The 72,089-nt window shown below is 39.0% G+C and overlaps 1 protein-coding gene, 1 long non-coding RNA gene and 1 pseudogene across 3 annotated transcripts; 1 reads left to right on the plus strand and 2 right to left on the minus strand.

Annotated features, from left to right (window-relative positions):
* Positions 1–19,130: 19,130 nt before the first annotated feature.
* LOC149209204 (polyubiquitin 4) lies at positions 19,131–45,338 on the minus strand. 2 transcript variants are annotated; one of them, XM_089396309.1, is made up of 3 exons: positions 45,203–45,338; positions 43,186–44,265; positions 19,131–20,380 (listed from the first exon to the last, which is right to left on the minus strand). In XM_089396309.1, the coding sequence occupies exons 2-3, from the start codon at positions 44,234–44,236 to the stop codon at positions 19,371–19,373; spliced, it is 2,061 nt and encodes a 686-aa protein (XP_089252435.1). In that variant the 5' UTR covers positions 44,237–44,265; positions 45,203–45,338; the 3' UTR covers positions 19,131–19,370. The 2 variants fall into 2 exon arrangements, with proteins under 2 accessions (XP_089252435.1, XP_089252434.1); XM_089396308.1 differs by lacking the exons at positions 19,131–20,380; positions 45,203–45,338 and adding an exon at positions 44,964–45,172 and having other exon boundaries at positions 42,848–44,265.
* Positions 20,466–21,536, minus strand: LOC149209205 (uncharacterized). The gene is made up of 2 exons (XR_016252838.1): positions 21,485–21,536; positions 20,466–21,360 (listed from the first exon to the last, which is right to left on the minus strand). It is a non-coding gene; the product is annotated as an uncharacterized LOC149209205 (long non-coding RNA).
* A 4,237-nt stretch (positions 45,339–49,575) lies between the features above and the next one.
* LOC149209206 (polyubiquitin-like) lies at positions 49,576–50,318 on the plus strand (annotated as a pseudogene).
* Positions 50,319–72,089: the final 21,771 nt, after the last annotated feature.

The raw sequence follows: 72,089 nt of genomic DNA on the forward strand, positions 1-72,089 counted from the left end.
GATTACAACGACTATGAGGTCTGTAAATCTGTATTATAGAAAACAACCAACAACTTCATTACTCTTTTCCAAAGAAGAAAGAACAGTAAATGACTTACAATAAGCAGGAACACATATCAAATTCAAAAGACTGCTTGGAATCACCTTGAAAGCTTTATTTAATCTCCAAGAAAAGATAAAAACATTACATAGAAATTTTCCTTCTGAAGTCAAAATTTTGGAATCCCCAAATGGTTCCCTAAAGTATTTTTTGTAGTAATATTACAAAGGTGACAGTTATAAAAACTGTTAACTGTCACAAACTTCTAAAACTACCTTAAAAACTACTTTAAGCTCTATTCGGACCTTTTGAGGACTTAAACTTTTTTTAGAAATAACAACAAAATTGTGAGTCAACATTACAAAATACGTCGTCTTGAATATTTCATGAAATAAAACAAGTGGCCAATTTTCACTGGGTCACTTGTGACTATGAGGCAGGTTCGCTCGTAGAAGGTCTGGGTTTTGCTGTTGTTGTTGGAAACATCCATTCTCTGCATTTTTTCCATACTAACAAGTCTGAACTCGGGCATTTGGAAAACCTTGCATGAGCCATCCTAAAATTGGTTATTCAACTGTAAGTTGGTTGCTCTGTAAAGAGAGTTTTAATCAACCATAGCAATTGAAAATCTCTGTGGAGGTAATTCACAATAGTAGACCCCTTAAGAACTGTTGTTTTCTCATGGGAAGAATCAATCTTACTCTTTGCTTCTACTAACAAAGTCTCATAAGTTTCCCATGGTAGAAAATTTCCTTGTTGATCCCAACATGAGGGCAACCCTACCCTAATCCTTTAATCAAAATTTGTATTGAATCTTAGAACAAATTCTTTGATCTCCCCTAATTTTGCCTCTGTAGTTTTCCTGTACAAATTCTTCTGCACCATTTTATTTATTCCTAACACCAGCTCTGTCATGTCTTCAATTTTCATAGTTCTTAATTCCTGAGGTGATTTGGAATTAAGAAAATCAATCATTTTCTTTGCTATCTGGGCACTTCGTTGGGAATGATGCTTTCTAGGTCTCTGAAAATGGTCTTCTCTTCTGCTACAATCAACATATAATCCCAAATAGCCTTCACTTTCCGGATGATATCGTTCCAAATTATCTCTCTGGCCTGTATAAGCGACATATTTCCCTTTACCTTCTCCTTCAAGTATTTGATCTCATTACAAGTTTTCTGATAATCTTTCTGGTATTGTGATGCACTATCTTTTGCCATTGTCAATTGTATCTCTTTAACTTTTAAAAATTCCTTGGTGTCATCCAAATTCTTCTCTAGTTTCTTCATTTCATTTTTTGAGATTTTTAATTCAATCATAACCTTGGTTAGTTTATCAGTTGGCTCTTTTGAATCTAGTTGCACTAAAATTGTACAAAGATGGGTATCCATTCTTTGCTGCAAGCTAGCATTCAGTTCCTTCAATATTCCACTTCATTGTTCCTCTCTAGTAATTCTTTGGTTAGAAGCTCTTTTTCTTTTTCAACCTGGGCTACCTCTGGGGCCATAACATGTTCAATTGCCGGCAACTTTAATTTCTTCCTCAAAACATGAATTTCTGAACCTTCCCCCTGCAAAAGCTTCTACACAAAAGATCCATCCTCGGGATTTACCCCAAGCTTGATTATTAATTTCTTCAATTCTTCATTTTGAGTATACAAGGATATGGAGTTTGCCTTTTTTAGCTTCAATTAATTTATTGCCTTCCCCAATAATGCCTCTGTTTTGCTTGCTGTTATTGATGTTTTACTCAAACCACTATAGATTAGTTCTCCAATTTTCTTGTGCATATTGATTTTGTGAGGAAATGGAGTATGCCTTGCATCCACAGTTAGATTCACAGTCTTGAAACTTGTTGTTGAGGAAACAGTGAAAGCAGAGTAATGAGAAGAGGAAAATTTAAGTTTATTCCTTTCCAAATCCATGGTTGATAACAACCTGGTGTGGTACTCTAATATTAATTGGGCTTCGAGATGAGACACAACATTTTCCCTAATCTTCTTGTTCTTTTCTTCAATTTGACCATATAACTCTTTCAAAACAAAAACAGAGCTATGTTAACTGTCTTCAAAAATAGGAGAAGAAGGTGTGCATATCACTTCTCCCAATTGTAATTGTATACCAGCTGCAGTGGAGGAAATTTCTACTTGAGGCTCAGACTCCTTTTCTTTCTCATGTAGCTTTGATTTCTTGGAACTGTGAGTAGTTTCACCATCCAACACAACATTCTCTTCAATTCCTCTTTTTAGCCCTGGGATGACAAGTTTCAACCTCCATTCCCTTATGTGCTTCAGATTGACCACCATTAGCCAACTTTTCAATTTCTGGTTTTGGTTCATGTATATAAGGAGCATAAGAATTTTCTACTCTTATTTTTGAAATAATATGATGAGGGTCATAGGGCCATTTGTCCCCTTGCTGAAGATGCATGTCTTGAAGCATTTTCTCAACTTCCTCCATGGCCTATCTATTATTAACAATAAAAGACCTAACGGTCTAGGGAAACTTGAACCAATGTCCCTTCTTTGCTGGTACAAAATGAACTTGATCCACATTCAAAATTTCTCTAATGAACTGCAAAGCAAACAATCTCATTGGTACAAAATAAGGGAGCCTGTAAGGGGAAATCTTTGCTCCATATAATATGATTTCAACATAATCTTCAAACTGGAACCAATCTCCCAATTTTACATCCTTGTTGAGTTGTTAAGGGGATTGGGATTTTGGCAAGAGGCATGGTGGAATTGAGTTGTTTATAATTGAGTAGACACGAGACATAAAAGAGGCAGTGAAATATGAAAAACCCTCATGGTTAGTGTGACTTCTTACAATGTCTATCCAGTTTATCACTCTGTTTCTTTTTATGCAAATCCATTATGTTTAGACCTAAATGCGTGAATTTCTCTACATGGACATAGAGGAACAAGTAAATCAACAAAGATGGAAATCTGAAACAGCCAGTAAGATTCAAATTTGACAATTGGGAATTCACTAAACCCTCCCAAAAAGTTGGTATGTTAAGAGTCACTCCAAGCTACATGACCAAATTAAACAATCCTATACTGCATGATCAATAGTAGAAATGTTTTCTCTCCCCAAAAACCTGGCAATTACTTGCAAAACTAGTTGAGCATCTTCAACAAAACTATCTAGGGGGTACACCTTTGGTTCTAGAGGTAGAACATGTGCCACTAGCACGAGGTGGAAAGACAATTTAGCATAATTTTCTGCAGACAAGTTTTGGAACTCAAAAACCAGGGTTTCTTTAGAAAAAAAAGTATAATGCTATGAGGATGGAAAATCAAGGGCATGTTACATTAACAAGGGAAAACTTGGAAAATATTCCCCCCCAATGAATTCATCACAAAACATTTCTAGGGATAAAGAGAAGAGGTTAGCCAAGTGATAAATTCTGAGAAGAAATATGTCTGAGGAATAATTGCAGAGAAAAATCCTGATTTTACAACTGCAGAGTATATAGGGAAATCTAATTGACCAACTAGGATGTTTTGACGGAACTTCATGAGGTTTAAAGTGCAAACAGGGTCAAAGATGTCTCTTTCTATGTCCATAAGGGGAATGTGGGTTGCAAAACCTGCCATAGAAGCTTTATTTAACATTTTGAATAACTTAGTGGGGTAGACTTAGCGGATAAATACCTGGATATCATTGGATGATGCTGGAATCCAAATCAATGAGTTGGTGTATGTAGATGTTCTTATGAACACTTGAAAACTTGAACAGATGAGTGAGCTTTTCGCGTAAAAACATATTTTTACGGGTAAATGGGAAAAAGTGGGGAAAAACAGAATTAAATAAAGAGGGGACGAGTGTACAGTATGATGACATGGATGACGTGAAAGACGTGGCGGTGATGATGTTATGGAATGGGGTGAGGTGTCAAGTGACATGGACCAATCGCACTCGCTTTCCGTAGACCTCAATGGTGTCCCCTTACCGCTCACGGGAGCACCCATGGTGGTAAATGGGCCCATCAAAGGGTGATTCATGAAAGAGCGGTTTACTCGTTTTACCCATTGACTTCTTTACGAAGGCACCCATGGAGATAAAGCTTGCGCTTGTTGTGATGTCGAGTTTCCCCTATATGGAAGCTCGACATCACCGTCGACATCAGGCACCGAATCTACACGACACTCAATTTTTGAACTTTTGACTCCCGTCGGGCCCCACCAAATCGTATGCATTATTGTGACCCTGCACTATCTCAATCCAAAATTAATCCCCCTTTATTTTAAAACAAAGCACCATCCTAAACAATCTTGATTTTGTTTCAAGAGATTTTTTTTGTTTTTTGGGAATATATAATTTTTCTTTTCACATTTTGGACATAGTGAAAATGAGCTACAACAAATACAATGTTTTTCCACGATATTGGTGTCTAGGATAGAATATTAAATCACTGACGCCACCAAACCAAGTATCACAACAAGTCTACTTTCACATCATAATATAAACAACAATAAATCTACTAGTGCACAAAATATACACAACATTTTACAAATTATGTATAATAACCCAATCTTCGTTATATTGATCCAACTGAATAATAGAATAATATAGAGATCCTACACTAGGGATAATGGCCTTCAAATATCCACTAGTACAATACACTGACGGTCTAGTTGATGTACAACACCATTACAGTTGTTTTGTCGTATCATGTACACTGTGGGTCCTCTATCAATGCACCAACTCCTTAAGGCCACTAAACTCAGTCTCTACAATCAGCGCTCTAGTTTATCATAAGTCCATCTACAACCAACACATAGGGTCTTTACACTCACTAGTTGTTCCTTCGTCCTTCAAGGCCACAACACTTTGAGACTTCTACCCACTGCCGCTCATCAGCTCTTTTGGGCCTTTTCTTCCCACTAGTGCATTCCTGTGTTGTCGAATGAAGACACACTTATGGTCAGAGTGCTTCCCACTATCACCGACAATTTTCCTTCTCCAAAAATGAACTTAGGGCATGGAGGACTTCCCAACTTTTGTTGTAGATTTCCTTTTCCATAAGGCAAGTCTAGGCCTGCAAACTGCTCATGGTTGATCAGAGCTATGAGCTCTTCTTCTGCCACATCTAACAATCCCTTAGTCCTCTAGGAGACTTGTTTCTTTGGGTTTGAAGAAAGCCTCTACAATCCTCCACAAGTTTTTCTTTACGTTAGCAACTTTGCCAACTTGGTTCACTCTCATGTTGCCCTCCAACAAAGCATGAGAGTCCATAAGGCAAGTCTAGGGCTACAAACTGCTCCTAGTTGATCCGAGCTATGAGCTCTTCTTTTGCCACATCTAATAATCCCTTAGTCCCCCAAGAGATTTGTTTGAGATTTGTTTATTTGGGTTTGAAGCAAGCCTCTACAATCCTCCACAAGTTTTTCTTTACGCTGTTGCAACTTTCCCAACTTGGTCCACTCTCATGTTGCCCTCCAACAGAGCACGAGCGTCCAAGTCAATGTTGTAGCATTTGCTCATTAGTTAGGGCATCCAGACACTTTGATTACCCTTTCTCTTGGCTACTAATAGAGTTCCCAAATTGTCTTCTTCTAGGACCTCTCATACACTAGCATTTAACCATCAACAAGGGTCCATATGTAACGCATTGTTGCAATCCTCTTGTCCTTGAGATTTGTGCATCAACCAAATTAGTTAGGGTACACCAACAACCCTAAACCAATGCTCAAATCATTGTGTGACCTTCTTCTAATAAGGTGTTCCCATTGTTGTCCACTTCTAGACACCCAACATTAATCTATGGCTCGAGGCTTCTCCTCACCGCACCCTACAACAGTGTTGTACCAACAACAATATGAATATGCCCACAAACAAGGTTACACCCTCTATTTTAACTATGGCCTACTATCCTTGACCACTGATGAAGTAGAGGACTCAAACTAGATCTCTCAACCCTTCCACAAGTGCCTCCAACTTGTTGCTATCGTAGCCTTCCATGCAGCGCAAAACAAAGTACAAAATACCAATAACACATGCACAAACCACCCTTAAACTCACCTCTAACCTACGGCTAGGATTTGGAAAGGAAGACACACTCAATCATAGAAGAAAAGCTACACAAACAATCCTTCTTCCCTTACTCAAGTTGCCCTAGGCCTACAGCGTTCTTCCACAATAAATATGTACCCAAACTCAGAGAAATACTCCTCAGGATGCTTGTCTTCCTTGCCTCCACAAGTTGCCTCTAACTCATTGTCCAAATCAGATAGGTATTCTTGATAGTAGATTGTCATTGGATGTGTGAAAACAATTCCAAATCACCTTATATTTATACACAAATACAAGGGCTTCATATGGTGTGCTCCAACATGTCTTGTGGCACTCTAATACACCGAGTCGACCTAGTTTTTGTGCCACAAAACCCACCAACTACAAAGAAAAGCACATATCTCATCATAGACACCTCGAATTTCGATGATTTTTGGTGCCTCCAGTTTCTCTCGAAGTCCTCTATCATCTCCATCACTCACATGTCAAAATTTCATCACGCTTTCACACCGACATGCTTGGGTGCAAATCCCACAAGCTTGGGTTCTAAGCCAACAAGCCATACTTGTTTGCCCATTCCTCCGAAACCCTCTAGCCTAGGGTTTGGAGTACCTCCCAAGCTACAAACCTCAATACCCATAATAAAAGATTGGTTTCAGAATGAAGTTATTCTAAAGCCAAAGGGCATTGAGGAGCCTTTATTGATGTATTCATTTTAGAGCCTTTATGCTTGTGTTGGAAGACTTGGGGTTTGCAAACCCTTGAAAGGATTTGGAGGTTACAACATATATTGAGTTTTTGGGATGAAATCCTATAATAGCTCAATGACGAGGACAAGGATGAGCATCCTCCTCAAAAGAAGATAAGTACTTTAGATTGTAGATTGACTTCATTGATTCCTACAAGGAGGTAAGGATCTATAGGGATTTGACAATCCCCTACAACCCTCAACAATTTCTTTCTTAATGAATAGATAAGTACTTGATATATTTCCCCTTGATTATTATTATTTTGGTGAACATCTTGTCTTTGTATTTTTTTGCTTGGTTATGATTTTTCTTCCAAGACCTCCTGAATGGAAGAAAGAATGGGTACATTGTGGTAGCTACTAATGCAAAGATTTACACTGCATCAAGCAACATATAGAAGTTTGTGACAAGAAAGTTCAGGAAGTGGACTAAGAAGATTTTTGTTGGTGTTATTGATGGTCGGACTCTTGGAATCGAGCATAGACTCTTGGAAGTGATTAATGTTCAAAAGGGAGGACATCCAAGATCATGCCAGATAACCATAAGAGCTTCAAGTAGGGAGAAATAATACTTGCTTATGTGACAAAGGGAGCAATAATAGTAGAAAGACTTGCTCAAGTGATGGAGGGAGTGGTAGCAGCAAGAGGATTTCATTCGTGATAGAGGGAGCAACCAAGAATACCATAAGAAACCTGCTTTAGAAGCCAAAAGGAAATGGTCAAGCCACTACATTCGAGACATGATACAGAGAGGAACAAGAGAGCTCCAATACAAATCGATAAATGAGTGTTGAGGTCTTTGAAGGATGGGATGACCATATCTTGATGTCATAAAAGACTTTGGTTGGGTCATAAAGGAATTTGACCAAGAGGAGATGACTACATTCACCTTTGATGCCAAAAGGACTTGGCTAGGTCATAAAGGACTTGACCAAAAAGGCAAATAGCCTAAGACAATTACAGGGGCAAATTATAAGATGCATTCACCTTTGAAGCCAAAAAGACTTGGCTAGGTCAACAAGATGTGAATGTCCCAAGGAAATTATAGGATTGGACAAATCTTCTCCTTAAAAGCCAAAAGGACTAGGCTATGTCTACTGAAGAAGATAGATGTAATTCACCTTTGAAACTAGAAGGACATGGTTGCCAAAGGACTTAGCCAAGTCATAAAGGAATTTCACCACAAAGGTGAATGGTCCAAAGGAAAATTCTCTCCTGAGAAGCTAGACAAACTAGGATGACAAAATGACTTGGTTGGATCATTACCTAAAGGACTTTGGCCTTGGATGCTTGAGTTGCATTGCCCACTCTATGATGGGGTTTATTTTATAGACATGCATCAACATGACAAGCTCATAAACTCTTCTTAAGGAAAAATTTCATCTAAAGGAGAATCTATTGTAACCAAGGAGAATACCACCATCACTAAGAGTGAGTGTTGATTTTTGTGTAACATCGAGAGATATTCCCACTTGCCAAGAGGCCTCCTAAGTCAACTTAGAAAATTTATGGATACTAAAATAAAATCAATTTTATTTTTGGGTCCCAAACACTAAACGGTGTCCCTTAGGGCAAATGCACCAATTCAACTTGTATATATACACATGATGTGACACTTCATTTGTCTCACAAAATCACTTCTTCACTTATATAGAAAACACTTGTTGAAGCATAAATAAGGATGAAATGGAAAAACTTTGGACTTTGTTTTGGCACAGATTTCTAGACATTCAATTGTAAATCTTGTTGAAAAGAGTTTTTACCTAGACAAAAAAGTTGATGGTTCTCCCAAGTATGAGTTTTCCAAAGAAAATTTGTTGTCTCTATTGTGCAAGTTCTCTTTATGATCTATATTTGTTTTTATTGTGGAAAATTTGTTGTCTTTATTTTGCATGGTTCTCTTTATGATCTTTATTTGTTTCTATTGTTTTCAATACATTATTATTGATAATGTGTGTATAATTATTTAATGATATCATGTCATAAGAACTAATTAAGGACCATTAGAAGTAATTACCAAATCAGAGAATTGGTTTCTACTGTGTTTATTATAGAAAAATCAATAGTTGCAAGAGTTCAACTCAACGACAACAAAACAAAAATTCCAATACATGCCTGAAGAGTGAGCTCTCATCTCCTTTAATAGTCATGGACTATCAAACTACCATAGATAATTACCATGGGTTTTTTTCTTCTTTTATTAAAGTGACTTATAATATTTCTTTTTCTTTAATCACTTTTAATTAAATAATTATCTCATAGCCTATAATTAATTTTAATTTGTAACCCAAGTTAATGAGATACTCTCGTTTCATTTCCCAATGTCCAAACAAATGTTGTCCAAAAAAGGCCATATGATATTTCCCTAACATATGATATTTATAGATTTCTTAACAAAATAAATGTTGTCCAAACAAAGGCCATATGATATTTCCATAACATATAATATTTATAGATTTCTTAACAAAATGGAGTCACTATATGGATATAGCCCTTTAACTTGTTTCCTTATGGCCAAGGAAAATAAACTCTTAGCAAAGCAAAAACAGTTTTATGTTGGTATATAACATATTAAAGTAAGTATTTCGCTGAACAATTATTTTTTAATCACAATAAGTACTTATATTGTCTTTCATGTATTCGCCTTTTACTAAGGCCGAGCATAGTAACAGCCTGGCTATTCACCTTGTTAGATAAGAAAACACTTTCCAATAATACAATAATTGAAATTGTCAACAAACAAACAAAAAAACTAAAATCATAAAACCAAACTAGAAATTAAGAAAAGAAATTTACAATAACATACTCATTTATTAATCTTTAAACAAACAATTCAAATAATATGGCAATCTAGTAACTAAACATACATAATCCAATCAATAGCAATTGTTAATGTCAAATTAGCCATTAAGAAAATTGAAGTAAGATGTCTTAAAAAAACATCCATTGACAACTACTGAAATTAGAGTATGTAAGTTTCCACAGCTAGTAATCGTATAACCATAATCATAACCATAATGCTCATAACCTTAATCATAATGCTGCTTAATGTTGATTGTGTGAGTTGAAGGATTATGTCTAATGTTTCAAGTGGACGCTTCACCCTGTGTGAGTATCCCACATTTGAAGTGGAGTCCTGTAAAACCAAATAGGTGGAATGTCCACTTAAAACGTTGAACAAAATTCATGCAATCCTGGAGTTCCCGCTACCTGTTTCATGATGCAGAGAGCTCAACATTAGGGATCTATAGGGATTTGACAATCCCCTACAACCCTCAACAATTTCTTTCTTAATGAATAGATAAGTACTTGATATATTTCCCCTTGATTATTATTATTTTGGTGAACATCTTGTCTTTGTATTTTTTTGCTTGGTTATGATTTTTCTTCCAAGACCTCCTGAATGGAAGAAAGAATGGGTACATTGTGGTAGCTACTAATGCAAAGATTTACACTGCATCAAGCAACATATAGAAGTTTGTGACAAGAAAGTTCAGGAAGTGGACTAAGAAGATTTTTGTTGGTGTTATTGATGGTCGGACTCTTGGAATCGAGCATAGACTCTTGGAAGTGATTAATGTTCAAAAGGGAGGACATCCAAGATCATGCCAGATAACCATAAGAGCTTCAAGTAGGGAGAAATAATACTTGCTTATGTGACAAAGGGAGCAATAATAGTAGAAAGACTTGCTCAAGTGATGGAGGGAGTGGTAGCAGCAAGAGGATTTCATTCGTGATAGAGGGAGCAACCAAGAATACCATAAGAAACCTGCTTTAGAAGCCAAAAGGAAATGGTCAAGCCACTACATTCGAGACATGATACAGAGAGGAACAAGAGAGCTCCAATACAAATCGATAAATGAGTGTTGAGGTCTTTGAAGGATGGGATGACCATATCTTGATGTCATAAAAGACTTTGGTTGGGTCATAAAGGAATTTGACCAAGAGGAGATGACTACATTCACCTTTGATGCCAAAAGGACTTGGCTAGGTCATAAAGGACTTGACCAAAAAGGCAAATAGCCTAAGACAATTACAGGGGCAAATTATAAGATGCATTCACCTTTGAAGCCAAAAAGACTTGGCTAGGTCAACAAGATGTGAATGTCCCAAGGAAATTATAGGATTGGACAAATCTTCTCCTTAAAAGCCAAAAGGACTAGGCTATGTCTACTGAAGAAGATAGATGTAATTCACCTTTGAAACTAGAAGGACATGGTTGCCAAAGGACTTAGCCAAGTCATAAAGGAATTTCACCACAAAGGTGAATGGTCCAAAGGCAAATTCTCTCCTGAGAAGCTAGACAAACTAGGATGACAAAATGACTTGGTTGGATCATTACCTAAAGGACTTTGGCCTTGGATGCTTGAGTTGCATTGCCCACTCTATGATGGGGTTTATTTTATAGACATGCATCAACATGACAAGCTCATAAACTCTTCTTAAGGAAAAATTTCATCTAAAGGAGAATCTATTGTAACCAAGGAGAATACCACCATCACTAAGAGTGAGTGTTGATTTTTGTGTAACATCGAGAGATATTCCCACTTGCCAAGAGGCCTCCTAAGTCAACTTAGAAAATTTATGGATACTAAAATAAAATCAATTTTATTTTTGGGTCCCAAACACTAAACGGTGTCCCTTAGGGCAAATGCACCAATTCAACTTGTATATATACACATGATGTGACACTTCATTTGTCTCACAAAATCACTTCTTCACTTATATAGAAAACACTTGTTGAAGCATAAATAAGGATGAAATGGAAAAACTTTGGACTTTGTTTTGGCACAGATTTCTAGACATTCAATTGTAAATCTTGTTGAAAAGAGTTTTTACCTAGACAAAAAAGTTGATGGTTCTCCCAAGTATGAGTTTTCCAAAGAAAATTTGTTGTCTCTATTGTGCAAGTTCTCTTTATGATCTATATTTGTTTTTATTGTGGAAAATTTGTTGTCTTTATTTTGCATGGTTCTCTTTATGATCTTTATTTGTTTCTATTGTTTTCAATACATTATTATTGATAATGTGTGTATAATTATTTAATGATATCATGTCATAAGAACTAATTAAGGACCATTAGAAGTAATTACCAAATCAGAGAATTGGTTTCTACTGTGTTTATTATAGAAAAATCAATAGTTGCAAGAGTTCAACTCAACGACAACAAAACAAAAATTCCAATACATGCCTGAAGAGTGAGCTCTCATCTCCTTTAATAGTCATGGACTATCAAACTACCATAGATAATTACCATGGGTTTTTTTCTTCTTTTATTAAAGTGACTTATAATATTTCTTTTTCTTTAATCACTTTTAATTAAATAATTATCTCATAGCCTATAATTAATTTTAATTTGTAACCCAAGTTAATGAGATACTCTCGTTTCATTTCCCAATGTCCAAACAAATGTTGTCCAAAAAAGGCCATATGATATTTCCCTAACATATGATATTTATAGATTTCTTAACAAAATAAATGTTGTCCAAACAAAGGCCATATGATATTTCCATAACATATAATATTTATAGATTTCTTAACAAAATGGAGTCACTATATGGATATAGCCCTTTAACTTGTTTCCTTATGGCCAAGGAAAATAAACTCTTAGCAAAGCAAAAACAGTTTTATGTTGGTATATAACATATTAAAGTAAGTATTTCGCTGAACAATTATTTTTTAATCACAATAAGTACTTATATTGTCTTTCATGTATTCGCCTTTTACTAAGGCCGAGCATAGTAACAGCCTGGCTATTCACCTTGTTAGATAAGAAAACACTTTCCAATAATACAATAATTGAAATTGTCAACAAACAAACAAAAAAACTAAAATCATAAAACCAAACTAGAAATTAAGAAAAGAAATTTACAATAACATACTCATTTATTAATCTTTAAACAAACAATTCAAATAATATGGCAATCTAGTAACTAAACATACATAATCCAATCAATAGCAATTGTTAATGTCAAATTAGCCATTAAGAAAATTGAAGTAAGATGTCTTAAAAAAACATCCATTGACAACTACTGAAATTAGAGTATGTAAGTTTCCACAGCTAGTAATCGTATAACCATAATCATAACCATAATGCTCATAACCTTAATCATAATGCTGCTTAATGTTGATTGTGTGAGTTGAAGGATTATGTCTAATGTTTCAAGTGGACGCTTCACCCTGTGTGAGTATCCCACATTTGAAGTGGAGTCCTGTAAAACCAAATAGGTGGAATGTCCACTTAAAACGTTGAACAAAATTCATGCAATCCTGGAGTTCCCGCTACCTGTTTCATGATGCAGAGAGCTCAACATTAGGGATCTATAGGGATTTGACAATCCCCTACAACCCTCAACAATTTCTTTCTTAATGAATAGATAAGTACTTGATATATTTCCCCTTGATTATTATTATTTTGGTGAACATCTTGTCTTTGTATTTTTTTGCTTGGTTATGATTTTTCTTCCAAGACCTCCTGAATGGAAGAAAGAATGGGTACATTGTGGTAGCTACTAATGCAAAGATTTACACTGCATCAAGCAACATATAGAAGTTTGTGACAAGAAAGTTCAGGAAGTGGACTAAGAAGATTTTTGTTGGTGTTATTGATGGTCGGACTCTTGGAATCGAGCATAGACTCTTGGAAGTGATTAATGTTCAAAAGGGAGGACATCCAAGATCATGCCAGATAACCATAAGAGCTTCAAGTAGGGAGAAATAATACTTGCTTATGTGACAAAGGGAGCAATAATAGTAGAAAGACTTGCTCAAGTGATGGAGGGAGTGGTAGCAGCAAGAGGATTTCATTCGTGATAGAGGGAGCAACCAAGAATACCATAAGAAACCTGCTTTAGAAGCCAAAAGGAAATGGTCAAGCCACTACATTCGAGACATGATACAGAGAGGAACAAGAGAGCTCCAATACAAATCGATAAATGAGTGTTGAGGTCTTTGAAGGATGGGATGACCATATCTTGATGTCATAAAAGACTTTGGTTGGGTCATAAAGGAATTTGACCAAGAGGAGATGACTACATTCACCTTTGATGCCAAAAGGACTTGGCTAGGTCATAAAGGACTTGACCAAAAAGGCAAATAGCCTAAGACAATTACAGGGGCAAATTATAAGATGCATTCACCTTTGAAGCCAAAAAGACTTGGCTAGGTCAACAAGATGTGAATGTCCCAAGGAAATTATAGGATTGGACAAATCTTCTCCTTAAAAGCCAAAAGGACTAGGCTATGTCTACTGAAGAAGATAGATGTAATTCACCTTTGAAACTAGAAGGACATGGTTGCCAAAGGACTTAGCCAAGTCATAAAGGAATTTCACCACAAAGGTGAATGGTCCAAAGGCAAATTCTCTCCTGAGAAGCTAGACAAACTAGGATGACAAAATGACTTGGTTGGATCATTACCTAAAGGACTTTGGCCTTGGATGCTTGAGTTGCATTGCCCACTCTATGATGGGGTTTATTTTATAGACATGCATCAACATGACAAGCTCATAAACTCTTCTTAAGGAAAAATTTCATCTAAAGGAGAATCTATTGTAACCAAGGAGAATACCACCATCACTAAGAGTGAGTGTTGATTTTTGTGTAACATCGAGAGATATTCCCACTTGCCAAGAGGCCTCCTAAGTCAACTTAGAAAATTTATGGATACTAAAATAAAATCAATTTTATTTTTGGGTCCCAAACACTAAACGGTGTCCCTTAGGGCAAATGCACCAATTCAACTTGTATATATACACATGATGTGACACTTCATTTGTCTCACAAAATCACTTCTTCACTTATATAGAAAACACTTGTTGAAGCATAAATAAGGATGAAATGGAAAAACTTTGGACTTTGTTTTGGCACAGATTTCTAGACATTCAATTGTAAATCTTGTTGAAAAGAGTTTTTACCTAGACAAAAAAGTTGATGGTTCTCCCAAGTATGAGTTTTCCAAAGAAAATTTGTTGTCTCTATTGTGCAAGTTCTCTTTATGATCTATATTTGTTTTTATTGTGGAAAATTTGTTGTCTTTATTTTGCATGGTTCTCTTTATGATCTTTATTTGTTTCTATTGTTTTCAATACATTATTATTGATAATGTGTGTATAATTATTTAATGATATCATGTCATAAGAACTAATTAAGGACCATTAGAAGTAATTACCAAATCAGAGAATTGGTTTCTACTGTGTTTATTATAGAAAAATCAATAGTTGCAAGAGTTCAACTCAACGACAACAAAACAAAAATTCCAATACATGCCTGAAGAGTGAGCTCTCATCTCCTTTAATAGTCATGGACTATCAAACTACCATAGATAATTACCATGGGTTTTTTTCTTCTTTTATTAAAGTGACTTATAATATTTCTTTTTCTTTAATCACTTTTAATTAAATAATTATCTCATAGCCTATAATTAATTTTAATTTGTAACCCAAGTTAATGAGATACTCTCGTTTCATTTCCCAATGTCCAAACAAATGTTGTCCAAAAAAGGCCATATGATATTTCCCTAACATATGATATTTATAGATTTCTTAACAAAATAAATGTTGTCCAAACAAAGGCCATATGATATTTCCATAACATATAATATTTATAGATTTCTTAACAAAATGGAGTCACTATATGGATATAGCCCTTTAACTTGTTTCCTTATGGCCAAGGAAAATAAACTCTTAGCAAAGCAAAAACAGTTTTATGTTGATTTATAACATATTAAAGTAAGTATTTCGCTGAACAATTATTTTTTAATCACAATAAGTACTTATATTGTCTTTCATGTATTCGCCTTTTACTAAGGCCGAGCATAGTAACAGCCTGGCTATTCACCTTGTTAGATAAGAAAACACTTTCCAATAATACAATAATTGAAATTGTCAACAAACAAACAAAAAAACTAAAATCATAAAACCAAACTAGAAATTAAGAAAAGAAATTTACAATAACATACTCATTTATTAATCTTTAAACAAACAATTCAAATAATATGGCAATCTAGTAACTAAACATACATAATCCAATCAATAGCAATTGTTAATGTCAAATTAGCCATTAAGAAAATTGAAGTAAGATGTCTTAAAAAAACATCCATTGACAACTACTGAAATTAGAGTATGTAAGTTTCCACAGCTAGTAATCGTATAACCATAATCATAACCATAATGCTCATAACCTTAATCATAATGCTGCTTAATGTTGATTGTGTGAGTTGAAGGATTATGTCTAATGTTTCAAGTGGACGCTTCACCCTGTGTGAGTATCCCACATTTGAAGTGGAGTCCTGTAAAACCAAATAGGTGGAATGTCCACTTAAAACGTTGAACAAAATTCATGCAATCCTGGAGTTCCCGCTACCTGTTTCATGATGCAGAGAGCTCAACATTAGCTCAACATATGATCGATGGTGTTTAGATGTGCCGATGGTGTTTAGATGTGCATGCAACAGAACATACTCACACCAATGCATCGTCGATGGCCAATATTCCACCAACTTAAGCATGCAATTAAAAAATATTAATATTTAAAATTCACCATAACTATTTGTAAGCATATGTACAACCCTTGCATTTGCTAATTCTAATAAAAAACATTAATATTTAAAATTCACCATAACTATTTGTAAGCATATGTACAACCCTTGCTATTTGCTAATTCTAAAAAAAAATGGCATAATTTAAAAAAGGCCAAGTGGCACATGAGCAAAAGGCAGTTTACCTTTATGCAACTTGGACGTAATTATTTGCAAAAGCCAGTTTACATTTATGCAACTTAGATGACATTTCATTATTGAGCAAAAGGCAGTTCACCTTTACGCAACTTGGATGTAAGCAAAAGGCAGTTTACCTTTATGCAACTTAAGATGTAATCATTTCAATGATTATCAAAATTGAAGAGACATACCCCGAAGATCCTTAAAATCAACCCAACAAAACCCCTGAAACCTGTTCAAAACATCTCTAAAATTTATCCAAAACTTCTTGACGACAGCATCCAAGTCCCCTAATCTCCAAAATCCCCAGCAATTTGGGAACGTTTCCTATGAATCCTCAATCCCTAAACATGAAAACAACAATACAAGAGCTTTTTTGGATGACTAATGTCCACATGCAACATTAGTAATGCCACATTTCAATTTGAATCTATTTTGTTGCTGTGAGGAAAAAAATCCTTGAGAATTCCAGCGTCCATTCCATTAAGAATTTGGCAGTTGTTATATCATTTTAGCTTCCAGAATTTTAGCATTTTCAGCCTCTCTACCATTATGAATTTGGCCAGGATTCAAAGCAAGATTCAAAGCCCAACATCGTCTCCATCATCATCAAAGAAGTTCAAGCGCAATTTTGATGACGCTTCAAGGAACAACCTGGCCGGGCTAGAAGTGGCAGGCCAATCAAAATAAGGCCTCTCAAATTCACATATACTCAAAATATAATGAAAAAGAATACAGGTTAGGGACAAGTTGGAAACCATGGAGAATTCAAAGCAAACATCGTCTCCATCCTGTGAAAAAAGTTCAAGCCAGATTTTGTGGCACTTCAAGGAACAACATAGCCAACCTAGAAGTGGCATGTCAATACAGTCATTGTCAAAAATATGCACTTGAGAATGCCAATCATACACCCAAATTTGATGACGCTTCAAGGAACAACCTGGCCGAGCTAGAAGTGGCAGGCCAATCAAAATAAGGCCTCTCAAATTCACATATACTCAAAATATAATGAAAAAGAATACAGGTTAAGGACAAGTTGGAAACCATGGAGAATTCAAAGCAAACATCGTCTCCATCCTGTGAGAAAAGTTCAAGCCAATTTTGATGGCACTTCAAGGAACATCATATAGCCAACCTAGAAGTGGCATGTCAATACAGTCATTGTCAAAAATATGCTCTTGAGAATGCCAATCATACACCCAAAATTATGACGCTTCAAGGAACAACCTGGCCGAGCTAAAAGTGGCAGGCCAATCAAAATAAGGCCTCTCAAATTCACATATACTCAAAATATAATGAAAAAGAATACAGGTTAAGGACAAGTTGGAAACCATGGAAAATTCAAAGCAAACATCGTCTCCATCCTGTGAAAAAAGTTCAAGCCAGATTTTGATGGCACTTCAAGGAACAACATATAGCCAACCTAGAAGTGGCATGTCAATACAGTCATTGTCAAAAATATGCGCTTGAGAATGCCAATCATACACCCAAATTTGATGACGCTTCAAGGAACAACCTGGCCGAGCTAGAAGTGGCAGGCCAATCAAAATAAGGCCTCTCAAATTCACATATACTCAAAATATAATGAAAAAGAATACAGGTTAAGGACAAGTTGGAAACCATGGAGAATTCAAAGCAAACATCGTCTCCATCCTGTGAAAAAAGTTCAAGCCAGGTTTTGATGGCACTTCAAGGAACAACATATAGCCAACCTAGACGTGGCATGTCAATACAGTCATTGTCAAAAATATGCGCTTGAGAATGCCAATCATACACCCAAAATTATGTTGAAAACAGAGGCTGCCATTGTCAAAAATGGGTTTTCAAACTGGCCAGTAACAGAATACCACAACCGAATCTTCACAAAATAACTTGGGAATAAATGCTTATAGCGAAGTAATATATGGAGAATGACTAAGATATACGGTACTGGATCTCAAAAAATAATTAAATAACAAAATATCGGTGCATATCCCCCATTATATTATCCCATTGGATAATATTATCCGATCCGATAAGAACCTGTGACAAGATTGTCCAACTGGTTGGCAAACGACGCACGTAAAAAGAAGCTAGATGGTCCAGTTGTTTGGCAAACAACATTTAAAAACGGTTAGATCGTCCATTCTGTTGCCAAAAAAATGCGATTAAAAAGTAGATAAAGTCTCGGAAAAGGTTGGTTGGAAACAAAGTCTTCACACAGATCTTAGTTACTAAAGATGGGTTTTCAAACTGGCCAGTAACAGAATCCCACAGTCGAATCTTCATAAAATAACTTAGGAATAAATAACGTTATGCATTTAAGTTAGAAACAATAATAATCTACTTGCAACTTCTCTCACTGATGGAGATAATTAAATAACAGATGCATTCGAAATCTTCATCTTTAAGAAAATTTTATGTATATGATATAACGGATATAGTCTCTTTGTATCCAAAGGGAATTAATTTTGCATAGTAAACCATTGCAGTACCAACCACGACGTCAATATTGGTTTAGTTCTACTGTGCACAAGACAAATTAGACATAACGAAAACAATAATAATCTACTTTTCTCTCACTGATGGAAATACCTAAATAACGGATGCATTCGAAATCTTCATCTTTAAGAAAATTTTATGCATATGATATAACGGATATAGTCTCTTTGTATCCAAAGGGAATTAATTTTGCATAGTAAACCATTGCAGTACCAACCACGACGTCAATATTGGTTTAGTTCTACTGTGCACAAGACAAATTAGACATAACGAATCCGACAGAGAAAATGAAAAACTAACAAACGCATACAGAAACATCTTTTATGGACAACCTACGAAGCTAATCCAAAAGGCGGCCTTTAAATTAAAAACTACCACCACGAAGTCGGAGCACCAGGTGCAGAGTTGACTCTTTCTGGATGTTATAATCAGCCAGGGTACGTCCATCTTCCAACTGCTTACCAGCAAATATCAACCTTTGTTGGTCTGGAGGGATACCCTCCTTGTCCTGGATCTTAGCCTTCACATTATCAATCGTATCTGAGCTCTCCACCTCCAAAGTAATGGTTTTCCCAGTAAGGGTTTTCACAAAAATTTGCATGCCACCTCTCAGACGAAGCACAAGGTGCAGGGTCGATTCCTTCTGAATATTGTAATCAGCCAAAGTCCGGCCATCTTCAAGCTGCTTACCGGCAAAGATAAGCCTCTGCTGGTCAGGAGGTATGCCTTCCTTGTCCTGGATCTTGGCCTTGACATTGTCAATGGTGTCTGAGCTCTCAACCTCTAAAGTGATGGTCTTTCCAGTAAGAGTTTTGACAAAGATCTGCATGCCACCCCTTAGACGGAGGACGAGGTGCAGGGTAGATTCCTTCTGTATATTATAATCAGCAAGTGTTCGCCCGTCTTCAAGCTGCTTTCCAGCAAAGATCAGACGCTGCTGGTCAGGGGGGATGCCTTCCTTATCCTGGATCTTGGCCTTGACATTGTCAATGGTGTCTGAGCTCTCAACCTCCAAAGTTATTGTCTTGCCAGTGAGGGTTTTAACAAATATTTGCATGCCGCCTCTCAGACGGAGCACAAGGTGCAAGGTGGATTCCTTCTGAATATTGTAGTCGGCAAGGGTTCGGCCATCTTCCAGCTGCTTTCCAGCAAAGATCAGACGCTGCTGGTCAGGTGGAATGCCTTCCTTGTCCTGGATCTTGGCCTTTACATTGTCAATGGTGTCTGAGCTCTCAACTTCCAAAGTTATCGTCTTGCCTGTTAGGGTTTTGACAAAGATCTGCATGCCACCTCTCAGACGGAGAACGAGGTGCAGGGTAGATTCCTTCTGAATATTGTAGTCGGCCAGGGTTCGGCCGTCTTCTAGCTGCTTTCCTGCAAAGATCAGACGCTGCTGATCGGGGGAATGCCTTCCTTGTCCTGGATCTTAGCCTTTACATTGTCAATGGTGTCAGAGCTCTCGACCTCGAGAGTGATGGTCTTACCGGTGAGAGTTTTAACAAAGATCTGCATCTTGAAAACGATATAAAGCTAATGAAGACCTGCAAGTCAAAAGAGGTCACTGTAATAATGAAACCACGAAGTATGAAAGCAAAGATCCAGAGAGAGAACTATAAACAGCACGACATACAGTGAATTTTAGATACGAAGCCGCCTTAAAAGATTAAATAAACCCATCATAAATTGTTAAAAATAAATAAATAAACAAAAAAAATAAAATCACTGTTATAAATACAGGGAGGCCAGAATAACTCCTTTGAAAGGAATTTTCACCAACAGATTCCTTGAAAACAAAATATTTGACAATATGAACGCAAAGAAGAAATCGGAGAAGCCATACGATACTTTGAACTGGAATAGATATAAAAGCACATGAAAGGAAGGGCTACAGAAGATTAAAAGGAGACTAAACCTCTCAGGAATGTTTAAAGAAGCTATAAATCTGAAATCTCGTTAAAATCAAACCTCTAAACAAACAAACCTTAGCCAGCTATAGAGGATTGAAAGAAGCCCTAGAGGTAAGCCATGTCGAAAGAAGCTGCAAATCTGAACTCTCGCCCAGTAACAAAGCCCTAAAAAGTCAGGCCTTAGCCGCATATTAAAGAAAACTTCCCCACTTGACACACGGAGGAGACAAAATACAGAAATACGAGCAGATCCCAGAGCAAAACAGTTTGCGTCGATAAAATCAACGAGTGCATTTGAAAGACGTTTTTCAAGAACGGCAGAAAAAACTTACATCAGAGGATCTATAACGGTCTAAGAACAGGCCCGCAACAAAAAAGTACAGAAACCTGATAAAACCTCAGCCATGTCTACAAGGTTGTAACCCTAGTAAATTCAACCCTTTGCAACTGAAATCTCAAAAGTAATGAAGTTCAAAAGATTGTCAAATTCAACCACAGACTACCAAAACTCTTCCAAAGCAGACGTCGCTAATATTTTTACAAAGAAATACCGAAGATTAAGAGGCCTTACCCGTAAACGAAGAGCTCTAAAACTGTGTCTGTGTCGCTAAGATATGAGAACGCACCCGAGAATATGATGAATAACGTGAGAGGGTGGGTTGTATTTATATAATGTGTTGAGTGCACGGCTTTGAAGACATTACCAAAACGCATAGTCTAATGATGCGGAGGAGTTGCTCCGAAAGTTATGGAAACTTTGGTCATATTTAGATTGAGTTGTTGGGAAGTTATGGAAATTCTGACCATATTTAAAGAAAATTTGGCAAAGATTTTTGTAAATTCAAGTTATAGTTTTTAAACTTCAAAATTTTAGGTGTCTTAGACGTTTTTGATAGCCTTGAATCCATTTCCACCATAAAAACACATTATTCAAACACTCCCTTTACAAGATTTTTTGAAATTTTTTTACCCACTTTTGACCGTCGTGGCAATTCCGTTAGACGACTCCTTAACAAAATGCCAAAAACTTCACTTAATATTTTAAAAAATGTTTTAAAGAAAACCATTGGAAGGCCTTTAATATATTTAATTTAAATCCAATTAAATTTGGGGTAAGAATATGTTTTTTTGGGGAATGTGGTGGTTATTAAATTAAATAAAATTTGGTAGGTATATGTCTTTTTTGGAATGTTGTAGTTATAAAATTAAATAAAAGGTAGGCAAGACTCTGCTTTTTGGGTTGTTAGGGGAGGTGGACCTGTTTTACTTTAGTTAAGTTAGTTTTTGGGTTGTTGGTGGAGGTGGAGGTGGAGCGGTTTTATTTTAGACAAGTTGGTGTTTTGATTTGGTGGGGTGGGTTTTTTAGATGTTTTAGATGTTGGGGTATGGAGTAGTTTTGTAATTTCAAAATATATCAATTTATCAAATTTTCCTAATTTGTTTTGGAGTCGTTTATCGAGGCGGAGGAATTGTTCGGACGGTCAAAAGTGGCCGAAATCCGCTCAAAAAAATTTCAAAAAATCTTGTAGAGGCAGTGTTTGAATCGTGTTTTTTATGGTGGAAATAGATTCAACACCATCAAAAACGTCTAGAACACCTAAAATTTTGAAGTTTAACAACTATAACTTGGATTTACAAAAATCATTGCTGGATTTTCTCTAAATATGACCGGAATTTCCATAACTTTCCAGGCAATTCCTCCGGCTAGTTAGACTATGGCATTTGTTTTTATAGTTTATTAAGATTTTACACAAAAAATTATTGTATTTGAGTAGCAAATCACCTCATGACAGGTCTGTCAAATTCTATCCTTGCATAGTGCTTGGAACGATGTGAAGTCCGAAAATGGACTTCTCCATAGAAGATATGGCATGTTAAAGTTCAGGTTCTGCCCCAAGAAAGCTTCTTACCTCTGTAAGTGTATTGGGCTTGGGCCAATTCACAATGACCTCAACCTTAGAGGGGTCTAGCATGGTAGTGATTGAAAAATGTAATGTTGTTATAATTTGAGTGGATTAAATAATTAAAATGATGTTTTTTTAATAGTAAATTTGAATTTAAAATAAGTAAAATATGCTTATTTTTCAAATTTTAAATTGAATTTTTATTATTTTGTACTTGTTTTAGTAATATTTTTTAAAAATTATATAGTGTTTAATAATAATATTATATTTAAGAATTTAAGAGTAAAGTGTCCTTTCTTAAAAATTTATGAGCAAAGTACCACTTCTTCCAGATGATATGGAATAAATTTAAATGCATATATGAACCATGTTAAATCATGTTGTAGTCAACAACCTAAAAGTAACATATGTTAAATCATGGTGTAGTCAACAACCTAAAAGTAACGGGTTTCATTGTGTGTAACCTATGGGTTTAAGGATTTTCATTAAAATTTGAAAAGAGATTGTAAGAACAAAAAAAGGGGTAAATATTCATAATCACTAATATTAGCAATGGCGTATTTCTAAGATGGAATTGATAAAAGAAATACTTTGAAAGGCCAACACTTTGGTCTTTTGTTGACAATTCAAAATTCGATAAAGAAGGCAACGACCTTACCTTCGATGATCTTCTCTGTAGCAACCTCATATCCTATCACCTTTAATGTTCCACCTATAGTCACCTTTGATGTCCCATCCCTCGCTATCCTTGTTTGAACATGATTTCCCTTCCTTGAACATCATTCCTCCAGATTGAAATTTGTCTTCATAATCTTTCTCCCCTCTTGTTCGCACAAAGTAGTCTAAAGTGAAGATGCCAAAGACTCCACTACAAGGATTGATAATAGGCTTGACGAAAGGGAATGTCAATGCTTTCAATGATTGAATTGAGGGGTTCACCATTCCATGATTCATTGGGGTTAAACTGATCCATTTGTTATCAAATCCAAATTGTTTGACATTCCACTAGTTAAAGGGGGATGAAACTGTGATTTAGTGGTGTATTTGTGAGTTATTTCAACCATGTTTTTGTGGAAGGGCCAGTTCAGCCATGTTTTGTGGAAGAGCCGTTTCAACCATGTTTTTTGACTTAAATGCTACAAGACAACTTGGGGTTTTTGAGTTAAGTAGAACAATGAGAGGATCCTATATTGTTTCCCTCTCAATGAGTTGGGATTTCTCATTTTGCTTCACTAACTTGGCTTACACGCAATGGCCCAACATAGGGGAGGAAGCAAAGACAAAATATTTTGGTAAAAAGACAAGTGGATGATCACATAAGGAGATATTTTATTTACTATGGTACTTTTGGTAGGAGATATTAATTTAAGGCAACCCACATTAGCAATCCAAATTATGCATAAAATAAATAAGAAGAATCAAGAGTGTTTCCATATTTCATGAAGTTAGTGTTTATGAGTCATGTATAATGATGAGAGGAAGCAACATCATTAAATTCCAAATAATTGTGAGAATTACAATGCATGTTAACATATGTTATTTGAAACTCATGTTTGTGCTTTATTGTTGTGAGGATGTATGATGACCATTTGATTTTGCATTGGTAATTTCAAATGATTGGTGCATTGTGACCCTTTTATATACATTTATGGAATATGTAGCAAAAATAAAATATATCTAAGCTTGAGAGGGAGTTTTCTGAGGCAGTGTGTCCTTAGTTCCTTGTCACCCTTTATTATTATCCTCCTTGAGATTGGGAGGAAGTGACAAAGGGATGTAGCGATAAAGGTATCTAGCATCTAAATTGTTCATTTGAATAGTGTTATATTTCCTTGGGTAGTTTGGTCTAATTTCACAATATAAGATCAAATTGTCTCATAGCCCTAATTTGTCCACCATTTCCATCTTACCTATCCTTCTCTACAATACAAGTGTCAAGATGTATTACTTCCTAGCTAGATATGTTGATTTCAATAAACTCATCATAAAACACGAGAAGAGCTAGTTTGTAATGTTTTAAAAATTAAAGTTTAAAATACTTTAGTATATTTGAGTCTATACTCTTTAATATAAGGGGATGAATAAAATTGGCAAGAGTGAAAGCGCCCTCTTATGGACCACAGTGGTTAATTCTAGGTGGTGTGGTTTTTCTTGAATAACGGTGATGAGTCAATCTACATTTGTTGATAGCAGCGAGTAAACTGAACCGAGGTGGGGAGGAGAACAATCATTCCTCCAAAACACCTTAGATTAACCTCTCTCTCACTCTCATGGGAGTCTCTTTGTTACTATGTTGTTTTGGGTTCTATTTTATGAACTTAAATTATCAAAGTTGATTTGCCTACTAGGAAATCATGCGCACACACATAGAAAGAGAAAAGTACTCGTAAGTAGAACCATCTTTTGTTATGATCTTTTAAGCACAAAGAGATTTGCATCATGATTTTTTTATCATACCTCAAGGTGCTTAATGGATTGGAAATTTATGCTAGTTTACAACCTTCAAAGTACAATGAGTTGGAATCCATCCTCCCATTTTCAATTGCCACTTGTTAGGTTGAATTCCTCACTCCAATTGCCACTTTTTTTGTAAAGACATAATGTTATACCAATTGACCTATAGACTTCTCGATATTTTTACATAGAATACACCTATCGAGGCCTTGCCATGTCATCTTCCAATAATTTACCAGGTGAGTAATTTTTTAGATAAGGTCAACAATAAAAAATACCCTTGCTTTTTAAGGGTTATTTAGTTTCCAAATGGATTTCCACTACCATTTCCTTTATACTTTCCTTTCCATTCTAGCTTCATAGCCTAATGTTGCTATTAATAGTTCTTAAAATATTTGCCCATATTGACAAAATGGTTTCATCTTCATCACACTTAATTCTAATGGCACCATCTTTTTCGTTGAATGTGACCAATTTTTTGCTAACTCACCTTGGAGTTCTAGGTTTGAAGTAGTTTTCCAAGCTTGATTCCAAATATCTAAAAGGAAATGAAGGTTCTTTAGCCCTTTTTTACTATAATATGTATATGGAAACCACCTTGCAACTTGTGCTTCATTTAAGAGGTGGTGATTAGATCTTTACCAAAATCCTTACTAGCGAGATGATTAATTTTGGAAGTTCAAAGCTTATATACCATTGGCAATGTGAAGGCCAAGATCCAAAATAAGGAGGGTGTTCCCCTTGACCATCAACATTTGATATTTGTCAATAAGTAACTTGAAGAGAGGTGAACACTTGTTGATTACATTATCATGAAGGAATCTACCTTCGACATCATCCTCCATCCAAGGGGTGGCCCAAGTTTTTTCAAAAACCTTATTTGCAAGATGATTATTATGGAAGTTAAGAGCTCAAACAATTTTTGTAATGGCAAGCCAATATCTACAAGAAGAATGGTGTACTCCCTAATCGACATAAGCATATATTTTCCAATAGGTATCGAGAGGATTATCAAACCTTGGTTGATTACAATACTTGGAAGGAATTAACCATGCACCTTATGATTTGTTCAAGAGGTGCAATTTAGGTCTTTGTGAAAGCCTTTACTAGGAAAACCATTACCTTGGAAGTGGGGAGCTCATACACCATTGATAATGTGAATACTAAGATCTAGGGTTAGGAGGGCATCCCTCTAGACTAGTAAACACGATTTTTGCTAGTAAGTAGCTAGAATGTGGATGTACCCCAGTTGATTATAACATTCAAAAAGAGTCAATTTTTCACTTTATTGTGATGAAACCTTCGATATTAGTAGTAAGAGAAGTTTGATCGACAATGGAAATATCAATTAAAGACACAAATTCCCATCCACTACCTTGCCTCCTATATTGCACTCATTTGATAATACAAACATGGTTTACAATTATGTCCATCAAAAACTTGCCAAACTTGAAGCACTTTCCAATTAAACACGCGTTCTTGCATAAATTCTACCATTTTATGTGATGCCAATAGTTTTGCTCTTCCCCAAATTTCACTAGCTCTTGGTGCTAACTAGAATGTTCCATAGGACCAACACTATGACTAAGGGCCCAAACAAATGGTGCTAGACCTGTTGGCTCCTCACAATCATTGACAATTTCTTCTTCTTTTTTCTCAAGGGCGGTAAAATGAACTAACATGGTGATGGTGGTAGACATAACTTCAATTGCTGTGAAATATTTTGTTTGTTGGGCCCATTTGTTAACAAGATCACTCCACACTTGTTAGCACTTGCAAACTTTCAACACTTCCACAATTTTTCGATGGTGGTGATTGATGACAAATGTTGTGAAAAGTTCTATTTACTAGAATTTGTTAACTAATGGACCACCTCGCGCTTGTCGTCACTCCACAACCTTTGGCACTTTCTTAATAGATCAGTAGTGGTAGATGGGCTACAATTATCGTGGAAATGTTTGTCTATCAATATCGTTAGTTGATGGAAGCACCCAATGCTTATTGGATTAGACCAGAAAAGGTGTTATTATCAAGTCTTGATGACCTCTAATGGTTGATGGCTGACAGATAGGAAATATAGACAAAAAAAGATTCGTCAGTTGACATTATTGCTCAATGGATGCTAGATTGGCTAGCAAAGGGTTTACTAACACCAAGTAAAGGCCTTTTCCATCCTCGACAATCGATGTTCGATAGATGATAAATGTAGCTGGGAAATGATTTTGTCACTACCAATTCACAAAAGTCTAAAAAAAGGCTAAATTTGGTTAAGTCTTTTGTTGAGCCTTTACCATTGTGACTCAAACCTTGTTGCTCCATGCCCGCCTACTTAACCTAAAAATAAATTTGATCTAGTTGTTTGACACTAAACTCATGCATGCAAAACGATCTTAGACACCAAGAGGCAACAAACTTAATCTTATTTCTGGAATGGAAGGAAATTTAATGGTTACATAGTTTTGCACAGATTTCCTCCGTAGGACAAAATCACTGTTGATTTTTCCTTGGCGCTTCAGAATCAGGTTTATGTCTAAAACATGATCACAAACACATTAAAATGCCACAACACAAGCACTTTGCACAATAGAAAATGTACAGTAGTGGATAAATCTAGTGCAAAAGATATTTTTCAACCCAAAACTAGTTATATTACAAACTTTAATACAACAAAAATAGGGCTCTCATACCAAGGATCATGGCCCTTACAATTAGCCCTAAAATAAGAACAATTAGGGTTTAGAGTCAACAACTTATGACTACCAATCTATCCCTGAACAAAGTATACTTAACTTGTTGAAGAAGCTTTCTACTCAGCCCTTTCGGTCCACATCCCTTGAACACATTTGGCAGCTCCTTTTCCACCTCTTCTATTGCTCATAATACTTCTACAACTTCAGAATGCTTGCATATTTAGCCGACAATTTGCCTCTATCAATCACTCCTGCTACTCAAATTTGATTGAACATATATCTTCAACAACATTGGCTTCTCACAATATGTAGGTCCATCTACCCATTACATACACACCCACAAGAAATGATGTTCACAACTTCATTTGTGAATATAACCCAACTTATCAAGGACCTTCCCTCTAACAATACTTTAGCTGCTTCAAAGGATATTTTTCATAGGGTCTTCTAAGGCTGCCCTTACACAGTGACAAGTATGCTCCTTTGTCACACAACTTATGGCTTCTTCAATTACCTTCATATAGTCACTTTGTTGCCTCAAAGATGACTATCTTAAGGTCTTCTAAAACTACCCTCTTATCAATCCTCTAGATGGCCCTTAGATAACTGAAATTAGGGCACAAACTACCAGCCCACACATCAACAATATGCCTCCTTGCATATGTTGAACTTAGGGCTTGAACATTATCCCACACATCAATGATATGCTTCCTTGCATCTGGTAAACTTAGGGCTACAAACGACCAACCAACAACATTGATTTGGCACACCAAGTATTGTACCTAAGGCACACATAGAACAACCCTCACAACAATACTTTGACATGTTAAACATAATCCTTAGGGCTTACATAAGCATCCCACTAACCATCCTTTTGCCACTCCAAATCGACAGTCCTTAAGGCACATTTAAACATTGTCCAAAACCCTTGGAACAACCCTCCACCATAGCAATCCCTTTCCACAAACACGTAACCCTAATATCCTCCTTGTAGCCTCAAGGATATCAGTCTTGTGATGAAAAAACACAATCCTACCTCAATGCATCACCTCAAGAAACTCGACCCTAATTTCTACTTCACCACTACTTCAAAAACATCTTTAGTCATCCCTCTATTTCCTTCACTTAGATGTTATGCTTGAGCTTGGTCCCTTTTACAACACATATCCCTTCTCAGCCCCTGTGCACAGAACTTAAGGGAGTCTCAGCCTTGTCTCCGTAGCTAGAGATAACTTAGCCTAATCACAAACTTGAAGCACAAAAGTTTAAACCCTTAATCACAGAGATTTCTCCTAGCTTGGATGCACCTAACTGATCACATTACCATCACCAAATCTCGTCCAACCTCCCTCCTTTGACCTATACTAGAAGATGAGACAAAACAGATCCAACGTCGTCCTTTTGTTCCTTATCTAACTCGGTTCATGAGGTATGCAACTCCTTTGGCTTTCTCTTTTCTTTAGAATAAATGCACTTGTGGATGGTGAAAATGAACTTGAATTGAACTTTATTTATAGTGATCTTAGGTGGCCTTCTCCTCCAGCAAGGGTCATGTCATATTGGTCAAGCCGACTTGAGTTTACTTCACAAAAACCCAACTAATATTAGAAAAGAGATTTCTTCCATTTGATTTCGCCACATCATGATGCCTTAGATGCCCCTTAGCCCATCAAGGGTTCCCTGCATGCATCAATGGATAAACTAACAATTTCTCTACTTGGTTTCGTGCCCACAACTTTTTGGGTATAAAACCCACTACTTGGGTACAATGCCCACAAACCACATTTGTGGGTCAACTGCTTACAAGCCTAGTAACCCTAGGGGTTGTGGGAGTACCTCCCAAGATACAAAAAGTAATAGTCACTCTCTCATTCTCTCTCTAATGTGATCTCTCTGTTACATATGAAAACTCTCTTCATATAATTCTTGTACAATCCAATAAACTCAATCTGTTCCTAAATTGTTTAACAAATCCATGGTTTAGCTAGCTCATCTCCTTTACATAGAAATTAAATGACACTCATATAACTTCCTAACAAATTAAATTCCTTCTAGACTATAGCTAATATATTACAATTAAATGGCTTTGGAAACCCAACTTCCTTTGGTAAACAAATTATGATACCAACTCAATGAGTAATGAGTTTTGACCCAAACAGTCAAAATGGTCTTGGCTTGTAGATGCTCTTGCATCAAACTCCCAAGGAAAAATGAATTGCTCATTAGCTTCTTAACACTTGTACCATACTTGATAATATTTTCTAATGTCATTTGTGTAGCATCTTCTATTGGTTGTTGTTTTCATTTAACCATATATTGAAGATACTCTTTACCTCTAGTTTTCTTAACTACTTTTTGACGCAATATTGCTTCAATTTCTTTCTGAGTTGCTTTGGCTAGTTGCTTCTTCCACTTGTTGGTCTAATCTACATCACTTACAGGAGCATTTGTTGTAACACTATCTAGTTCCTTGAATGGGTACACGTCTAATACATTGAAAATTGATGATATTACAGTGCCTTTAGGGGGTTCTAATTCATAAGTATTGGAAGAAAATTCATAAGTATGCCATTACTAAGTCACCAACTTCAAAGCTCAACTATCTTATTTTCATGTCTACTCTATGTTTGCACTTGTTGTTGTTCTCTTGCAATTGTTGCTTGACTCTTTCATGTAGCTCTTGCATACTCACGGCAAAATCTTCACCATTTCCACTTTTGAGCTCTTACTTTCTAAGTTTCTTAGTTCATATAAATCCCCTAGGGTGCATTCTATACAATATTTGAAATAAAATCATTCCTATACTTGTAACACCGTCCTCCCACATCTACCCAAGTAACTGACCAACCAGAATAAACATGTGACGAGAAGTTACTATGATATGATTCTACCTCCTAAGTCACGTTAAGGAAGTGGAACCTACGAAAACACACCACACAAACCTTCAACATCAACAATAGGACTCCTAAGAACCATCCCAACCTTTCTGCTAACCAGCCCCTGGGTCCCACTGAGTTAGACTTCTTGACCTCTAGATGCTCCCACAAGCCTGCAAGCCTACATCTAGGGACTATTTCTAGCAGACTTGTGCCAGAGTTCGGGGATTTTAAGGCAATTTTCAAGCCTAGAATTCTAGCCACTACCTAAAACTTGTTGTAACTTCTGGAATGCATTAAACACATGATGACAAGACTAATAAACCAAAAACTAAATCCAGGACTAGGCCTGACCATCCCCAACCAAGATTGACATTCTGTCAAACACTTGGCAGGAATGAAATCTATAGGTTTAAATAACAGATTTGAACATATAGATCTAATACTTATACATTGTTTATTCATTTACAAGTAAAAACATGATGGGAGCCATATATAGCCACTGTCATAAAACATATACATAATCAGCATAATAGCAATAAGAATAATGTTGGCTTGATGGGCCCTAACCTAGGTTTAGCGTTAGGCATCCAAGCAAATCCCTACACTACTGGCCCTTTCGGCATCAGTCTGCGGAGCGCGGACTGAAGTCTCACCCGAAGCAGTATGGGGGGATGCAAGAACCAAGTTTCTGCACCCTAAGATGGTTGTGATGTCGGTTTTCTACCTCAATCCCTGCCTTCGCGTAGATCGATAAGCCTTTTAGGGCTTATCGATGTATTTCCTCTTCCATCTTTTAGAACCTCCGCGAAGGTATCTGATTGTCCTTCACGCAACCTTAAACAATGATTCAGGCACTTACGTGCCCCTGTGACTATGTTACTGTCTCGTTCCCTAATTATCTTAGTGGTTAGCCAACTTTATCATGTAATTAAGATTACCCTCGCGTAAACATACATTATTACTTGCGTTCAAATAACAGATAGAAATAGATACATTCGCGCATCAATTATAATGTAAACCTAGAACTTAACATATCATAATCGCATGCAATAATCAGAGACAGAAATACAATGATTCCAAAATATTTCTCTTTATTTATGTTTCAAGTTCCCAGTACAGACTCTATCTGCCCTACACACACAGTTGCAAGGGTCCGCGCACTCAGCTGCGGACTTCCACCCTAGGCCTCTATGCACTCAGCTGCAGAGCCTCTTCCTACGCTAAGACTCTCACTCTTAGCTCTCCCAAGACTTACCAATGATTCATGACCTCTAACTTACTTACTTTCCTCCCTTTTTATACAATCCCATGGTCCGCGGACCATGGGTAGATCTCAAAACTGACACAACTTATCTAAACTAAGGGCGGAAAACCCTTTTAACTTTAGATATCTTTCGCGCTCCATGACACAAAATGCAAAGACTTTACATTTCTTTACACAAAATTCGGGCCTTCTGCCCCAAAACTTGGGTGTTTAACCCAAAATTGACCCCTAGGGGACCCGTTCCCAACAGGCCCCCAACACAAACATGGTGACTCACCCTCGAGTCACTCGGTTGGTGCAGAGATCTTGTCGCGCAGACCTCCCAACTCGACCTAAACAACTGCTACCTCGGCGGCGCACTGCGTTGTTGTTGCTTCAGCTCCTCAACCAATTGTTCTGTCACTGGCCCTGCGCTAGCAGTCTGTAGTTTCTGCTGAGTCTCCTGCAGACTAGCCAACTTGCCTTCAATGGTAGTCATGATCTCATAGGCCTCATCTAACCAAGGCTTCAAATGAGCCTTCAACACGGCTTCCTTGTGCTACGTTGTGTCTACCTGTTCCTTTAGTGCCTTGGCCTCCTGCAACTTCATGAGCCTTTGCGTGATGACAATAGTTCGCGTTGTTGCCTTAACCTCATCGTAGCACTGCTGCAATTCCCACGCTTCTGTCTCCAACCTCTGTACATTGGGGTCCTCTTGTAAGCTGGTGAGGACCTTGAGCGACTGCTCAAAATGTATCATGCATTTCGTCATTGCACTTGCTACCGCATCTGCCACAACAATCGCGCGCTGCTCCCTGACTTCCGGCGGAGTCGAAGGCTGGGCCTTCAACTATAACTCCGCGATCTTGAGATTTAGCTCCAACTGAACCTTGGCCAACTCTGTGCACGCGTTGCGCATTCCTGCAACAAGTTTTTTAACTCGCACATCGATTGGCTCAGCCTTAGGGATGTCCAGCTTCGGGACAGTCCGGCATGCTTCATCCACAACCTTAGTGAGGCATTGATTCTTATCTGTGAGGTCGGACACAAGGTTGATGGCAGAGTTGTGTTGTACATCCATCTGAGCATTGTTAACCTTTTGCTCACTGATCACCTACAAAGCACGGTGATCGTGGGCCCGAAGCTCGGCGATCACACCATCCTGCAAAAGGTAAAGCACTTTGTTAGGAAGCACTGCCAGATTAAGTCCCACGCCCTTGAGGGCACTGACAGCGGGTCTGTCAGCGTCAGTTGCCGTCGTCAATGCTCCATCTGGCAGCACTATGGCTCGGGGGTCCCGAGCGCAACATCTCCGCAGCTTCTGAGGTGCCAATGGCCACACTGGTGGGCGCCACGCTGGTCTGCATGTGTGAGGCATGGATCTACAGCTTGCACAGACCCGTCTGAATAGTGCCCAGTGCCTGCTGCTGTTGCTGCTCGAACTGCTGCAACAGTTCTATGGTGGCATCCTGCACCGTATCCCCTATATCATTCAGATCCCCGTCTGTTAGGGTGATTGGATCCAAAGACATCTTGCTCGCTTTGGACTTCTTCTGCGGCCCTATCTTTTCTAGACCCCTAGTGCACTTGATACGGAACAAAGTCGTTTCCAGGTCCACTCCTTCCTGCTCCGTCTGTTTGTCTGTTTCTTCCTCTGTCTCTAGTGAGGGTGATTTCTATTTGTCAGAGCCGTGCTCCTCTCCTCTTGCATGTCTTGCCTCCTGTGCGGCAGCACACTCTGCCTTAGCCTTAGCATCGACCTCCTTTCTCCATTTCGCGGCCAACTGCTCCATCTTCAGCTTGGCTTCTTCCTCCTTCTGCCAACCAGCTGTCAAGGACCGCTTCGATTGCGTCATCCATCGCCAAGTAGGGCAAGTCGTGCCACTTCTGCTCGGGGTCCTTCCGCGCCCTTATTGATACGTGGTGGAAATCAGCCTTGAATTCCGCATACTCCTGCAATCTGTCAAAGTTGGTAGGCGACAACTGTGGCTTGCGGTTGATGGCCATGTGCATGTTCATTTCCATCAGGGTCCAAAAGATTTTGCAGTCCTTTACCCAGTGAGGATCTTCAGTCGCCCACAGCGAAGCGTACTTCGCGGCCTCTGGTAGGTTTGGTGCGACCGAAGGGAACTGACTGCCTTCAAGTAGCTCCCATGCTACCAGCACTAGGGACAGCAAGAGCCATGCATAGTGAAATGTCTTGCTGAGATCATGTGCCTTGCGGCAGTTTGCGAGGAACTCATCGGAGAGGTAGCATGCCCAATTAAGTTGAACACCTTTGCGCATTGGGCCGCCAAAGCTACAACTGGTGATGGTACTTCGTTTACGTGATACTTCTACATAACCTTCCCTACCAAGGGTTGTGTGGCTAATTTGACCTCCGGGTCACAGATGCTCGAGATGGCATAATCATGCAACTGCTTCACTAACTTGAACTTTTCTTTCATGGCCTCTGCGAGGACATGTTCACCAGTCTTTTCGCCAAACGCCATGGGCGGATTTTCCCCTATGTATGCCGGCCACATGATCCTATGGATCAGTCTATTAGTGATGGGTATTGGCTCCTCCAGCCAAAAACACCCATCGTACACCAAGCATGGTAATTGCTTGATTACCACCATTGTGATGGGCTCGTGGTTGTAATGCGGCACCCATAGTAGGTTGAGCAGTCTTGCCTTATCCATGCCCCTCAGCGACTTCCGTGGCTCCAACACACGATGCATAAGTTGATCTATTGCTAGGTGAGGAAACCACTTAGAGTCCACTAAATCCCAGTCTTCTAATTTCAAAAGGGGAACACGCTCCAAGCGCGGTCCTTCAAACACAATCTGATCCGGTAAGGGGGGTGTATGCAGGGTGACCTTACTCTCGTTAATGTCTTTGGGCACCTTGGTCTTCCCCTTGTGTGGAGGAAAGTAATCAGGCAGCTTAGTGATGGGGTCAGACCCTACAATTTCAACATTGATCCAAAACGGATCCTAGAAACCCTCTAAGTCTTCAGAAATCAAAACAATCGCAAAAGAAGAACTTCTTGAAAAGTCGGATTACACTATCGGGAGGCAAAAACATGAACAAATAGTGGAAAAACAGAGTATCGACGGTTTAACACTACTTTGCATGAGAGCCGTCAGATCTAGCCGATCAACGGTCCAGATCTGATCGGCGAATCGCAATCGGCGGTGGAAAAGGCAGGGTATCGGCGGAGGCCACAAGGAATACGCGACAATGATCAGCGGGGTCAACGAGGACCGTCAATCAAGTGCGCAGATCGACGGCCCACGTTGCATCGCAATATCGTGTAGGCAAACCACAGAGGAGTGAGGCTATATATATATATATATATATATATATATATATATGCATGATGCGATAGCCGGAACTGAAAGGGTTTATTAATGCTGTTGAATACTAGTTCAAGTCCGACATGAGCAGGATTTCATGTTTTAATGTATTTTTTTTCATATAAAAGGGAAATCACAAAACAGGCAGGATTTCGGGAGGACCAAAGGCGGTAAGTAGTTTGGGTCGGGCTCCGCCCAAGCCCATACATTGGCTGCCACATGTCCAGGCTGAGGAGAGAGAAAACCACCCTTATCGGGCGGTTAACCCCCGTATGAAAGATCCGCTCGAAATGAACCACAACCGTTGGATCTGGATCTCCCAGATCAATGGTGGAGATGCGATGTCGATATACAGGCGGATCCAATAGGAGTATAAGGCAGAATTATGGATGTTTGAAGTCTGATAAATAGTGTTTGGCGGACTTTTCCTGTGTTTGAACGTATTTCTCTGTGTAAACAAAGAATGACGATTTCGAAGGATTTCAAAGGCCTGATGACCATTCCATTACAGTACAGGTGGCCACCAACCCTGAAAGCGTTTAGCAATGATTGCTAACACTCAGAGGGGGATCTGAGCGGATAGAGGTCGGGAAACCAGAGAGCCCGAGAAGGTGAAACGAACAGACAATGCTGATTGGCTTTAAAGCCATAGATTGACAGAAAACAGGGTAGGCAGTGCTGAGACAAAGCAAAGACAGTAATAGAGGGTGATAGAGTGAGTCTGTGTACTCAGAGAGGCTTGAGGGGTTCAAGCAAAACTCTTGTTGTTGTATCTGTTGTGTGTTGAGACTCAAATTGAGCTCATACTTTTGTAAAACTCTGCTTCTGAAGACATAATAGAGAGGCCACCACTGAAGGCTGGACCAGGAGATGTAGCCCAGGAGTTTTGGGTGAACTCCATATTAAACTTGTTGTGTTTATGTGTGTTGTCTATTATGTTTCTTAACTGCTTCATTGTCTATGTATTTCGCAATCTTATCGATCCATTGCACAAAGTAACATAGGCATATCCATGCACATGAGTTTGTAATACCTTAATAATTGTCTAAGATCTCATTAACAGATCAAGTGGTATCAGAGCTTTAGGTTTTCTAAGGTTAGACAAGCTTGTGCTGGATTGTTGAATGCTAACTAGGTCAAAGCTAAAATTAGGAGAAGGAGAACTAGTTGAGACTAACCCAGAAATTGGAAGAGTCTATCCTAGGAGGAAAATCGCAGAAGAAATTCCCTTAGAATCAGACTCTCAGTTCATGGACAGTTTCATGACCATGAGAGCCATGGTAGAAGAGATGTATCGAGAATTTAAGAAAGGTCGAGGTGAAGATACTTCAACCTCCAAACAAGACAAAGGAACAGAGGAACCTCTTCTAGATGGCCATTCTGAAGGCAAAGGGAAAGGAAAAGAACCTCCTCTATCAACACCTCCTTCTATCCCTTTGATTAAATTAGATGTAAAGTTTGATTTGCCAATATATGATGGAGAATTAAATGCAGAAAAGCTAGATAACTGGATTAGATAGATTGATGTATATTGTAGGGTGCAGAACATCGATTCAGAAAGGAGAAAGATTCAGCTGGCCAGCCTTCGCCTTGGAGGAACTGCCCTAGTGTGGTGGGAAGGCAGGACCCAAGCTGATTTGAAGAAGCATGGTAAAATTCTTTCTACCTGGAGTGAATTTGTTTCTGCCATTAAAAAATAATTCTATCCACTAGCTTATATGCAGCAAGCCATGATGAGTTGGCAAACTCTTCACCAATTAAAGGGGCAAAGTGTACAAAGCTATACCCAGGAATTTAGAAAAAGAGCTTTAATTCTAGGCATTTCTCTAGACTCACCTGAAACTTTGCTAAAGTATATAGGTGGTCTACACAGCTATTTGAGGCACACCATTCTCATGTTTAACCCTACTAGCATAGATGAGGTATCAGTTCAGGCTACACATCTGGAGGCTAGAGGCAAGAATGTGAACCCAGAGATTGGGGGATCATCAAAACCCACTGCAAGCAAGAACAAGGAAAAGAGGAAGTAGAAATGGAAAGAGAGGAAGGCAAACATTGTAAAGAAAGACAAACCTTCATGCATTCACTGCAAGAAGGATGGACATGATGATGAACATTGTTGGTCTTTGCATCCGGAGCTGAAACCCAAGAAGTTTGATGGCAAGAAGAAGAAGACTGCTGCTGCTATTCAGAAAGATTTGGGGTCAGACTCAGGTGATGAAACAACAATCACAGCTACAGGTATAAAAGGTAAAAATTCTTAAGCATCTACTAATAATTCTGCACAATCTAATGATAATGAAGAAAATGAGAGAAAAATACATGAGCTTTTTCATATTAGAGTTATTTCCAAGCATCAAAAGATTGATACTTTATTTGATAGTGGTTCACAAGTAAACTTGATTTCTGAAGCAATTGTAAATAATTTGGGACTACTAACCACACCTCACAAGAAGCCATATCCATTAGGTTGGGTATGTGATAAATCAAAGCTACAAGTGACTAGACAATGTAAACTTAGGTTTGCTTTTGGGTCAGCATTTGTAGATGAGGTTGAGTTAGACATAGTTCCCTTAGATATATGTGGTATTGTTTTAGGAAGTGCTTACTTGTATGATAGAAAAGTCATTTTCTATAGAGCCAAAAATAAGTATCAACTCACAAAAGATGGAATAGAATATATTGTAAGAGCTCATCAACTCAAAAATAATTACACTCTCATAAATTCATGGCAGATGAAAAGAATTGTAAATTCATGCAAGCAATTTTTACTAATGGTTGTAAAGGAAAAGACCCCTGATAAAATCAATGCATTTGAAGGTCGTGATGCTAAACAGAAAACTAATTTAGAAAAAGTTCTTTTAGAATATGATATCCTATTTCAAGAACCTAAAGGTCTGCCACCCAAAAGGGAAATTGTACATGATATTCATTTGCAGCAAGATGCTCCATTTCCTAACATCGGAATGTACAGGTTATCCGCTTTAGAGAATGCAGAGATCAAGAAGCAGGTACAGGAGCTGCTCGAGAAAGGATTCATAAGGCCAAGCACATCACCATGCGGATCTCCAATCGTGTTGGTGAGAAAGAAAGATGGTTCGTGGAGGATGTGCATTGATTACAAAGCACTGAATAAAATAACGATCAAGAATCGTTATCCTCTTCCTCGCATAGATGATCTATTAGATCAGTTGAAAGAAGTTGTTTACTTTTCCAAGTTGGACTTGCGTAGTGGCTACCATCAGGTTAGAGTTGCAGAGCAAGATGCATGGAAGATTGCTTTCAAAACAAAGCAAGGGCTGTATGAATGGCTAGTTATGCCTTTTGGCTTAACTAATGCTCCTGCCACTTTCATGAGAGTTATGAATGATGTACTCCGACCTTTTATTAATGATTTTGTAATTGTATATTTAGATGACATTCTTGTTTTCAGTAAAATATGGGAAGAACATTTGAAGCATGTAAAGCAGACTCTAGATGTTTTGAAAAAATAAAATCTTTATGTTAAGTTATCAAAATGTGAATTTGGCAAAACATCTCTGAATTATTTGGGTCATATTGTAGGGCGTGGTGAATTGAAGATAGATCCCTCTAAGGTCGAAGTCATTGTGAACTGGCCTAAACCCAAATCTGCTACAGAAGTTAGGAGCTTCCTAGGAGCAGCACAATATTGGAGAAAGTTTATTGCTAACTTTTCCTTGATTGCATCTCCCTTACATGCTTTGACAGGATTGAACAAGGTGTTTCAGTGGGGAGGCAAACAGCAGAAAGCCTTCAACACCTTGAAAGAAAAGATTAGTACAGCACCAGTACTAGCATTGCCAGATCTTCAAAGACCATTTGAGACTGAAACAGATGCCAGTGACTATGCCATGGGAGCAGTGTTGATGCAACATGATAAACCCATATGTTATCACTCTGAGACATTTAATTCTACAGTAGTTAATTATCCCACATATGATAAAGAATTGTATGCATTAGTGCAGAGTGTGAAAAAGTGGAAACATTACCTATTGGGCAAAGAAACAGTTATACATACTGATCATCAACCACTTCAATATTTACAGTCACAAACTAAGTTGCAGCAATCAAGACACTATAGGTGGATGGGTTTTCTACAACAGTTTCATCAATAGCAATTGTTAATGTCAAATTAGCCATTAAGAAAATTGAAGTAAGATGTCTTAAAAAAACATCCATTGACAACTACTGAAATTAGAGTATGTAAGTTTCCACAGCTAGTAATCGTATAACCATAATCATAACCATAATGCTCATAACCTTAATCATAATGCTGCTTAATGTTGATTGTGTGAGTTGAAGGATTATGTCTAATGTTTCAAGTGGACGCTTCACCCTGTGTGAGTATCCCACATTTGAAGTGGAGTCCTGTAAAACCAAATAGGTGGAATGTCCACTTAAAACGTTGAACAAAATTCATGCAATCCTGGAGTTCCCGCTACCTGTTTCATGATGCAGAGAGCTCAACATTAGCTCAACATATGATCGATGGTGTTTAGATGTGCCGATGGTGTTTAGATGTGCATGCAACAGAACATACTCACACCAATGCATCGTCGATGGCCAATATTCCACCAACTTAAGCATGCAATTAAAAAATATTAATATTTAAAATTCACCATAACTATTTGTAAGCATATGTACAACCCTTGCATTTGCTAATTCTAATAAAAAACATTAATATTTAAAATTCACCATAACTATTTGTAAGCATATGTACAACCCTTGCTATTTGCTAATTCTAAAAAAAAATGGCATAATTTAAAAAAGGCCAAGTGGCACATGAGCAAAAGGCAGTTTACCTTTATGCAACTTGGACGTAATTATTTGCAAAAGCCAGTTTACATTTATGCAACTTAGATGACATTTCATTATTGAGCAAAAGGCAGTTCACCTTTACGCAACTTGGATGTAAGCAAAAGGCAGTTTACCTTTATGCAACTTAAGATGTAATCATTTCAATGATTATCAAAATTGAAGAGACATACCCCGAAGATCCTTAAAATCAACCCAACAAAACCCCTGAAACCTGTTCAAAACATCTCTAAAATTTATCCAAAACTTCTTGACGACAGCATCCAAGTCCCCTAATCTCCAAAATCCCCAGCAATTTGGGAACGTTTCCTATGAATCCTCAATCCCTAAACATGAAAACAACAATACAAGAGCTTTTTTGGATGACTAATGTCCACATGCAACATTAGTAATGCCACATTTCAATTTGAATCTATTTTGTTGCTGTGAGGAAAAAAATCCTTGAGAATTCCAGCGTCCATTCCATTAAGAATTTGGCAGTTGTTATATCATTTTAGCTTCCAGAATTTTAGCATTTTCAGCCTCTCTACCATTATGAATTTGGCCAGGATTCAAAGCAAGATTCAAAGCCCAACATCGTCTCCATCATCATCAAAGAAGTTCAAGCGCAATTTTGATGACGCTTCAAGGAACAACCTGGCCGGGCTAGAAGTGGCAGGCCAATCAAAATAAGGCCTCTCAAATTCACATATACTCAAAATATAATGAAAAAGAATACAGGTTAGGGACAAGTTGGAAACCATGGAGAATTCAAAGCAAACATCGTCTCCATCCTGTGAAAAAAGTTCAAGCCAGATTTTGTGGCACTTCAAGGAACAACATAGCCAACCTAGAAGTGGCATGTCAATACAGTCATTGTCAAAAATATGCACTTGAGAATGCCAATCATACACCCAAATTTGATGACGCTTCAAGGAACAACCTGGCCGAGCTAGAAGTGGCAGGCCAATCAAAATAAGGCCTCTCAAATTCACATATACTCAAAATATAATGAAAAAGAATACAGGTTAAGGACAAGTTGGAAACCATGGAGAATTCAAAGCAAACATCGTCTCCATCCTGTGAGAAAAGTTCAAGCCAATTTTGATGGCACTTCAAGGAACATCATATAGCCAACCTAGAAGTGGCATGTCAATACAGTCATTGTCAAAAATATGCTCTTGAGAATGCCAATCATACACCCAAAATTATGACGCTTCAAGGAACAACCTGGCCGAGCTAAAAGTGGCAGGCCAATCAAAATAAGGCCTCTCAAATTCACATATACTCAAAATATAATGAAAAAGAATACAGGTTAAGGACAAGTTGGAAACCATGGAAAATTCAAAGCAAACATCGTCTCCATCCTGTGAAAAAAGTTCAAGCCAGATTTTGATGGCACTTCAAGGAACAACATATAGCCAACCTAGAAGTGGCATGTCAATACAGTCATTGTCAAAAATATGCGCTTGAGAATGCCAATCATACACCCAAATTTGATGACGCTTCAAGGAACAACCTGGCCGAGCTAGAAGTGGCAGGCCAATCAAAATAAGGCCTCTCAAATTCACATATACTCAAAATATAATGAAAAAGAATACAGGTTAAGGACAAGTTGGAAACCATGGAGAATTCAAAGCAAACATCGTCTCCATCCTGTGAAAAAAGTTCAAGCCAGGTTTTGATGGCACTTCAAGGAACAACATATAGCCAACCTAGACGTGGCATGTCAATACAGTCATTGTCAAAAATATGCGCTTGAGAATGCCAATCATACACCCAAAATTATGTTGAAAACAGAGGCTGCCATTGTCAAAAATGGGTTTTCAAACTGGCCAGTAACAGAATACCACAACCGAATCTTCACAAAATAACTTGGGAATAAATGCTTATAGCGAAGTAATATATGGAGAATGACTAAGATATACGGTACTGGATCTCAAAAAATAATTAAATAACAAAATATCGGTGCATATCCCCCATTATATTATCCCATTGGATAATATTATCCGATCCGATAAGAACCTGTGACAAGATTGTCCAACTGGTTGGCAAACGACGCACGTAAAAAGAAGCTAGATGGTCCAGTTGTTTGGCAAACAACATTTAAAAACGGTTAGATCGTCCATTCTGTTGCCAAAAAAATGCGATTAAAAAGTAGATAAAGTCTCGGAAAAGGTTGGTTGGAAACAAAGTCTTCACACAGATCTTAGTTACTAAAGATGGGTTTTCAAACTGGCCAGTAACAGAATCCCACAGTCGAATCTTCATAAAATAACTTAGGAATAAATAACGTTATGCATTTAAGTTAGAAACAATAATAATCTACTTGCAACTTCTCTCACTGATGGAGATAATTAAATAACAGATGCATTCGAAATCTTCATCTTTAAGAAAATTTTATGTATATGATATAACGGATATAGTCTCTTTGTATCCAAAGGGAATTAATTTTGCATAGTAAACCATTGCAGTACCAACCACGACGTCAATATTGGTTTAGTTCTACTGTGCACAAGACAAATTAGACATAACGAAAACAATAATAATCTACTTTTCTCTCACTGATGGAAATACCTAAATAACGGATGCATTCGAAATCTTCATCTTTAAGAAAATTTTATGCATATGATATAACGGATATAGTCTCTTTGTATCCAAAGGGAATTAATTTTGCATAGTAAACCATTGCAGTACCAACCACGACGTCAATATTGGTTTAGTTCTACTGTGCACAAGACAAATTAGACATAACGAATCCGACAGAGAAAATGAAAAACTAACAAACGCATACAGAAACATCTTTTATGGACAACCTACGAAGCTAATCCAAAAGGCGGCCTTTAAATTAAAAACTACCACCACGAAGTCGGAGCACCAGGTGCAGAGTTGACTCTTTCTGGATGTTATAATCAGCCAGGGTACGTCCATCTTCCAACTGCTTACCAGCAAATATCAACCTTTGTTGGTCTGGAGGGATACCCTCCTTGTCCTGGATCTTAGCCTTCACATTATCAATCGTATCTGAGCTCTCCACCTCCAAAGTAATGGTTTTCCCAGTAAGGGTTTTCACAAAAATTTGCATGCCACCTCTCAGACGAAGCACAAGGTGCAGGGTCGATTCCTTCTGAATATTGTAATCAGCCAAAGTCCGGCCATCTTCAAGCTGCTTACCGGCAAAGATAAGCCTCTGCTGGTCAGGAGGTATGCCTTCCTTGTCCTGGATCTTGGCCTTGACATTGTCAATGGTGTCTGAGCTCTCAACCTCTAAAGTGATGGTCTTTCCAGTAAGAGTTTTGACAAAGATCTGCATGCCACCCCTTAGACGGAGGACGAGGTGCAGGGTAGATTCCTTCTGTATATTATAATCAGCAAGTGTTCGCCCGTCTTCAAGCTGCTTTCCAGCAAAGATCAGACGCTGCTGGTCAGGGGGGATGCCTTCCTTATCCTGGATCTTGGCCTTGACATTGTCAATGGTGTCTGAGCTCTCAACCTCCAAAGTTATTGTCTTGCCAGTGAGGGTTTTAACAAATATTTGCATGCCGCCTCTCAGACGGAGCACAAGGTGCAAGGTGGATTCCTTCTGAATATTGTAGTCGGCAAGGGTTCGACCATCTTCCAGCTGCTTTCCAGCAAAGATCAGACGCTGCTGGTCAGGTGGAATACCTTCCTTGTCCTGGATCTTGGCCTTAACATTGTCAATGGTGTCTGAGCTCTCAACTTCCAAAGTTATCGTCTTGCCTGTTAGGGTTTTGACAAAGATCTGCATGCCACCTCTAAGACGAAGAACGAGGTGCAGGGTAGATTCCTTCTGAATATTGTAGTCGGCCAGTGTTCGGCCGTCTTCTAGCTGCTTTCCTGCAAAGATCAGACGCTGCTGATCGGGGGGAATGCCCTCCTTGTCCTGGATCTTGGCCTTTACATTGTCAATAGTGTCAGAGCTTTCAACCTCGAGGGTGATCGTCTTACCAGTGAGAGTTTTAACAAAGATCTGCATCTTGAAAACGATATAAAGCTAATGAAGACCTGCAAGTCAAAAGAGGTCACTGTAATAATGAAACCACGAAGTATGAAAGCAAAGATCCAGAGAGAGAACTATAAACAGCACGACATACAGTGAATTTTAGATACGAAGCCGCCTTAAAAGATTAAATAAACCCATCATAAATTGTTAAAAATAAATAAATAAACAAAAAAAATAAAATCACTGTTATAAATACAGGGAGGCCAGAATAACTCCTTTGAAAGGAATTTTCACCAACAGATTCCTTGAAAACAAAATATTTGACAATATGAACGCAAAGAAGAAATCGGAGAAGCCATACGATACTTTGAACTGGAATAGATATAAAAGCACATGAAAGGAAGGGCTACAGAAGATTAAAAGGAGACTAAACCTCTCAGGAATGTTTAAAGAAGCTATAAATCTGAAATCTCGTTAAAATCAAACCTCTAAACAAACAAACCTTAGCCAGCTATAGAGGATTGAAAGAAGCCCTAGAGGTAAGCCATGTCGAAAGAAGCTGCAAATCTGAACTCTCGCCCAGTAACAAAGCCCTAAAAAGTCAGGCCTTAGCCGCATATTAAAGAAAACTTCCCCACTTGACACACGGAGGAGACAAAATACAGAAATACGAGCAGATCCCAGAGCAAAACAGTTTGCGTCGATAAAATCAACGAGTGCATTTGAAAGACGTTTTTCAAGAACGGCAGAAAAAACTTACATCAGAGGATCTATAACGGTCTAAGAACAGGCCCGCAACAAAAAAGTACAGAAACCTGATAAAACCTCAGCCATGTCTACAAGGTTGTAACCCTAGTAAATTCAACCCTTTGCAACTGAAATCTCAAAAGTAATGAAGTTCAAAAGATTGTCAAATTCAACCACAGACTACCAAAACTCTTCCAAAGCAGACGTCGCTAATATTTTTACAAAGAAATACCGAAGATTAAGAGGCCTTACCCGTAAACGAAGAGCTCTAAAACTGTGTCTGTGTCGCTAAGATATGAGAACGCACCCGAGAATATGATGAATAACGTGAGAGGGTGGGTTGTATTTATATAATGTGTTGAGTGCACGGCTTTGAAGACATTACCAAAACGCATAGTCTAATGATGCGGAGGAGTTGCTCCGAAAGTTATGGAAACTTTGGTCATATTTAGATTGAGTTGTTGGGAAGTTATGGAAATTCTGACCATATTTAAAGAAAATTTGGCAAAGATTTTTGTAAATTCAAGTTATAGTTTTTAAACTTCAAAATTTTAGGTGTCTTAGACGTTTTTGATAGCCTTGAATCCATTTCCACCATAAAAACACATTATTCAAACACTCCCTTTACAAGATTTTTTGAAATTTTTTTACCCACTTTTGACCGTCGTGGCAATTCCGTTAGACGACTCCTTAACAAAATGCCAAAAACTTCACTTAATATTTTAAAAAATGTTTTAAAGAAAACCATTGGAAGGCCTTTAATATATTTAATTTAAATCCAATTAAATTTGGGGTAAGAATATGTTTTTTTGGGGAATGTGGTGGTTATTAAATTAAATAAAATTTGGTAGGTATATGTCTTTTTTGGAATGTTGTAGTTATAAAATTAAATAAAAGGTAGGCAAGACTCTGCTTTTTGGGTTGTTAGGGGAGGTGGACCTGTTTTACTTTAGTTAAGTTAGTTTTTGGGTTGTTGGTGGAGGTGGAGGTGGAGCGGTTTTATTTTAGACAAGTTGGTGTTTTGATTTGGTGGGGTGGGTTTTTTAGATGTTTTAGATGTTGGGGTATGGAGTAGTTTTGTAATTTCAAAATATATCAATTTATCAAATTTTCCTAATTTGTTTTGGAGTCGTTTATCGAGGCGGAGGAATTGTTCGGACGGTCAAAAGTGGCCGAAATCCGCTCAAAAAAATTTCAAAAAATCTTGTAGAGGCAGTGTTTGAATCGTGTTTTTTATGGTGGAAATAGATTCAACACCATCAAAAACGTCTAGAACACCTAAAATTTTGAAGTTTAACAACTATAACTTGGATTTACAAAAATCATTGCTGGATTTTCTCTAAATATGACCGGAATTTCCATAACTTTCCAGGCAATTCCTCCGGCTAGTTAGACTATGGCATTTGTTTTTATAGTTTATTAAGATTTTACACAAAAAATTATTGTATTTGAGTAGCAAATCACCTCATGACAGGTCTGTCAAATTCTATCCTTGCATAGTGCTTGGAACGATGTGAAGTCCGAAAATGGACTTCTCCATAGAAGATATGGCATGTTAAAGTTCAGGTTCTGCCCCAAGAAAGCTTCTTACCTCTGTAAGTGTATTGGGCTTGGGCCAATTCACAATGACCTCAACCTTAGAGGGGTCTAGCATGGTAGTGATTGAAAAATGTAATGTTGTTATAATTTGAGTGGATTAAATAATTAAAATGATGTTTTTTTAATAGTAAATTTGAATTTAAAATAAGTAAAATATGCTTATTTTTCAAATTTTAAATTGAATTTTTATTATTTTGTACTTGTTTTAGTAATATTTTTTAAAAATTATATAGTGTTTAATAATAATATTATATTTAAGAATTTAAGAGTAAAGTGTCCTTTCTTAAAAATTTATGAGCAAAGTACCACTTCTTCCAGATGATATGGAATAAATTTAAATGCATATATGAACCATGTTAAATCATGTTGTAGTCAACAACCTAAAAGTAACATATGTTAAATCATGGTGTAGTCAACAACCTAAAAGTAACGGGTTTCATTGTGTGTAACCTATGGGTTTAAGGATTTTCATTAAAATTTGAAAAGAGATTGTAAGAACAAAAAAAGGGGTAAATATTCATAATCACTAATATTAGCAATGGCGTATTTCTAAGATGGAATTGATAAAAGAAATACTTTGAAAGGCCAACACTTTGGTCTTTTGTTGACAATTCAAAATTCGATAAAGAAGGCAACGACCTTACCTTCGATGATCTTCTCTGTAGCAACCTCATATCCTATCACCTTTAATGTTCCACCTATAGTCACCTTTGATGTCCCATCCCTCGCTATCCTTGTTTGAACATGATTTCCCTTCCTTGAACATCATTCCTCCAGATTGAAATTTGTCTTCATAATCTTTCTCCCCTCTTGTTCGCACAAAGTAGTCTAAAGTGAAGATGCCAAAGACTCCACTACAAGGATTGATAATAGGCTTGACGAAAGGGAATGTCAATGCTTTCAATGATTGAATTGAGGGGTTCACCATTCCATGATTCATTGGGGTTAAACGGATCCATTTGTTATCAAATCCAAATTGTTTGACATTCCACTAGTTAAAGGGGGATGAAATTGTGATTTAGTGGTGTATTTGTGAGTTATTTCAACCATGTTTTTGTGGAAGGGCCAGTTCAGCCATGTTTTGTGGAAGAGCCTATTCAACCATGTTTGTTGACTTAAATGCTACAAGACAACTTGGGGTTTTTGAGTTAAGTAGAACAATGAGAGGACCCTATATTGTTTCCCTCTCAATGAGTTGGGATTTCTCATTTTGCTTCACTAACTTGGCTTACACGCAATGGCCCAACATAGGGGAGGAAGCAAAGACAAAAGATTTTGGTACAAAGACAAGTGGATGATCACATAAGGAGATATTTTATTTACTATGGTACTTTTGGTAGGAGATATTTATTTAAGGCAACCCACATTAGCAATCCAAATTATGCATAAAATAAATAAGAAGAATCAAGAGTGTTTCCATATTTCATGAAGTTAGTGTTTATGAGTCATGTATAATGATGAGAGGAAGCAACATCATTAAATTCCAAATAATTGTGAGAATTACAATGCATGTTAACATATGTTATTTGACACTCATGTTTGTGCTTTATTGTTGTGAGGATGTATGATGACCATTTGATTTTGCATTGGTAATTTCAAATGATTGGTGCATTGTGACCCTTTTATATACATTTATGGAATATGTAGCAAAAATAAAATATATCTAAGCTTGAGAGGGAGTTTTCTGAGGCAGTGTGTCCTTAGTTCCTTGTCACCCTTTATTATTATCCTCCTTGAGATTGGGAGGAAGTGACAAAGGGATGTAGCGATAAAGGTATCTAGCATCTAAATTGTTCATTTGAATAGTGTTATATTTCCTTGGGTAGTTTGGTCTAATTTCACAATATAAGATCAAATTGTCTCATAGCCCTAATTTGTCCACCATTTCCATCTTACCTATCCTTCTCTACAATACAAGTGTCAAGATGTATTACTTCCTAGCTAGATATGTTGATTTCAATAAACTCATCATAAAACACGAGAAGAGCTAGTTTGTAATGTTTTAAAAATTAAAGTTTAAAATACTTTAGTATATTTGAGTCTATACTCTTTAATATAAGGGGATGAATAAAATTGGCAAGAGTGAAAGCGCCCTCTTATGGACCACAGTGGTTAATTCTAGGTGGTGTGGTTTTTCTTGAATAACGGTGATGAGTCAATCTACATTTGTTGATAGCAGCGAGTAAACTGAACCGAGGTGGGGAGGAGAACAATCATTCCTCCAAAACACCTTAGATTAACCTCTCTCTCACTCTCATGGGAGTCTCTTTGTTACTATGTTGTTTTGGGTTCTATTTTATGAACTTAAATTATCAAAGTTGATTTGCCTACTAGGAAATCATGCGCACACACATAGAAAGAGAAAAGTACTCGTAAGTAGAACCATCTTTTGTTATGATCTTTTAAGCACAAAGAGATTTGCATCATGATTTTTTTATCATACCTCAAGGTGCTTAATGGATTGGAAATTTATGCTAGTTTACAACCTTCAAAGTACAATGAGTTGGAATCCATCCTCCCATTTTCAATTGCCACTTGTTAGGTTGAATTCCTCACTCCAATTGCCACTTTTTTTGTAAAGACATAATGTTATACCAATTGACCTATAGACTTCTCGATATTTTTACATAGAATACACCTATCGAGGCCTTGCCATGTCATCTTCCAATAATTTACCAGGTGAGTAATTTTTTAGATAAGGTCAACAATAAAAAATACCCTTGCTTTTTAAGGGTTATTTAGTTTCCAAATGGATTTCCACTACCATTTCCTTTATACTTTCCTTTCCATTCTAGCTTCATAGCCTAATGTTGCTATTAATAGTTCTTAAAATATTTGCCCATATTGACAAAATGGTTTCATCTTCATCACACTTAATTCTAATGGCACCATCTTTTTCGTTGAATGTGACCAATTTTTTGCTAACTCACCTTGGAGTTCTAGGTTTGAAGTAGTTTTCCAAGCTTGATTCCAAATATCTAAAAGGAAATGAAGGTTCTTTAGCCCTTTTTTACTATAATATGTATATGGAAACCACCTTGCAACTTGTGCTTCATTTAAGAGGTGGTGATTAGATCTTTACCAAAATCCTTACTAGCGAGATGATTAATTTTGGAAGTTCAAAGCTTATATACCATTGGCAATGTGAAGGCCAAGATCCAAAATAAGGAGGGTGTTCCCCTTGACCATCAACATTTGATATTTGTCAATAAGTAACTTGAAGAGAGGTGAACACTTGTTGATTACATTATCATGAAGGAATCTACCTTCGACATCATCCTCCATCCAAGGGGTGGCCCAAGTTTTTTCAAAAACCTTATTTGCAAGATGATTATTATGGAAGTTAAGAGCTCAAACAATTTTTGTAATGGCAAGCCAATATCTACAAGAAGAATGGTGTACTCCCTAATCGACATAAGCATATATTTTCCAATAGGTATCGAGAGGATTATCAAACCTTGGTTGATTACAATACTTGGAAGGAATTAACCATGCACCTTATGATTTGTTCAAGAGGTGCAATTTAGGTCTTTGTGAAAGCCTTTACTAGGAAAACCATTACCTTGGAAGTGGGGAGCTCATACACCATTGATAATGTGAATACTAAGATCTAGGGTTAGGAGGGCATCCCTCTAGACTAGTAAACACGATTTTTGCTAGTAAGTAGCTAGAATGTGGATGTACCCCAGTTGATTATAACATTCAAAAAGAGTCAATTTTTCACTTTATTGTGATGAAACCTTCGATATTAGTAGTAAGAGAAGTTTGATCGACAATGGAAATATCAATTAAAGACACAAATTCCCATCCACTACCTTGCCTCCTATATTGCACTCATTTGATAATACAAACATGGTTTACAATTATGTCCATCAAAAACTTGCCAAACTTGAAGCACTTTCCAATTAAACACGCGTTCTTGCATAAATTCTACCATTTTATGTGATGCCAATAGTTTTGCTCTTCCCCAAATTTCACTAGCTCTTGGTGCTAACTAGAATGTTCCATAGGACCAACACTATGACTAAGGGCCCAAACAAATGGTGCTAGACCTGTTGGCTCCTCACAATCATTGACAATTTCTTCTTCTTTTTTCTCAAGGGCGGTAAAATGAACTAACATGGTGATGGTGGTAGACATAACTTCAATTGCTGTGAAATATTTTGTTTGTTGGGCCCATTTGTTAACAAGATCACTCCACACTTGTTAGCACTTGCAAACTTTCAACACTTCCACAATTTTTCGATGGTGGTGATTGATGACAAATGTTGTGAAAAGTTCTATTTACTAGAATTTGTTAACTAATGGACCACCTCGCGCTTGTCGTCACTCCACAACCTTTGGCACTTTCTTAATAGATCAGTAGTGGTAGATGGGCTACAATTATCGTGGAAATGTTTGTCTATCAATATCGTTAGTTGATGGAAGCACCCAATGCTTATTGGATTAGACCAGAAAAGGTGTTATTATCAAGTCTTGATGACCTCTAATGGTTGATGGCTGACAGATAGGAAATATAGACAAAAAAAGATTCGTCAGTTGACATTATTGCTCAATGGATGCTAGATTGGCTAGCAAAGGGTTTACTAACACCAAGTAAAGGCCTTTTCCATCCTCGACAATCGATGTTCGATAGATGATAAATGTAGCTGGGAAATGATTTTGTCACTACCAATTCACAAAAGTCTAAAAAAAGGCTAAATTTGGTTAAGTCTTTTGTTGAGCCTTTACCATTGTGACTCAAACCTTGTTGCTCCATGCCCGCCTACTTAACCTAAAAATAAATTTGATCTAGTTGTTTGACACTAAACTCATGCATGCAAAACGATCTTAGACACCAAGAGGCAACAAACTTAATCTTATTTCTGGAATGGAAGGAAATTTAATGGTTACATAGTTTTGCACAGATTTCCTCCGTAGGACAAAATCACTGTTGATTTTTCCTTGGCGCTTCAGAATCAGGTTTATGTCTAAAACATGATCACAAACACATTAAAATGCCACAACACAAGCACTTTGCACAATAGAAAATGTACAGTAGTGGATAAATCTAGTGCAAAAGATATTTTTCAACCCAAAACTAGTTATATTACAAACTTTAATACAACAAAAATAGGGCTCTCATACCAAGGATCATGGCCCTTACAATTAGCCCTAAAATAAGAACAATTAGGGTTTAGAGTCAACAACTTATGACTACCAATCTATCCCTGAACAAAGTATACTTAACTTGTTGAAGAAGCTTTCTACTCAGCCCTTTCGGTCCACATCCCTTGAACACATTTGGCAGCTCCTTTTCCACCTCTTCTATTGCTCATAATACTTCTACAACTTCAGAATGCTTGCATATTTAGCCGACAATTTGCCTCTATCAATCACTCCTGCTACTCAAATTTGATTGAACATATATCTTCAACAACATTGGCTTCTCACAATATGTAGGTCCATCTACCCATTACATACACACCCACAAGAAATGATGTTCACAACTTCATTTGTGAATATAACCCAACTTATCAAGGACCTTCCCTCTAACAATACTTTAGCTGCTTCAAAGGATATTTTTCATAGGGTCTTCTAAGGCTGCCCTTACACAGTGACAAGTATGCTCCTTTGTCACACAACTTATGGCTTCTTCAATTACCTTCATATAGTCACTTTGTTGCCTCAAAGATGACTATCTTAAGGTCTTCTAAAACTACCCTCTTATCAATCCTCTAGATGGCCCTTAGATAACTGAAATTAGGGCACAAACTACCAGCCCACACATCAACAATATGCCTCCTTGCATATGTTGAACTTAGGGCTTGAACATTATCCCACACATCAATGATATGCTTCCTTGCATCTGGTAAACTTAGGGCTACAAACGACCAACCAACAACATTGATTTGGCACACCAAGTATTGTACCTAAGGCACACATAGAACAACCCTCACAACAATACTTTGACATGTTAAACATAATCCTTAGGGCTTACATAAGCATCCCACTAACCATCCTTTTGCCACTCCAAATCGACAGTCCTTAAGGCACATTTAAACATTGTCCAAAACCCTTGGAACAACCCTCCACCATAGCAATCCCTTTCCACAAACACGTAACCCTAATATCCTCCTTGTAGCCTCAAGGATATCAGTCTTGTGATGAAAAAACACAATCCTACCTCAATGCATCACCTCAAGAAACTCGACCCTAATTTCTACTTCACCACTACTTCAAAAACATCTTTAGTCATCCCTCTATTTCCTTCACTTAGATGTTATGCTTGAGCTTGGTCCCTTTTACAACACATATCCCTTCTCAGCCCCTGTGCACAGAACTTAAGGGAGTCTCAGCCTTGTCTCCGTAGCTAGAGATAACTTAGCCTAATCACAAACTTGAAGCACAAAAGTTTAAACCCTTAATCACAGAGATTTCTCCTAGCTTGGATGCACCTAACTGATCACATTACCATCACCAAATCTCGTCCAACCTCCCTCCTTTGACCTATACTAGAAGATGAGACAAAACAGATCCAACGTCGTCCTTTTGTTCCTTATCTAACTCGGTTCATGAGGTATGCAACTCCTTTGGCTTTCTCTTTTCTTTAGAATAAATGCACTTGTGGATGGTGAAAATGAACTTGAATTGAACTTTATTTATAGTGATCTTAGGTGGCCTTCTCCTCCAGCAAGGGTCATGTCATATTGGTCAAGCCGACTTGAGTTTACTTCACAAAAACCCAACTAATATTAGAAAAGAGATTTCTTCCATTTGATTTCGCCACATCATGATGCCTTAGATGCCCCTTAGCCCATCAAGGGTTCCCTGCATGCATCAATGGATAAACTAACAATTTCTCTACTTGGTTTCGTGCCCACAACTTTTTGGGTATAAAACCCACTACTTGGGTACAATGCCCACAAACCACATTTGTGGGTCAACTGCTTACAAGCCTAGTAACCCTAGGGGTTGTGGGAGTACCTCCCAAGATACAAAAAGTAATAGTCACTCTCTCATTCTCTCTCTAATGTGATCTCTCTGTTACATATGAAAACTCTCTTCATATAATTCTTGTACAATCCAATAAACTCAATCTGTTCCTAAATTGTTTAACAAATCCATGGTTTAGCTAGCTCATCTCCTTTACATAGAAATTAAATGACACTCATATAACTTCCTAACAAATTAAATTCCTTCTAGACTATAGCTAATATATTACAATTAAATGGCTTTGGAAACCCAACTTCCTTTGGTAAACAAATTATGATACCAACTCAATGAGTAATGAGTTTTGACCCAAACAGTCAAAATGGTCTTGGCTTGTAGATGCTCTTGCATCAAACTCCCAAGGAAAAATGAATTGCTCATTAGCTTCTTAACACTTGTACCATACTTGATAATATTTTCTAATGTCATTTGTGTAGCATCTTCTATTGGTTGTTGTTTTCATTTAACCATATATTGAAGATACTCTTTACCTCTAGTTTTCTTAACTACTTTTTGACGCAATATTGCTTCAATTTCTTTCTGAGTTGCTTTGGCTAGTTGCTTCTTCCACTTGTTGGTCTAATCTACATCACTTACAGGAGCATTTGTTGTAACACTATCTAGTTCCTTGAATGGGTACACGTCTAATACATTGAAAATTGATGATATTACAGTGCCTTTAGGGGGTTCTAATTCATAAGTATTGGAAGAAAATTCATAAGTATGCCATTACTAAGTCACCAACTTCAAAGCTCAACTATCTTATTTTCATGTCTACTCTATGTTTGCACTTGTTGTTGTTCTCTTGCAATTGTTGCTTGACTCTTTCATGTAGCTCTTGCATACTCACGGCAAAATCTTCACCATTTCCACTTTTGAGCTCTTACTTTCTAAGTTTCTTAGTTCATATAAATCCCCTAGGGTGCATTCTATACAATATTTGAAATAAAATCATTCCTATACTTGTAACACCGTCCTCCCACATCTACCCAAGTAACTGACCAACCAGAATAAACATGTGACGAGAAGTTACTATGATATGATTCTACCTCCTAAGTCACGTTAAGGAAGTGGAACCTACGAAAACACACCACACAAACCTTCAACATCAACAATAGGACTCCTAAGAACCATCCCAACCTTTCTGCTAACCAGCCCCTGGGTCCCACTGAGTTAGACTTCTTGACCTCTAGATGCTCCCACAAGCCTGCAAGCCTACATCTAGGGACTATTTCTAGCAGACTTGTGCCAGAGTTCGGGGATTTTAAGGCAATTTTCAAGCCTAGAATTCTAGCCACTACCTAAAACTTGTTGTAACTTCTGGAATGCATTAAACACATGATGACAAGACTAATAAACCAAAAACTAAATCCAGGACTAGGCCTGACCATCCCCAACCAAGATTGACATTCTGTCAAACACTTGGCAGGAATGAAATCTATAGGTTTAAATAACAGATTTGAACATATAGATCTAATACTTATACATTGTTTATTCATTTACAAGTAAAAACATGATGGGAGCCATATATAGCCACTGTCATAAAACATATACATAATCAGCATAATAGCAATAAGAATAATGTTGGCTTGATGGGCCCTAACCTAGGTTTAGCGTTAGACATCCAAGCAAATCCCTACACTACTGGCCCTTTCGGCATCAGTCTGCGGAGCGCGGACTGAAGTCTCACCCGAAGCAGTATGGGGGGATGCAAGAACCAAGTTTCTGCACCCTAACATGGTTGTGATGTCGGTTTTCTACCTCAATCCCTGCCTTCGCGTAGGTCGATAAGCCTTTTAGGGCTTATCGATGTATTTCATCTTCCATCTTTTAGAACCTCCGCGAAGGTATCTGATTGTCCTTCACGCAACCTTAAACAATAATTCAGGCACTTAAGTGGCCGTGTGACTATGTTACTGTCTCGTTCCCTAATTATCTTAGTGGTTAGCCAGCTTTATCATGTAATTAAGACTACCCTCGCGTAAACATACATTATTACTTGCGTTCAAATAACAAATAGAAATAGATACATTCGCGCATCAATTATAATGTAAACCTAGAACTTAACATATCATAATCTCTTGCAATAATCAGAGACAGAAATACAATGATTCCAAAATATTTCTCTTTATTTATGTTTCAAGTTCCCAGTACAGACTCTATCTGCCCTGCACACACAGTTGCAAGGGTCCGCACACTCAGCTGCGGACTTCCACCCTAGGCCTCTATGCACTCAGCTGCAGAGCCTCTTCCTACGCTAAGACTCCCACTCTTAGCCTTCCAAGACTTACCAATGATTCATGACCTCTAACTTACTTACTTTCCTCCCTTTTTATACAATCCCATGGTCCGCGGACCATGGGTAGATCTCAAAACTGACACAACTTATCTAAACTAAGGGCGGAAAACCCTTTTAAATTTAGATATCTTTCGCGCTCCATGACACAAAATGCAAAGACTTTACATTTCTTTACACAAAATTCGGGCCTTCTGCCCCAAAACTTGGGTGTTTAACCCAAAATTGACCCCTAGGGGACCCGTTCCCAACAGGCCCCCAACACAAACATGGTGACTCACCCTCGAGTCACTCGGTTGGTGCAGAGATCTTGTCGCGCAGACCTCCCAACTCGACCTAAACAACTGCTACCTCGGCGGCGCACTGCGTTGTTGTTGCTTCAGCTCCTCAACCAATTGTTCTGTCACTGGCCCTGCGCTAGCAGTCTGTAGTTTCTGCTGAGTCTCCTGCAGACTAGCCAACTTGCCTTCAATGGTAGTCATGATATCATAGGCCTCATCTAACCAAGGCTTCAAATGAGCCTTCAACACGGCTTCCTTGTGCTACGTTGTGTCTACCTGTTCCTTTAGTGCCTTGGCCTCCTGCAACTTCATGAGCCTTTGCGTGATGACAATAGTTCGCGTTGTTGCCTTAACCTCATCGTAGCACTGCTGCAATTCCCACGCTTCTGTCTCCAACCTCTGTACATTGGGGTCCTCTTGTAGGCTGGTGAGGACCTTGAGCGACTGCTCAAAAAGTATCATGCAGTTCGTCACTGCACTTGCTACCGCATCTGCCACAACAATCGCGCGCTGCTCCCTGACTTCCGGCGGAGTCGAAGGCTGGGCCTTCAACTATAACTCCGCGATCTTGAGATTTAGCTCCAACTGAACCTTGGCCAACTCTGTGCATGCGTTGCGCACTCCTGCAACGAGTTTTTGAACCCGCACATCGATTGGCTCAGCCTTAGGGATGTCCAGCTCCGGGACAGTCCGGCATGCTTCATCCACAACCTTAGTGAGGCATTGATTCTTATCTGTAAGGTCGGACACAAGGTTGATGGCAGAGTTGTGTTGTACATCCATCTGAGCATTGTTAAACTTTTGCTCACTGATCACCTACAAAGCACGGTGATCGTGAGCCCGAAGCTCGGCGATCACACCATCCTGCAAAAGGTAAAGCACTATGCTAGGAAGCACTGCGAGATTAAGTCCCACGCCCTTGAGGGCACTGACAGCGGGTCTGTCAGCGTCAATTTCCGTCGTCAATGCTCCATCTGGCAGTACTATGGCTCGGGGGTCCCGAGCGCAACATCTCCGCAGCTTCTGAGGTGCCAATGGCCACACTGGTGGGCGCCACGTTGGTCTGCATGTGTGAGGCATGGATCTACAGCTTGCACAGACCTGTCTGAATAGTGCCCAGTGCCTGCTGCTGTTGCTTCTCGAACTGCTGCAACAGTTCTATGGTGGCATCCTGCACCGTATCCCCTATATCATTCAGATCCCCGTCTTTTAGGGTGATTGGATCCAAAGACATCTTGCTCGCTTTGGACTTCTTCTGCGGCCCTATCTTTTCTAGACCCCTAATGCACTTAATACGGAACAAAGTCGTTTCCAGGTCCACTCCTTCCTGCTCCGTCTGTTTGTCTGTTTCTTCCTCTGTCTCTAGTGAGGGTGATTTCTATTTGTCAGAGCCGTGCTCCTCTCCTCTTGCATGTCTTGCCTCCTGTGCGGCAGCACACTCTGCCTTAGCCTTAGCATCGACCTCCTTTCTCCATTTCGCGGCCAACTGCTCCATCTTCAGCTTGGCTTCTTCCTCCTTCTGCCAACCAGCTGTCAAGGACCGCTTCGATTGCGTCATCCATCGCCAAGTAGGGCAAGTCGTGCCACTTCTGCTCGGGGTCCTTCCGCGCCCTTATTGATACGTGGTGGAAATCAGCCTTGAATTCCGCATACTCCTGCAATCTGTCAAAGTTGGTAGGCGACAACTGTGGCTTGCGGTTGATGGCCATGTGCATGTTCATCTCCATCAGGGTCCAAAAGATTTTGCTGTCCTTTACCCACTGAGGATCCTTGGTCGCCCACAGCGAAGCGTACTTCGCGGCCTCTGGTAGGTTTGGTGCGACCGAAGGGAACTGACTGTCTTCAAGTAGCTCCCATGCTACCAGCACTATGGACAGCAAGAGCCATGCATAGTGAAATGTCTTGCTGAGATCATGTGCCTTGCGGCAGTTTGCGAGGAACTCATCGCAGAGGTAGCATGCCCAATTAAATTGAACACCTTTGCGCATTGGGCCGCCAAAGCTACAACTGGTGATGGTACTTCATTTGCGTGACACTTCTGCATAACCTTCCCCGCCAAGGGTTGTGTGGCTAATTTGACCTCCGGGTCACAGATGCTCGAGATGGCATAATCATGCAACTGCTTCACTAACTTGAACTTTTCTTTCATGGCCTCTGCGAGGACATGTTCACCAGTCTTTTCGCCAAACGCCATGGGCGGATTTTCCCCTATGTATGCCGGCCACATGATCCTATGGATCAGTCTATTAGTGATGGGTATTGGCTCCTCCAGCCAAAAACACCCATCGTACACCAAGCATGGTAATTGCTTGATTACCACCATTGTGATGGGCTCGTGGTTGTAATGCGGCACCCATAGTAGGTTGAGCAGTCTTGCCTTATCCATGCCCCTCAGCGACTTCCGTGGCTCCAACACACGATGCATAAGTTGATCTATTGCTAGGTGAGGAAACCACTTAGAGTCCACTAAATCCCAGTCTTCTAATTTCAAAAGGGGAACACGCTCCAAGCGCGGTCCTTCAAACACAATCTGATCCGGTAAGGGGGGTGTATGCAGGGTGACCTTACTCTCGTTAATGTCTTTGGGCACCTTGGTCTTCCCCTTGTGTGGAGGAAAGTAATCAGGCAGCTTAGTGATGGGGTCAGACCCTACAATTTTGACATTGATCCAAAAGGGATCCTAGAAACCCTATAAGTCTTCAAAAATCAAAACAATCGCAAAAGAAGAACTTATTGAAAAGTTGGATTACACTATCGGGAGGCAAAAACATGAACAAATAGTGGAAAAACAGAGTATCGACGATTTAACACTACTTTGCATGAGAGCCGTCAAATCTAGCCGATCAACGGTCCAGATCTGATCGGTGAATCGCAATCGGCGGTGACAAAGGCAGGGTATCGACGGAGGCCACAAGGAATACGCGACAGTGATCAGCAGGGTCAACGAGGACCGTCAATCAAGTGCGCAGATCGACGGCCCACGTTGCATCGCAATATCGTGTAGGCAAACCACAGAGGAGTGAGGCTATATATATATATATATATATATATATATATATATATATATATATATATATGCATGATGCGATAGCCGGAACTGAAAGGGTTTATTAATGCTGTTGAATACTAGTTCAAGTCCGATATGAGCAGGATTTCATGTTTTAATGTATTTTTTTATATAAAAGGGAAATCACAAAACAGGCAGGATTTCGGGAGGACCAAAGGCGGTAAGTGGTTTGGGTCGGGCTCCGCCCAAGCCCATACATTGGCTGCCACATGTCCAGGCTGAGGAGAGAGAAAACCACCCTTATCGGGCGGTTAACCCCCGTATGAAAGAGCCGCTCGAAATGAACCACAACCGTTGGATCTGGATCTCCCAGATCAATGGTGGAGATGCGATGTCGATATACAGGCGGATCCAATAGGAGTATAAGGCAGAATTATGGATGTTTGAAGTCTGATAAATAGTGTTTGGCGGACTTTTCCTGTGTTTGAACGTGTTTCTCTGTGTAAACAAAGAATGACGATTTCGAAGGATTTCAAAGGCCTGATGACCATTCCATTAGAGTACAGGTGGCCACCAACCCTGAAAGCGTTTAGTAATGATTGCTAACACTCAGAGGGGGATCTGAACGGATAGAGGTCGGGAAACCAGAGAGCCCGAGAAGGTGAAACGAACAGACAATGCTGATTGGCTTTAAAGCCATAGATTGACAGAAAACAGGGTAGGCAGTGCTGAGACAAAGCAAAGACAGTAATAGAGGGTGATAGAGTGAGTCTGTGTACTCAGAGAGGCTTGAGGGGTTCAAGCAAAACTCTTGTTGTTGTATCTGTTGTGTGTTGAGACTCAAATTGAGCTCATACTTTTGTAAAACTCTGCTTCTGAAGACATAATAGAGAGGCCACCACTGAAGGCTGGACCAGGAGATGTAGCCCAGGAGTTTTGGGTGAACTCCATATTAAACTTGTTGTGTTTATGTGTGTTGTCTATTATGTTTCTTAACTGCTTCATTGTCTATGTATTTCGCAATCTTATCGATCCATTGCACAAAGTAACATAGGCATATCCATGCACATGAGTTTGTAATACCTTAATAATTGTCTAAGATCTCATTAACAGATCAAGTGGTATCAGAGCTTTAGGTTTTCTAAGGTTAGACAAGCTTGTGCTGGATTGTTGAATGCTAACTAGGTCAAAGCTAAAATTAGGAGAAGGAGAACTAGTTGAGACTAACCCAGAAATTGGAAGGGTCTATCCTCGGAGGAAAATCGCAGAAGAAATTCCCTTAGAATCAGACTCTCAGTTCATGGACAGTTTCATGACCATGAGAGCCATGGTAGAAGAGATGTATCGAGAATTTAAGAAAGGTCGAGGTGAAGATACTTCAACATCCAAACAAGACAAAGGAACAGAGGAACCTCTTCTAGATGGCCATTCTGAAGGCAAAGGGAAAGGAAAAGAACCTCCTCTATCAACACCTCCTTCTATCCCTTTGATTAAATTAGATGTAAAGTTTGATTTGCCAATATATGATGGAGAATTAAATGCAGAAAGCTAGATAACTGGATTAGATAGATTGATGTATATTGTAGGGTGCAGAACATCGATTCAGAAAGGAGAAAGATTCAGCTGGCCAGCCTTCGCCTTGGAGGAACTGCCCTAGTGTGGTGGGAAGGCAGGACCCAAGCTGATTTGAAGAAGCATGGTAAAATTCTTTCTACCTGGAGTGAATTTGTTTCTGCCATTAAAAAATAATTCTATCCACTAGCTTATATGCAGCAAGCCATGATGAGTTGGCAAACTCTTCACCAATTAAAGGGGCAAAGTGTACAAAGCTATACCCAGGAATTTAGAAAAAGAGCTTTAATTCTAGGCATTTCTCTAGACTCACCTGAAACTTTGCTAAAGTATATAGGTGGTCTACACAGCTATTTGAGGCACACCATTCTCATGTTTAACCCTACTAGCATAGATGAGGTATCAGTTCAGGCTACACATCTGGAGGCTAGAGGCAAGAATGTGAACCCAGAGATTGGGGGATCATCAAAACCCACTGCAAGCAAGAACAAGGAAAAGAGGAAGTAGAAATGGAAAGAGAGGAAGGCAAACATTGTACAGAAAGACAAACCTTCATGCACTCACTGCAAGAAGGATGGACATGATGATGAACATTGTTGGTCTTTGCATCCGGAGCTGAAACCCAAGAAGTTTGATGGCAAGAAGAAGAAGACTGCTGCTGCTATTCAGAAAGATTTGGGGTCAGACTCAGGTGATGAAACAACAATCACAGCTACAGGTATAAAAGGTAAAAATTCTTAAGCATCTACTAGTAATTCTGCACAATCTAATGATAATGAAGAAAATGAGAGGAAAATACATGAGCTTTTTCATATTAGAGTTATTTCCAAGCATCAAAAGATTGATACTTTATTTGATAGTGGTTCACAAGTAAACTTGATTTCTGAAGCAATTGTAAATAAGTTGGGACTACTAACCACACCTCACAAGAAGCCATATCCATTAGGTTGGGTATGTGATAAAGCAAAGCTACAAGTGACTAGACAATGTAAACTTAGGTTTGCTTTTGGGTCAGCATTTGTAGATGAGGTTGAGTTAGACATAGTTCCCTTGGATATATGTGGTATTGTTTTAGGAAGTCCTTACTTGTATGATAGAAAAGTCATTTTCTATAGAGCCAAAAATAAGTATCAACTCACAAAAGATGGAATAGAATATATTGTAAGAGCTCATCAACTCAAAAATAATTACACTCTCATAAATTCATGGCAGATGAAAAGAATTGTAAATTCATGCAAGCAATTTTTACTAATGGTTGTAAAGGAAAAGACCCCTGATAAAATCAATGCATTTGAAGGTCGTGATGCTAAACAGAAAACTAATTTAGAAAAAGTTCTTTTAGAATATGATATCCTATTTCAAGAACCTAAAGGTCTGCCACCCAAAAGGGAAATTGTACATGATATTCATTTGCAGCAAGATGCTCCATTTCCTAACATCGGAATGTACAGGTTATCCGCTTTAGAGAATGCAGAGATCAAGAAGCAGGTACAGGAGCTGCTCGAGAAAGGATTCATAAGGCCAAGCACATCACCATGCGGATCTCCAATCGTGTTGGTGAGAAAGAAAGATGGTTCGTGGAGGATGTGCATTGATTACAAAGCACTGAATAAAATAACGATCAAGAATCGTTATCCTCTTCCTCGCATAGATGATCTATTAGATCAGTTGAAAGAAGTTGTTTACTTTTCCAAGTTGGACTTGCGTAGTGGCTACCATCAGGTTAGAGTTGCAGAGCAAGATGCATGGAAGATTGCTTTCAAAACAAAGCAAGGGCTGTATGAATGGCTAGTTATGCCTTTTGGCTTAACTAATGCTCCTGCCACTTTCATGAGAGTTATGAATGATGTACTCCGACCTTTTATTAATGATTTTGTAATTGTATATTTAGATGACATTCTTGTTTTCAGTAAAACATGGGAAGAACATTTGAAGCATGTAAAGCAGACTCTAGATGTTTTGAAAAAATAAAATCTTTATGTTAAGTTATCAAAATGTGAATTTGGCAAAACATCTTTGAATTATTTGGGTCATATTGTAGGGGGTGGTGAATTGAAGATAGATCCCTCTAAGGTCGAAGTCATTGTGAACTGGCCTAAACCCAAATCTGCTACAGAAGTTAGGAGCTTCCTAGGAGCAGCACAATATTGGAGAAAGTTTATTGCTAACTTTTCCTTGATTGCATCTCCCTTACATGCTTTGACAGGATTGAACAAGGTGTTTCAGTGGGGAGGCAAACAGCAGAAAGCCTTCAACACCTTGAAAGAAAAGATTAGTACAGCACCAGTACTAGCATTGCCAGATCTTCAAAGACCATTTGAGATTGAAACAGATGCCAGTGACTATGCCATGGGAGCAGTGTTGATGCAACATGGTAAACCCATATGTTATCACTCTGAGACATTTAATTCTACAGTAGTTAATTATCCCACATATGATAAAGAATTGTATGCATTAGTGCAGAGTGTGAAAAAGTGGAAACATTACCTATTGGGCAAAGAAACAGTTATACATACTGATCATCAACCACTTCAATATTTACACTCACAAACTAAGTTGCAGCAATCAAGACACTATAGGTGGATGGGTTTTCTACAACAGTTTCATCTAGTCATCAGATATAAGAAAGGCATACACAATAAAGTTACAGATATGTTGTCCAGACCAATCATAAATTCATCTACTATACTTAAGCATAATTCAGTATTGCATGAAAGCTACATTGAACAATATGCTCAAGATGTAGATTTTAAAGATGTATATGCAACTTTAAGTCATGGAAAACAAGTAGAAGAATTGGATTATCATGTTAAGGACCAACTCTTGTATCATTTGGGAAAGTTATGCATTCCTCAAACTGAAAGAGTTAACATAATCCGAGAAGCACACACTTCTCTAATATCAGGTCATTTTGGTGTAAGTAAAACAATTGCACAGCTGCAAAGATTCTGCTATTGGCCAAGAATGCATGAAACAGTTTCTAGATATATTAAAGGGTGTACCATGTGTGCTAAAAGCAAGCCCAATAATAGAAAATTAGGCTTGTACACTCCACTACCAATTCCTTCTCGTCCTTGGGAAAGTGTTTCCATGGACTTTGTTGGGGGATTGCCAAAATCTAGAAAAGGTCATGACTATTTATATGTTATTGTGGACAGGTTCAGCAAAATGTGTATTTTAATACCTTGTAACAAACAGATTACAGCTGAACAAACAACGAAGTTGTTCTTTCAGCATGTCTGGGTGCATTTTGGGTTACCCACTTCCATAGTATCTGATCGAGATTCCTGATTTGTTGGGAAGTTTTGGTCAAGTCTGTGGGAATTGATGGACACCAGACTGAAGAAGAGCACAACCTTTCATCCACAAATAGATGGCCAAACAGAGGTGGTCAACAGGACAGTGATCTAGTTGCTCAGGGGCTATTGCAGCAAGCATCCCAAGCTTTGGGATGAACATTTGTGTTATGTGCAACATGCTTACAACCATGCTAAGCACTCTTTCACACAAAGATCTCCTTTTGACACTTGTTTTGGTTTTATCCCAAGGTCTCCCTTGGATTTTGTCTTTAGTAAAGACATAACAGTTGATGGACACAGTGATGTGGACAAAGCAACTAAGTTCATTGAACAGATCCAAGAAATTCACTAGGCAGTGCAGGAACAACTGGAAAAGAGCCAAGCCAAGTACAAGGCAAGGCATGATAAGCATCGAATTAAGCATAGATTCCAAGTTGGTGATCAAGTCTGGCTGTACATCAGCAAAGACAGAATGCAAGGTGAAGGTAAGAAGCTGAAGCCAATAAGGTATGGGCCTTTCAAGATACTTGAGAAAATTGGTGAGAATGCTTTTCGCCTTGATTTGCCAGCTTACATGCACATCTATTCAGTAGTTAATGCAGAGAACTTGAGACTATTTGAACCTTCATTGATTGAAGATCCCGAAGAGCAAAGTCAGTTGCCTTCTATTGATGATCTGTTGCCTGAATATCTCAATGAGTTGCAGGAAGATACAGTTCTGGATAGGAAGGTGAGAACTACGCGCAGAGGGGATGTTGAGTACCTCAGAATTGGACTCAAAGGTTCAAAACCATGCAGTGCAAGATGGATAGAGATTGGACATTTGAGGAAGCTATATCCTCACTTGATTGATGCTTAAAAACCAAGTTTTGGTGGTCCAAAATCTTTTTCAGTGGGAAGGCGTGATCCAAAAGGGATCCTAGAAACCCTCTAAGTCTTCAGAAATCAAAACAATTGCAAAAGAAGAACTTCTTGAAAGTCAGATTACACTATCGGGAGGCAAAAACATGAACAAATAGTGGAAAAACAGAGTATCAGGGATTTAACACTAGTTTGCATGAGAGTTGTCGGATCTAGCCGATCAACGGTCCAGATCCGATCAACAAATCGCAATCGGTGGTGGCAAAGGGAGGCTATCAATGGAGACCACAAGGAATACGTGGACAGCGATCAGCGGGGTCAATGAGGATCGTCGATCAAGCGCGCAAATCGACGATCCACGTTGCATCGCAATATCGCGTTGGCAACCCATAGAGGAGCGGGGCTATATACATATATATATATATGCACGATGCAATAGCCGGACCCGAAAGGGTTTATTAATGTTGTTGAATACTAGTTCAAGTCCGATATGAGTGGGATTTCATGTTTTAATGTATTTTTTTAATATAAAAGGGAAATCACAAAACAGGCAGGATTTCGAGAGGACCAAAGGTGGTAAGTGGTTTGGGCCGGGCTCCGCCCGAGCCCATACATTGGCTACCACGTGTCCAGGCTGAGGAGAGAGAAAACCACCCTTATCGGGTGGTTAACCCTTGTACGAAAGGGCCGCCCGAAATGAACCACAACCATTGGATCTGGATCTCCCAGATCAACGGTGGAGATGCGATGTCGATATACAGGCGGATCCGATAGGAGTATAAGGCGGAATTATGGATGTTTGAAGTCCGATAAACAGTGTTTGGCGGACTTTTCCTGTGTTTGAACGTATTTCTTTGTGTAAACAAAGAACGACGATTTCGAAGGATTTCAAAGGCTCGAAGACCATTCCGTTACAATACAGGTGGCCACCAACCCTGAAAGTGTTTAGCAATGATTGCTAACGCTCATAGGGGGATCTAAGCGGATAGAGGTCGGGAAGCCAGAGAGCCCGAGAAGGTGAAACGAACAGACAATGCCGATTGGCTTTAAAGCCACAGATTGATAGAAAACAGGGCAGGCAGTGCTGAGACAGAGCAAAGATAGAGACAAAGGGTGATAGAGTGAGTCTGTGTACTCAGAGAGGCTTGAGGGGTTCAAGAAAAACTCTTGCTGTTGTATCTGTTGTGTGTTGAGACTCAAATTGAGCTCATATCTTTGTAAATCTTTGTTTCTAAAGACATAATAGAGAGGCCACCACTGAAGGCTGGACCAGGAGATGTACCCTAGGAGTTTTGGGTGAACTCCATATTAAACTTGTTGCGTTTATGTGTGTTGTCTATTATGTTTCTTAACTATTTCATTGTCTATGTATTTCACAATCTTATTAATCCATTGCACAAAGTAACATAGGCATATCCATGCACATGAGTCTGTAATACCTTAATAATTGTCTAAGATCTTGTTAACAAATCAGACATCTTCCATTTCCATCCCAACATCCTCATCATCCATTGGGATATCCTCAAACTCCTCTTCTTCTGGCTCTAGGTTAATTGTCTTGCCCTTTTCCTGTGCAGTGGGCTTAACCTTCTGGGGGTGTTTCCTGGGAGATGCACACACCGGCTGCGATGGCGCGGCTTGCTTGCCCTTCTTGATCTTGGGACCCTCCATGGTTGGGGTAGGCCTTGGCCTAGGCGTTCGTGGAGACTTTGGTACTTCAGCTGGTATTTCTGCAGGCGCTCCCTCCGGGCAGCTCCTTCTGCTGCCATAGCCACCTCTGGGACAACTCCCTCAGCTATTGTTGCTTCCGCGCTCATAGCTTCAATGGGTGTCGACATAATGCTATGTAATAACTCCTGATTCGCCTGTGGCAATGTCTCAAACACAAAACTTGCTAGAAAAAGCTCAAAGGTTTCACGGTTCATGTGCGCCTGAGAGCTCAACAACTCAATTCTCAAAATGCCAAGTGTTTTTCGCTGGGTAGCCACCTGTAATTTATAGGCACTTTCAAATTCAAATCTGACCGTTCCCCCCAAAATCAGTTCATTAATGCTAGATTGGCGGCAGATTTTCAGAGATCTGGTCCATAAAGTCTGACTTAAATTCCGCCCCCCACTCCATTTGGTCATTTTTTCATCGTCAAATCATGAACAGTGACTTTAACAGTCACTTTCCGACTGCTTTGCATGGTTTCTTCCTTGGTAGCGCAACCCCCTGCGTACTTCTGTGGGCATTGTGACATATCTTCGTTCCGCGCAATTCCCTGATCGTGCAACTCTCTGACCTGAGCAACATAGTTTATAGTCCCGCGCTTCCTTTCAGCTGCCTGGAGCGCTAAGACTGTGCTTCCCTCATATAGTCACCTAGCTGGATCACCAGTGTATGGCTTCAATCGACTACCATTCACCTTCCCTAGGAAGGGTTCTCCATTCAATTTGACCAACTGAACTGCTCCACCATCGGTAATCTCCTTGATAACATATGGCCCTAGCTAGTGCATCCGAAATTTCCCTGGAAATTTATCAAATTTACTATCATATAACAAGACCAGATCATTTACCTTGAAGGTGCACAGTTTGATGTGTCGATTGTGCCATGCCTTTTCACACTCCTTTTGAACTTGTTGATGAAATCCAGCTAGAAATCGGTCCTCCTCAAGCTCTGCTAGCTGCGCGAGCCTCTCTTCCAAGGCTCTACGGTCCACCATTCCTGTGAGTGCCACTATGTGCAGACTAGGTACAATGTATTCCATTGGCATCACAGCTTCTACGCCATACACGAGTCTGAAAGGTGTTTGCCCAGTCAACTTCTTGCAAGTCGTTCTGTAGGCCCATAGCACCGCTGGTACACGCACATCCCAGTCACTTCTTTGAGCATTGCAGACCTTTGTCAGTGCATTCTCCAGTATCTTATTAAATGCTTCCACCGTCCCATTAGCTTGCGAGTGATAAGGCGTGCTCTTTTGATGATATACCTGAAATTCTTCTGTCAACGCGCTGATTGTTTCATTAAGAAAGTGTGTACTCCGAGCTCTCATCAAGATCTTTGGATAGCCAAATCTTGTCAATAAGTATTCAAAAGGAACTTCGCTGCTGTCATGCCTATACTGTCCTTCACAGGCTGCGCCTCCGCCCACCTGGTCAAGTACTCACTCGCGGTGATGATGTACCGTGCACCTGTCTTCTTTCTTGGAGGCTGAATTGGGCCCACAAAGTTGATCAACCATTTCTCGAAGGGTTGTAGCGTCACCTACGGCATCAAAGGCAGTTCATCCCTTTAAGATGGCCTGCTAGCTCGTCACATGCCCTACAATATGCTTTCCCATCCTTATGCAGAGTTGGCCACCACAACCCAGCACGTAGAACCTTCTGCGTTGTCGATTTTCTTGCATAATGTCCTCTTGAAGCTCCTCCATGAGCCTCCACGAGAATGTTGCTTCGCTCAAAGTCAGGTACATAACATCACAATATTTCATCTAACCCCATTTTGTACAAGTGTCCTGCAATGACGAAAAATTATGTTGCACGTACTACTAACTCCTTCTTTTGTTGGCTTGTATACCCTTCTAGGGTAGTTCCTGTCGTCAGGAAATGTATGATATCTTCAAAGTGACTGTCTGCGACACGCACTGCAAAGAGTTGTGCATCAAGCAATGCTTCCTCTAAATTAGTAGGTTCCTCTCCCGTTTCAATGCGCGACAGATGATTAGGTCCCACATTCAGTCATCCTAGCTTCACAATAACTTCAAAGTCATACTCCTGGAACAACAACAACCATCTGCAGATCTTCCCCCCCAACACAGGCTTATTGACCAGGTATTTCAACGCAGAATGATCCGTATACATCTTAAAATGTCCACCCAACAAATAGTGCCTGAACTTTTGGAGCGCGTATACCATGGCTAGTCCTTCGTGCTCTGTAGTGGAATAGTTCTTCTCAGCCTTGGACAACTTCTTGCTCGCGAATGCTATAGGATGGTCCAATTCCCCCTCACCTGCTTATGTCAGCACGACCCCTAGTGCAATACATGAGGCATCCACGTGCACATGAAATTCCTTCTTCTAGTCCAGGAAGACTAGGATTGGTGCGGTGACCATTTTCTCTTTTAGCACGTCCAAGCTCTTCTGGCATTCATCACTCCAGCAGAACGTAACATCCTTTTCCAACAACTTCTCCATGGGCACGATGATCTGGGCATAGCTCTTGATGAACTTCCTATAGTCTTCAGTATGCCCTAGAGTTGCGCGCAGCTGTTTCACATTCCTTAGCGCCTCCAAGTTGATTATCACCGCGATATTCGCGGGGTCTACCATCAATCCCTGTCTGCATACCACATGACCCAGCAGGATCCCGAAAGGGACACAAAACAGACACTTCTTCAGATTGAGCATGATCTGGTATCTCCGACATGTATCTAACATCAAGCGCAAACTTGCCACATGATGCTTGACCAATCCAAACACTGTCCAATCATCAAAGTATACCTCCAGAAACTTATGAATGAAGTCTTTGAATGCCGCAATGACTATGTGCGAAAATATTGTTGGCGCATTCTTCAGCCCAAAAGGCATTACAGTGTACTGAAAACATCCCCATTCAGTCACCTTGCTTCTATCCTCAGGCGCGATTTTGATCTAATGGTACCCAGAGAACCCATCAGTGAAAGAATATGGTTCTTAGCTGCCTACATGATTCAGGACCTCGTCAGTGAATGTGTAGACGTGTTCTTGCAACTGCTCCGGAATCACAAATTATTTGTCAAATTGTCCAAGTGCTCTTTTGGCATGGAAGAAGTCGAGTATTTGGGCCACATTGTGGGTCGTGAAGGTGTCCGGGTGGATCCCAAAAAGATACAGGCAATGCAAGATTGGCCCCAACCAAAAACCTTGAAGAGTTTGAGGGGATTCTTGGGTCTCACCGGCTACTATCACAAATTTTTCCGCAATTATGGTCGCATTGCTAGACCCCTCACTAACCTTCTCAAGAAAAATTCATTCCTCTGGACTGATGTAGCACAACAGGCGTTTATGGCTCTCAAATAGGCCATGTGTTCCACTCCCGTATTGGCACTACCCGACTTCACCAAATCTTTTGTGATTGAATGTGATGCTTCAGGTACTGGTATTAGTGCTATCTTAATGTAGGAAGGTCGACCCTTGGCTTTCACCAACCAACAACTGAGTGGGAAACATCTAGGACAATCTACCTATGAGAAGGAGATGATGGCCATCTTACATGTAGTACATACCTGGCGACCATACTTATTGGGGCAGCGTTTCCAAATCCGTATAGACCATCAAAGCCTCAAATATTTTTTGGAGCAACATCTATCCTCGCCCCAGCAAAATAAATGGCTAGCCAAAATGTTGGGATATGATTATGAGATAATTTACAAGAAAGTGTGTGACAATGTAGTAAAAAATGCTTTATCACGCCAATTTGAGGATGAATCACCCTGCTATCAATCTCTCTTCCCATACTCGATTGGATTGAAGAAGCCCGCAAGGAATGGTTTTCACACCCCTCTCTCCCCCAACTCTTTAATAACTTGAGAGCAGATCCTGATTCCTCAGTTGGCTACTTTTGGAAGGATGAGATTCTTCGCTACAAGGATAGAGTAGTTATATCGCCAACATCCACCCTCAAAACGTGCATTTTGGCAGAGATGCACTCATCTCCCATTGCAGGCCATGCAAGCTTTCAGAAGACTTATGTTCACACTCGTAGTTCTTTCTTTTGGATAGGCATGAAAACTGACATTCTTACTTTTGTAGTTGAATGTGAGGTGTGTCAACGCCACAAAGGAGAAATTGATCCAGGTGGATATTGGTGTCCACCCACCAAGTCCACTTGGACCCCCACCATTGTTTCTTTCAGCTTTTTAGTTTCGTTAATTGTAGCACAATTTACTATTTTTAGCAGTTTCTCTGGTCCTGAACTTCCGGAGCCGTTTTGAGACCCTAAATGACGTTTTTTGGGAAAACTGGGAGCAACATGGGTCCATGGACCGATGTTGCTCTTCCCAAAGTTCCAGTTCTCTGATAGATCTTTCTAGCGAGATATTGTGCGCGTCAAACGAAGATCATATGCCAAAGTTACGATCCCGGGAAGTTGATTTACCAATTTACCCGAACAGGGCCCACAGTTTGATGTTTCATCTTCTAGGGTTAGGTTTTTGGATGTTTAGGGTTTTCCATTGTTTCTAAACAATAAATAGGCCTTCGAGCCTCATTGTAACACAGTTCAAAGGCATGTAGCCACCACATCTCTTCTCAGAGATAAGCTACCATCGCCCTAGCTAGTTTATTTCCATTTTTGTTTGTAAGCATATTTCATTATTTTATAGTAATGAAATGAAGTATTATTTATGTTACATCTCTATATGTATGGTTATATCTACAATTTGTTGTGTTCCTGTTTAAATTTGGATCAGTGGTATTAGAGCAGTTTACTCTTTCTCTGTCTTTCTTTTCATGTCCCCAACGAGGTCGGGATATAAGGAGTTAGGGCTTGAACTGGTCGAACATTTGCAAGACCAGCTTCGCAAATCTCGACGGCCTCCCATGGCGGATGAAAAGAACGGTGAGAGAGCAGGAGATCCTATCAAAATCTTGCTCGAAGAGGCCCTTGAGCGATAAAGGAACGCGATGATGGACAACTTTGCCCAGATCCTTCAACGGCTACCTAGGGGCGACACATCTACTTCCAAGAGCTACTCTGGAAGTGCCACACCCTTTAAGGTACAAGTTAACTTTGACATTCCCATATTTGAGGGTCAGATAAATGCAAACGTCGTAGATAAATGGTTAAATCTGCTAGAAGGGTATCTTTTTGTTCATGATTTTTCCGGCCAGGAAAAGATTACTTTCGCTCTTCTTAAAGCCACCCCCCACGTCAAGGACTGGTGGGAAATCTACTGCGAGCAGAAGGATGAAAGTACGACCTCACTATTTTTAGCCGCACCCACTAGGAATTCATTCCGCATTGCCATCGAGGAGTAGTACTACCCTGTCAGAAGCTATGAGGATCAATACATAAGGTGGACCAAGTTGCAACAGGGAAGGGACCAAGACGTGCCAGAGTTTACCAATATTTTCCATACCCTTCGCACAAAGTTGGGTATCAAGGATTTAGAGCAGCATTTGGTACTCAAATACCGCGGTTGCCTGCACAAGTACATCCAGGAATAAATAGAATTCCTGAACATCTCCTCGCTCGGCACGGCACATCGATATGCTGTCAAGATCGAGCA

This window comes from Pinus tabuliformis, chromosome 1_2 (assembly GCF_031772625.1).
Source record: "Pinus tabuliformis cultivar Carrire ecotype Pingquan chromosome 1_2, CPIR1, whole genome shotgun sequence".
NCBI lineage: Eukaryota > Viridiplantae > Streptophyta > Pinopsida > Pinales > Pinaceae > Pinus > Pinus tabuliformis.

What these genes read in the sequence shown, in the direction of transcription:
- LOC149209204 (XM_089396309.1), bottom strand. Translation starts at nt 44,236, where the DNA reads ATGCAGATCTTTGTTAAAACTCTCACTGGTAAGACGATCACCCTCGAG. An exon ending in ACAAAGGTTGATATTTGCTG is followed by an intron (nt 20,381 to 43,185) that starts GTAAGCAGTTGG and finishes TGATCTTTGCAG; the next exon opens with GAAAGCAGCTAGAAGACGGC.